Genomic DNA, 64,736 nt, shown 5'->3' with positions numbered 1-64,736 from the left:
GTTAGTACAGTGTATTACATTAATTGATCTTCAGATGTTAAACTTGCGTTCCTGGGGTAAATCCCACTTGGTCATGGTGGCTACTTGTTTGTAATGTGTTGCTGGATTTGGTTTGCTAGTGTTTTGTTGAGGATTTCCATGTCCCTGTTCATAAGAGCTATTTGCCTGTAGTTTTCTTTTCTTGTGATATCTTTGTCTGGTTTCAGTATCAGGGTAATACTGGCCTCATGAAATGAGTTGGGAAATGTTCCCTCCTGTTTTATATTTTGGGAAGATTTTGTGAAGAATTGATATATATTTTTTTACTAATTCAGTCTATTTACTTGACATTGGTCTATTCAGATTGTCTGTTCTTGAGTCATTTTCGGTAGTTTGTGTCTTGTGAGAATTTGTGCATTTCATCTAAGTTATCTGATTTATTGGTATATAATTCCTCTTTTATAATTCTTCTTACTTCTGTAGGTCAGTAGTAATGTCCTCTCTTACATTTCTGATTTTAATAATTTGAGTCTTTTCTCTCTTTTTTCTTAGTCAATCTACCTAAACGTTTGTTAATGTTTTCAAAGAACTGGATTTCAGTTTCACTGATACTATTTCATTAATTTCTACTCTAATCTTTATTATTTCCTTCCTTCCGCTTGCTCTAGGTTTAGTTTGCTTTTTTTCCCAGTGTCCCAAGGTGAAGGTTCTAATTTTTTAATATGGGTGTTTATAGCTACAAATTTCCCTTCAATCACTGCTTATTGGACACCATAAGTTCTGGCATGTTGTATCTTCATTTTCATTCATCTAAAAGTATTTTCTATTTTACTTTTTGATTTCTTCTTTGACCCAATGGTTTAGAGTGTGTTGTTTACTTTTCACATATTTGTGAGTTTTCCAAATTTCATTCTCACTGATTTCTACTTTCATTTCATTGTGATTGGAGAACACACTTTGTATTATTTCAACCCATTTGTTTATAACCACATATAGGGCCTATTTTGGAGGATGTTCCATGTGTACTTGAGAAGAATGTGTATTATGCTGTTGTTGGGTGAAGTGTTTTATAAGTCAATTAGGTATAGTTGGTTTATAGTGTGGTTCTGTTTCCTTGTTGATCTTTTTTCCAGTTTTTCTATCCGTTATTGAAAGTGGAGTGCTGAAGTCTCCAACTATTATTGTTGAGTTGTCTATTTCTCCTTTCATTTCTGTCAGTTTGTTTCCTTTATGATTTGGGTATATGTTATTAGGTGCACATATGTTTATAATCATTATAGTTTCCTGAAGGATTGACCCTTTACCATTATAAAATGTTCCTCTTTATTTCTAGTAACATTTTTTTGTTGTTGTTGTTTTAAAGTCTATTACGTCTGTTATCAGTAAAACCACTCCAGTTTGTTTGTGGTTGCTGTTTGCATGATCTAATTTTTCCATCCTATTACTTTCAATATATTTGTATCTTTGAATATATAGTGTGTCTCCTGTAGGCAGTATATAGTTAAGTTTTGTTTTTCCATGCAGTGGGACTATTTTTGCCTTTTGATTGTTTAATACATATTTTGTTATTGTTTGTTATTATATAGTTGGAGTTACAGCTACCATTTAACATTTTGCTTTCTGTGTCTCATGTCTTTTTTTATTCCTCTTTTCCTCCTCTACCACTCTTTTGATTTAATTGAAATTTTATAAACAGCATTTTAATTTATTTAGTAATTTTTCCCACTATTTTATTTTTACTTTCTTTCAGAAACGTTACTCTTATATAGCTCTATTTCCATTCCCCCCTTGGTGGCATTGTTGTTTTACAAAGCACACCTATAAATGTTACAAACCCAACAATACACTATTACAATTATTTACATAATTTTATGTCTTCTGAAGAAGATGAGAGAAGAAAGTACAGCAAGTTTATTTACATTTACTTAAGGTTTGTTATATTCACCTTCCTATTTATCATTTCTGGTTGTCTTCACTTGTTCCTGTGGATTTAAGTTACCATATGTAGTCATTTTCTTTAGGCCAATACAGCTGTGCTCCCAACAACCTCCTTTGTGCAGTTACTGGTAAATATATTACACATAGATGACATTTTTATTTATCAAAAGCCCAACATACAGTATATACATATTATTTTATACTATTGTTTTTTAAATCACTTAACAGAAGGGACAGGAGCTGTGTATTTATACTGTCTCTTATAATAATTATATAATCACCTTTACAGGTGCTCTTTGCTTTTCCATGTTTAGCTGCTGGCCGTGTTACTTCAGTGAAGTCAATTTCACCCTCACAGTGTGAGCTGCTGGTGCTGCCCCTTGGGGGGCACAACCCTGGGGATGCCCACAGTGGCCCTGAGACGACAGCTTGGGTAGAGCGCTCTTTGACTATCTCTTTCCTTAACCACATGCACAGTTAGCTCCACTAATTGCCGTCCGATTGCTCTATTTTTTCAACAACGCCCTGGGCATAAATTGCTCCACATACCAATCCAATTAAATTTGGGTTTCTTTGAAGTGATAGTTTTTGAGGTCAGAGGTTTTTTTTTTGTTTTGTGGTACGCGGGCCTCTCACTGTTGTGGCCTCTCCCGTTGCGGAGCACAGGCTCCGGACCCGCAGGCTCAGCAGCTGTGGCTCACGGGCCCAGCTGCTCCGCGGCATGTGGGATCCTCCTGGACCGGGGCACGAACCCGTGTCCCCTGCGTCGGCAGGCGGACTCTCAACCACTGCACCACCAGGGAAGCCCGAGGTCAGTGTTTGAGATTTTTTTCTGATCCCAGAAAGGCTTCTTTGAGCTCTTTCCCTGTTCTTTCCAGCCAACTGTCTCGCTTACAGTTTGTACTGCAGTTATATATATATATATGTATATATATGTATATCTGATGAATGTATTAGTCTCAGTCTCCTCTTATAGCTTTTCACCATCACCGCCATTGTTTTTGAGAGCACCTTAGCCTTGAACTTCTCCATACTCTGTTCCACGTGAAGCCCATTTACTGGGAAGAGATTTGGAGCTCTCTGTTCTAGGACCCGCTTCTCCCTGATCTCTGAGCCCTGGCTCTGGAGCTGGGGGGTGGGGACAATGGTGCACTTCTCTCTGACTGGCAGCCCTGCTTTAGGAGCTGGGCGCTCAGTGGATGGGGGCAGTAGCCTCGGGTCTTCTTGGCTTGTCTCTCTCCATGTGGACCCCCTGCCTTGTGAACTGAGACACAGGCGATCATGGCTCCAGTATCTCAGTGGGGCTGTGTGCAGGGTAGAGCCCCATCTCCTGAGTGGGGGCTGGGTGGAAGGAAGGTGCCCCCCTCTTCTCAGCCACACTCACCTGGAACTTAGCCTCACAACAGGTAGATGGGGCAGAATGAGAACCCTCCTGGGAAGAAAGCCCCCAACTGAGATCTGGGGACCAGCCCTGCGTTCGTGGCTGCACCTGTGTGGAGGGGAGACTCCACTTCATTGTAGTGGGAGGAGGGAGCAAAGGTGCTGGCCTGGTTCACATACCATAGACTCTCCCTGGTCTTGCTGAGTTTTAGTAGATTTTTGGAATAAATGTGGCTTCATTTTCTGTGTACCCTTAGGACTATTCCCAGAGACTTTAAGTGGTTGCTTTTTTTTTTTTTTTTTTTGCGGTACGCGGGCCTCTCACTGTTGTGGGCTCTCCCGTTGCGGAGCACAGGCTCCAGATGCAGAGGCTCAGCGTCCATGGCTCACGGGACCAGCCGCTCTGCGGCATGTGGGATCCTCCCAGACAGGGGCACGAACCCACATCCCCTGCAGGCGGACTCTCAACCACTGCGCCACCAGGGAAGCCCTAAGTGGTTGCTTTTCTCCTAATTTTCACGAACTTCCTGGGGAATGGGTCGGCAGAGGTCCGTGTGCCGTCATGCTAGAAGTGGATCTCCTGACCCTCACTGTAGATGCAACACGTTTCTGGTTATCAGGCTTTAAAGTAAGACGCCAACATGTAGAGACTTGAACACGTTTAGTGATATTGATTGCTCATGGAAACCATCTGTTCTAAAATCAATGGAAGCAACTGAAAGAGCAAAGCCGACAGGAGAGATTTAGGACTTCTCACGTTTGCTAATTCAACAAACACTTATGGTATCGCTGTGTGGAGCTAGGGGCTAAGCACTGGCCGTATAGTCACTCCCCAGATGATGAGTAGGGCTGAGGCAACAGAACACAAGCTTCCTGAAGACAAGGGTCATGTGTCTGGGCTGTCCTTTGCTCACGCCCACTTCCTAGCACAGGCTGGGGGGACAGAGTAGATGCTCAGTAGCCATTTGTTGTTAAGACTGAACTGACAGGGTCCTCGCCCTTACAAAGGGAGCAATGGTGGGAGATGCACAAGAAAAATCCCGCAAAAACAGTGATAAGTGTCACAACAAAAGCACTTAGTAGAGCCCTGAGAAATTTCTATTTGGCAAATTTTGATAACTGAAATAGCAACTTCATATGTTCAACCCAGTGTGTACAGAGCTTAGGAATTGAGGGAGCGTCTGAAAAGGTATTGGGTGGGAGCCCTGCTTTGTGGGGTTGGTCCTTGGAGTTTCCTGCACACGTTAAGTCTCGTTCTTGACTGGCAGCCTCCACGGATAGAAGGTGAGGGGTGGGCATGTCTGTATGCGGATTTCTCCTCCCCACCTCCCCCGCTGCACCTTTAACTGCTCCATGAGGATTCTACCCAATCCAAGTTTAAAAGGGAGCGGAAGCAGTAGGAGAACCCCATGGGACACCTGGGGTGGGCATGGAGTGGCTTTATTGAGTCTCCCTCAAAGGTACCAAGAGGCATATCTAATATTCCAGGACACTTTTGATAAAAGGGAGGCTGGATATTAATTCTGTAAAGAAGAACCTCATTTTTTTAAAATGTAAAACCAGCTTTAGGTTAACAGACATTAACATTCTACACCATTAAAGCAGATCGTAATGTTCAATGAACCAGAAGAGTGTTGAGAATTAGTCCTGCGAGTATATTTTCTTGGGTTTTACGCCAACACAGTCTGGTTTCATTTACTGTAAATATCAAGGCTCCCACGGTTCCACTGAAATTTTTTCAGATCACTCAATTTCACCAAATCGTTCATGTACAGATATATAGGGCTGGCTTCAGCAGAATACTCTGATGAATGATTTTGAGCTTCTGTATAAAAAAGCTTGGCTTCCACCTTCTAGGAAATAATCAAGCAAATAAAAAGCATTCATTTTATTAGAATCAGATAATGTGAGTGGATCTTCGTAGCTATTTTCTGCTCTGCAGACCTAATCTCAGGCTGCTGTGGTTCTCAGCAGCTATTTGATTTTGAGAATATTAGCTTTCGTATTCTCAATTGCATTGCAAAGCAATGTGTTGTAAAAATAAAAATGTAATGCTCTCGCGTGAGTCGGTGTAGGATTTAGCGATGCTGATTTCTGACACCAAACATTCATCTGTGGTGAATTTCCCAATTGCTTTTTGGCCTTCCTGGAGTTATTAGTTCAACAACAACAAAACAATGCAAGCACCTACTACGCGCCATACAAAAAGCAAGCAAGGGCTTCCCTGGTGGCGCAGTGGTTAAGAATCTGCCTGCCAGTGCGGGGGACAAGGGTTCGATCCCTGATCTGGGAAGATCCCACATGCTGTGCAGTAACTAAGCCCGTGCACCACAGCTACCGAGCCTGCGCTCTAGAGCCCACGAGCCACAACCACTGAGCCCACACGCTTAGAGCCCATGCTCCGCAACGAGAGAAGCCACCACAATGACAAGACGGCACGCAGCAACGAAGGCCCAATGCAGCCAAAAGAAAAGAATAGGGCACGACTCTCCCAAGAACATACAGGCCCTTGAATTGTACTTCCCCCAAATGAAGGTGCGTCCCGAAGGCTACACCTTTGCAATACCACGTGCCAGGTGCGCCTCGTATTCCAGTTTCTCCCATGCTCTGCACGGTTCCTGACAATTCCTCCCTGACGCAGTTTTAATTGTCAAGACGGTGCTGCTACCCGCCATCTCCCCACGTCTTGCGCGTCGGAGGGCGGAGGAGTAGTGGGAGGGGTCGCGGTGGGTGCCCAGTGCCTCGCCCCCTGCCCTCCCGCCGCCTTCGCGGGAGCCGCGCCCCGTCCCTTTCTCCAGCTCTGCCGTCCTCACCTGTCCGGACTCTGATGCCCCGTCACCCGTCCCGGCTCTGCTTCCCCCTCACGTGTCCTCTCCCGGGCGGCAGCGCGCTGCGGTCGCAATCGCCGGTGGCGTCAGCGCGGGCGGTGGCGGCCGTGGCCCAGGCAGCCCGGCTGTCCGGCGGCGGAGCGAATGGGCGGTGCGGGCCGTGAGCTCGCGCGCGACGCACGTGCTGGTGGACCCCGCGCCCGCCAGAACCATCGTGGTGTACCGCAACGGGGACCGGTTCTACGTGGGCCGCAAGTTCGCGCTGTCGCGGCGCCCCGTGGCCACCTTCGAGGCGCTGCTGGAGCAGCTGACGGAGCAGGTGGAGGTGCCCTGCGGTGCGCGGCGCCTCTTCACGCCGACGCGCGGGCGCCCGGTGAGCGAGCTGGACGCGCTGCAGGCCGGCGGCAAGTACGTGGCGGCCGCGCGCGAGCGCTTCAGGAAGCTGGAGTAAGTGCCGCCGCGCCCCCCGGCCTCTGCGCCCGCCCCCCGGCTCCATCGCCTCGCCCCGCGGGGCTCTGGACCGCGACCGGGTCTGCCGCGGCCTGGTGGCCCGTCCTGTCCCCGCGGGGCTGGGAACCGCGACCGGGTCTGCCGCGGCCTGGCGGCCCGTCCTGTCCCCGCGGGGCCAGGGACCGCGACCCGGGCCTGCCGCGGCCTGGTGGCCCGTCCTGTCCCCGCGGGGCCGGGGACCGCGACCCGGGTCTGCCCCGGCCTGGTGGCCCGTCCTGTCCCCGCGGTGCCAGGGAACACGACCCGGGTCTGCTCAGGTCTGGTGGCCCGTCCTGTCCTCGCGAGGCTGGGGAACGCGTCCCACTTCTGCCCCCGCCCAGCGCCGCCGTCCTGTATGGACTTTGTCTGCGAGGCTTTCTCGGGCCGCAGTGCACCCTGCATGCCCCCGGAAATCGCCCCTGCTCGCCCTGTGGGGAGGGCAGACCAGCTACTATCTCCCGACCCATCAGTATTGGAGAGAATTAGAAAGAGGGTGGGAAGAGGGGGCGGCGGGTGTGGCAGTGAAAATAGGGTGCCCAGGGTCGCCTCTTTGAAAAGGTGACCTCTTCGCGAAGGTCTGCAGGAAGAAAGGGAGTGGCCACCGGAGGGAGCACGCTGGCAGGCAGAACGCCGAGCTGGGTTACAGCTTGTCCAGGCTGGTGTCCCCGGGACCTGGGCACGCCTCCTTCCCTGAGAGCACTTACCGAGCTGTGCTGTCGGCCCAGCTCGCTGCTCTCTATCCTGCTGGTTAAGACCCTACAGAGGACAGGCACCCGTGATTTCTGAAATCCTGGCACCTGACGCAATGCCGGCCTACAGTACAGCCTCTGAATGCTGGCCTGGGAGCAAGGACACCCGCCCCAGCGTCTGCTGCCATTAAGACAGCAGCCGCGGACAGATGGCGGCTGTCCTGGTGGAACAGGCCTGTGTATCAACGTCAGGGCCACTCAGAAAGCCATAATGGAGACTGGCCACATTCAGGCTGTCCGTTGTACTTGTGGGTACCCACTCAAAGCGTCGATTTAATTCTTTTTTGTTTAGCCTGGAACTGGTATTGCATTCTCTTTGAGATCTTACTGCAAATGGGGTTATAGTACACTCTCTTACTTTTCTTCCCAAGAGTACCTCAGTCTTTTGTGCACTTATAATCCTTGTAACTTCTCTAAGCTTTCTTGGTAACTGTCATTATACAAATGTCATTGCAAACCAAAGGTGTCTTGCAGGTCCTTAACAAAAGCTATTGTGCGCATCTCCCTGTAGGGCAGCCTCGGGGCTGCTGCAGAGGGCCTTACAGTGTATGTTTTGGGAAGATAAGAGACAAACAGAAGTCACCACAAAAGAGAAAGTGGTAACGGCTAGGACAGAAGCACAGGGTTAATTCTGTCTAGGTGAAGGACCTCAGAAAAGGCTTCCTTTGCCAAATGGAAGGGACAACATTGTTTTGTTTCTTAATCCTCTGTGCATTCCTGGGCTGCCTTGGCCTCACTCATTTCTTGTGTCTGCCCCTAAAGATGTTATGACCGTTCCTTACATTGTTGTTAACTCTTGTTTCTTTTATTGTGAGATGTATCGTATATACGGAAGAGTGTATACAGTTTTATGTACAGTTTAAAGAATAGTAATAAAGCCAGTCTCTGTGTAAACTACAGCCCAGATTACGCAAAAGAGCATTACCAGCGTTTTAAAAACCTCCTACCTCCACTCCCATCCTTTGCCCACAGGTAACCACTACTTTGGCTTTTGGAATAATCATCTTTTCATATTAATCTATCCCTGAAGGGTAGATTTTTTTCAATGTTTTATGTACTTTATGTAAATGCAATTATATTGCATATATTTTGTTACTTGCTTTTTCACACAATAATATGCTTTGGAGACTCATCCGTGTTAAAAGCATGTAGCTGTAGTCATTCTTTTTTACTGTTATGTATTATTTCATTGACTGATATACCAGTTTATTTATCCAATCAGTTGATGGATAATTTGGGTCACTTTAAATTTTATGCTAAAGTAGCAACGTTGCTGTAAACATCCTTTTACCTGTCTCCTGGTGCACACGTGGGTAAGACTTTCTCTGGGAGAGCATGTGAGTTATCAGTTGGTGCATATCCTATCAGTGCAAGCTTATTGGCGTAAAAGAGCATTTATTATCTCATAGTTCCTGTGACCAGGAAGTCCAGAGCGGTTCTGGCTCAGAGACTCTTGTGAGTTTGCAGTCAAGATGCTGGCTGCAGTCATATCTGAAGGCCTGACCCGGGTAGGTGCTTGCAGGCTCACTCACGTGGCCATGGCAGGAAGCTTCATTCCTGCCGTGAGCCTGTGCATGGGAGATCTAGCAGCTGGCTCTCCCTAGCATGAGTGATCCAGGCTGAAGCCACAGTGTCTGTTGTCACAGCTGGTTCTCTGTTGCGCTGTCTTCGCTTCTCCTCTGCCTAGTTACCTCTGTGTGCTGGACATTTTTACTCTTAAAACTTATTTGCAGGGCTTCCCGGGTGGCACAGTGGTTGAGAGTCTGCCTGCCGATGCAGGGGACACGGGTTCGTGCCCCGGTCCGGGAAGATCCCACATGCCGCGGAGCGGCTGGGCCCGTGAGCCATGGCTGCTGAGCCTGCGCGTCCGGAGCCTGTGCTCTGCAACGGGAGAGGCCGCAACAGTGAGAGGCCCGCGTACCCCCCCACCCCCCCCAAAAAATTTAAAAACAAAAAACTTATTTGTGGAAATCATTTGAGGCCTGAGGTGATATTAGCTTTTGCCAAAGTGGCGGCTTTGCTTGGCCAGCTGCCTGTTCATCCCAGTTCACGATCACCTGATACAGCTGCAGCGCCCAGTTCATGATCACCTGATACAGCTTCAGCGCCCAGTTCACGATCACCTGATACAGCTTCGGCGTGTGGGATGGTTCAGACTGACCAGGTGTTGGAAGCCAGGATGCTGCTCACTCCTCAGGTGCGGCCAGTGAGGTCCCAGTTCACTAGGAGGGTGGCTCACAAGGGCCCCCGTTGGTGGGTCCTGAACCAGTGCTTTTCCTGTGGCCACAAAGGCTGTCAGAACCATGGTTCACCCTCTCAGCTCTCTGTTCCCTGGACCAAAGTGGCCCCAGATGGCGGCCTCGTGGCTTCGGATTGCCTTTCTTTCCTGGAGTGTGGGAATTCCTCACCATCTTGATAGGTGTCTTATGTTTCAAAGACATGTTTTTCAGTGTGTCCGGTTTTGTGTTTTAGTGGAAAGGTTGACTGGGGTTACTTCGTCCATGGTTCCCAGAGCAGAGGTCTCTTGCCCTTTCCCTTCACGTATGTTTTTGTTATGACTCTGTGGATGGCAGTGTCCTTTAGACCATGAGTGGTATTTTTCACTGTCTTCTAACTTGGTGGTTGCTGGTGAGATATCAGCTATCATGGTTCACTTCTCTGAAAGTAATATTTTATCTCTTTTAGCTTCTTAAAATGTATGCTGTTTGGTTCTGGGTGCTGTGCTTTAAACGATACGTCTCAGTGCAGATTTATTGAATTATCTTGAGTCTCTGGTGTGGTGACTCAGCCATTGTCTCTTCAGGTGATGCCTCTGTCTTATGTTCTCTCTCTTTGCTTTCTGTGTCTGGGTTGATGTGGGTTAGCATATTTCATTAGCTCTAACCTCCAAGAGTCTCCCTCTTTTTCATGTATTTCTCTCTCTCTCCTTTATCTTTGTGCTATAGTCTGGGTACTTCTGCCTAGATTGGATTAATTTTTTTCTGCAGTGTATACTGTGCTTCAAACCAATTTATTGAATTTTAAATTTAAATCATTCAGTTTTTCATTTCCAAACATTCTATCTGGTTCTTTTCAAATCCTCCATGTTATTCTCTTGAGTCTCTTTGTCCTGCATGTATTTTCAAGCTTGTCTTTTATTGAAATATTGTCTTTCTGTGGTCTGTGCCTGTAATCCCAGTATTTGAAACTCATCTCTGTTTTCTCTTATTTCACCTGGTTTTCTCTCATGATCCTTTCTGTCCTTGTTAGTTTACTTATTTTTTTGACTGCAAATGACTCCCTTTCTATGGGATTTTTTTTTTTTTTTTGAGGAAGTTCTTTAAGGGCTGAGATAAAGGTGAGATTCTCCAGAGAGGATTTCCATTTTCTTTTCCCAAATGCCAGGAATGCTTCCTCTCCAAAGATACTCCAAATTAAATCAGTAGCTTGAGTTTTTTTGGGCCACCCAGATAGTGTTATTTTGTGAGTTAGCTGGCTTGTGATTCAGATTCTTAATGGCATCGGCAAGGATGCAAACTTGACATCTTATTGTTTTTGAAGAAAAATCATAAGTCACAGACATCACAGTTGCTAAGAGGTAGAAAGTTTGGATTAATGCCGTAACATTTTAGATTTACATTTATTACTGTGCTAATCCTGGTATGTATGAGAATTCACTGACAAGAATGTAGTCCTCTGTAGATGTTTGATTTTGTTATTATTTTTTCAGGGTTAGTTGCTGCATGCTACACACTGACTGTGTCCCCCTGAAATTCGTATGTTGAAACTGAATCCCTCATGTGATGGTGTCGACTTGAAAGAAATGCACAGTGTAAGAGCTGTGAGCTAAGTTTATTCAGTGTCGCACTGAAGACTGTAGCTGGGAGACAGCCTCTCAGACAGCCCCAGGGAACTGCTCTGGAGAGGGTGGGAGAAGACAGTGTTCCCGTGATTTTGGTGAAGGAGTATGTGCACTCAGGCACCCGTCACAGGAGAAGGTTGCTGCTAGTAGCGAGGAACAGATATCTCAGTTAATGATTTTAGTGCTTTTCTAAGTATGGAAAGTTGCAAGAATCCAGGTTCATAAAAAATTTCTTTTTTTAAAAAAAAATAAATTTAAAATTTATTTTTGACTGCGTTGGGTCTTCGTTGCTGCGTGTGGGCTCTCTCTAGTTGTGGCGAGTGGGGGCTACTCTTTGTTGCAGTGCGCGGGCTTCTCATTGCAGGGATTTGTCTTGTTGTGGAGCACGGGCTCTAGGCACATGGGCTTCAGTAGTTGTGGTGCCGGGCTCAGTAGGTGTGGCTTACAGGCTCAGTAGGTGTGACTCACAGGCTTCTCATTGCAGTGGCTTTTCTTGTTGCGGAGCATGGGCTCTAGAGCGCAGGCTCAGTAGTTGTGGCACTGGGCTCAGTAGTTGTGGCTCATGGGCTTTAGAGTGCAGCCTCAGTAGTTGTGGTGTGTGGGCTCAGTTGTTGTGGCTTATGGGCTCTAGAGCGCAGGCTCAGTAGCTGTGGCATACGGGCTTACCCCTTCCTCCAGGTGAGGACACAGCGAGAACACACTGTCTATGAACCGGGAAGGGGTCCTCAGCAGACACTGACTATATCAGTGCCTTGATCTCAGACTTCCAGCCTCCAGAACCGTGAGAAACGAATGTGTGCTGTTTAAGCTCCCCCTACCCCAGTCTGTGGTACTTTTGTTAGGGCAGCCTGAATAGACTCAGACATTGTGTATGCTGGATTCCGATTTCCTACCAGAATCCGGTCTTCACTGTTGTTTTATGACCACAAAAGGTTTCAACAGAAATTGACTTTAAAATCCTTTTCAACTTAAGTGTGATGAAAAGTTTAATTTTACCCCCAAAACATTTCCTCGTAAAATTGACATGTGTTATGTCTGTGAGCAGGTGAGGAAGGAAGCTTGTGAAGCACCGACTGTCAGGCCTGAGCCAAGATCAGGAAATTCTTTCCTCTTTCTGTGGGTTGAGGCACTTTCTAATAGATCCTGTGAGACTTCTAATTTGGTAGGGAGATTTTCAGTGTTTATTTAAAAAGTTTTGGACATGTGGCAGAGATATTGAGAAAGACTTTGAGGTGTTTCTCTTCCCAGATTTCTTAATGTTGATTATTTTCTGTAGGGAGAGGAATGTGATCCAGTTCACTGAGCAGGAGGGGAGGTGGGATTCCCACGTGGTCGAGACCCTCTGTTATTTTGCATTTTCCATGTACCTTCATTGCTATCAAACGGATGGGAGAGATTTGCTTATGAAGTTCAACGTGGAGAGGCATTTGGATTTCGTTTTCTCCACTACCTTTTAGATCAATGAAGTATGAAATCGGAACCCAGACGTTGATGAATAAAGCTCTGATTTTAATTTTGGCTTGATTTATACTGGTATCAGTGAGCTAGCACTTGTTGGAATGTATGTTCTGTACTTACTGAGCCATTGAACGGTTAAAACTAATTTTCACCAGCAAATAATCTTCTAATTGTGCCACCAGCAGATGAACTTTGAAGTGCAACCTGATGATATATTAACCGTCCTGGAGGGTTTCTCATGGTTGTAAAATGGTACATTGAGAAGACAAACACCATAACATCTTCCCCAATCCAATCATCATTTAAACATTTCCTACATTTTCTGGAATAAATTAATTTGAGAAGAGAAACATCATTTTTTCTCTATAAAACAAAATATTATAGGCTAATAATCACTTTAAAAATGTGTCCCGTAAAGCCTGGAATTAAGGATTTCTTTTGTAGAGAAAGTCATATTCACAACAAAATTTATATCAGGGCATTGTGTGTGTGTGTGTGTGTGTGTGTGTGTGTGTGTGTGTGTATGTGTATGTGTGTTTGTATGTATGTGTGTGTATGTGTTTAGGTGTGTGTGTATGTATGTGTGCGTGCATGTGTATGCATGTGTATTTGTATATATTGTGTGTATGTGTGTGTGTGTTTCAAGAGACCCCAAAGAATTTGAATTATAGTAGGAATTTTTCCTATTTACCTTAGGAGTTTGCTGTTGAGATTCAAAGTGAAAATGCTATTTAAATCAAACTATGGCAGCTCCTTGACACCCCAACCTGTACTTTGACTCTCCTTACCACCCACTTGTACCCGAGGACTAGTGCGTAACCGGGAAAGGGGCAAAGTGTGTGGACAGACAGCCACGCCCGAGGAAGAGGAATGTGGTCTCAGAGCCAGAAGACCTGGGGTGAACAGAATCCTGGCTTTTCCCATCTGGGTAGCACTTAGCAAATCAAATCACCTCGCTGAGACTCAGCTTCCTCATCAATAAACCAGGGCCTGGTTAGTATCTGCTCCAATAGGGTGTTGTCAGAGTGAAATGAGCACAGTGCTTTGAAATGCCTGCCTTGATCTGGTGGTTGGCTTCTTCCTTTCCTTTAATCTTGGGAAGCAGCAGGAGGAACACTGCACATTAACATCTAGTCTCTGCTTCCAGTTCCTGCCCCCCACACCCCCAGGGAGACCCAGGTGCAGCCAGGAGCCTCCTGCAGACACCCGGCTTAAAGACTTGGGGCCACTGGCTCTCTGAGGAATTACTCGTCCCCTCTTTCCATTCTATTTCTGTGTTTTTTGGAAGGCAACATTGAAACAGTAAATAACATTTTGTGGGTTTTTTGTGATCTTTTTATGCCTTAATTTCTGTATTTATTTATGCCTTTCGTTTCCATTTAATGAGAGCAAGTTGTCTCATTAGGGGGATTAATGTGCGTCATCAAATATGGAATTTGGGAGCTTAAGACTAAAATACCTATTTGAAGATGAGCACAGGGGGGTGGAGGGGAGCTGTAAGCCGAGGGGGTGATTTGGGGATTTGCAGGCGCTTTGGTTCACATAGTTTTCGAAGGTTTGAATTGGCTGCCACATTTTATAATGGGGGTGTTCATGTAATATGAAATTTTGGTTTCCATTTAAAAAAAATAGAGGATTTTTGGGACTTCCCTGGTTGCACAGTGGTTAAGAATCCGCCTGTCAATGCAGGGCACACGGGTTCGATCCCTGGTCCGGGAAGATCCCACATGCTGCGGAGCAACTAAGCCCGTGCAACACAACTTCTGAAGCCCGTGCGCCTAGAGCCCATGCTCTGCAACAAGAGAAGCCACCGCGATGAGAAGCCTGCCCACTACAACAAAGAGTAGGCCCCACTCGCAGCAACTAAAGAAAGCCTGTGCTTAGCAACAAAGATCCAACACAGCCAAAAATAAATAAATTAAAAAAAACAAAACAGAACCAGTGTAGTTTAAAAAAAACAAAATAATAAAAAATAGAGGATTTTTATTGTTTAAAAGGACTTAGTTTTATTTATTTATTTATTATTATTATTTTTTGGCTGTGTCAGGTCTTAGTTGCAACATGCGGGATCTTCCGTTGGGGTGCACGAGCTCAGTAGTTGTGGTGCAAGGGCTTAGTTGTCCTGCAGCATGTAGGATCTTAGTTCCCCGACCAGGGATCGAACCTGCGTGCCCTGCATTGGAAGGCAGATTCTTTACCACTGGACCACCAGGGAAGTCCCAAGGACTTAGTTTTTAGTAGCCTGCATTTCCACGGGAAAACAGTGCTCTGCAATTATGAGCACTCCCACTAGCCACAGTCCCCACCATTCCCTAATACCACCCTTTGCGAGCATCATCATTTACTTGCCCAGCCTCTGTAGGCATCTGAGCTTGTGACTCTTGACTGTATATTAAGTACTTAAAAATGTCTTTATCCTTTCATCTACCGACTCTTAGTCAATCCTTCTCTGACTGTTGCTAAAACCATTGTCAAGAACAATCTCAAATACATTAAAAAATTGTTTTAAATCAGGAAGAAACCCTAACACATATAAATCTTAGCATACTATTTATTATCATTAAAAATATCTGTTCTGTTTCTGAGGCACATGGAGGGCTCTCCGAAAGTCCCCAGGGGTCACGAGTTCTGTTGGCGGCTCTCATACACATTTATTCCAGTGGCTCTTTCCCAGCATTCAGTGTTGGCAGAATGGGCACAGCGATGGCATTCTGTGAGGCAGGAAGGGACAGCGCAGGTGAGAGGGAGCTGGGCGAGGTGTCTGGGACTCTGCCTTTGGCCAGTGGTGGGCCCTGGAGCCGTTAGTGATCCAGTAAAGTTCTCTTTGATTGGTCTCCAAGGTTCCTCTTTGATGAATAGTGTTGTATGAGGAAAAGCAATGCCACTGAAGGACAGTTTTCCTGGGTGATGCCCACGGTAGCCAGTATGAACATTTTCCTGCAATGACATTGCTATTGTATATTGATGTGAGCATTTATGGTGCTCTAGGTTTTAGTTTTAAGTTGCTGTGGAGTGGAGTCATCTCTAAAGAGGCTCACATTTTCTATCTAAATAGTTACCTTCTAGTTAGGTTTTTCTTTCCTTTGCAGTTATTTTAATATAGTTCCCAGCAGACCTGCAAGGATGAGAAAGTTGAAGGAAGGAAGTGTTCACTACTAACTACTAAAGATGGGATATATTGGATGATTTGGTAAAAATTAAAATGTCAATATTGAATAACTGAAGTTTGATAAAAGCAGCATTTGGTAGGGAATGCCTGTAAAGGCGTGCTGCTCTTGAAGCCAGAAGTGGCCGTGCAAACTCGTTCTGTTTGTCAGAGCACTTAAGTCACTAAGACGATGGAAGTCGGTAAGAACGTTTGAAGACCACGGTTAGGGAGAGATCCATCTTTGAGATGCAGAGTGCTAGCATTTATTAAGACTTTCTCCTCCTCTTTTGTTTTGGGGATTTGGAAAGACAGGTGACAGGAAAAGTTGTTTTAAGTTACACGATGTTGAAGCTAATTATAATGTTCAATTTAAAGATTTGCTCTGTGTTCTCAACATTTGTGTCCTTGATAGACATTTGAAAGACTACAAGATGGAACCTTCCATCACTCTGTTCACATCACTTGAGTCTTAGCAAAACAACAACAACAACAACACAACCCAAATTTCCTATGTAAGTTAAAAGAGATCCACCTTTTAAATAAGCGACAAAAATCAGGTTTGAGCGAGATAGCCTGATGGTGGTATTTAGAATGCAAGATGATTTCTACCTTTTAATTTTGTAAATGGACTGTTTGTGGAGTGCTTCGAAGGTGAGCTGTTTTTAGGGTATCTATGTCTCTAAGTGGTAGTTTTGCTATTAAGTTCTCTCCTCTATGGAAAGGAGATGAGAATGGGTCTTAGAGGATGGTTGTGAGGATTACATGATAAACTAGACATAACGTACCAGCACTAGATAAGTGTCGGTTCTCGTCCCCCATGTCTTAAAGAAGCAGGGCCTCTTTGTGTCCTTGGACTCCCCGGTGCTCCAGTAAAGGGCAGTCTAGCAGCTCTTGCAGCGCCCACAGGCACTAGCCTGCAGAAGCATTTAGCTGCTTCCTCGCCTCTGCACTTTAAGGCTGTGTGATGAACCAAATCAGATTTATTACCTACCCACCTTAGACTGTAACTTGCCGGGGCAGGAGGGCGAGTTCCCAACAAGAAAGCAATTCTGGCAGTCGTTGAATTTCAGGGCTACTACCTTAATAAATAGAGAGGAAATGGTATATGATTATCCTTAACATCTAAGTCCCTGCATCCCCCTGTCCTGGTGGGCGGGAGTGAGATTGAACAACAATTCTGAAGCGTACCCCTCGAGAGACTCTGTTCAAGTTTGAGTCTATGTTTATCCTTTGTACATGTCAATGATTTAAAAACATTAGACATGATTATAAGGTAACATTTAGCATTTTAGGACAGGAAGGGAACTTCTAGATTATCTTATCAAAACTCCCTGTTTTCTAGTTGAGGATGCGGTGATGGGAGAGGTTACGAGGGTACCAGCTTTGAAATGCCCACAGGAGCCTCAGCCTCCCAGGGTCGGTACTAGATTGCCGTGCACTCATACTAATGAGACTATAGTTGCCCAAAGAGTTTTGTAATTGTTCTTTTGAAATTTACACTCTTTTCATTAAAAAAAATCTGATTTTACAGTCGTTCTTGCTGAGAAAAATGTCAAAAATGCTGTGCAGAAAAGCTCAGTGAGGAAAGTGAAGATCACTTACAATCCTACCTCCCAAAGATCAGCGCACTCTGCATTTTGTCATGTCCATTTCCAGTTGTTTTCTCTGCACAAGTCGCAAATATCTGTCTATCTATCTATCTATCATCTTCACAGATACACACATATATACAATGCATGCATTGATATGTATATATTTACAGAAATGGAATCCATCAACACGTACTATTTTCTTTTTCATTTTTTTAAACTTTTTATTTTATATTGGAGCGCAGCTGCTTAACAATGTTGTGAGTTTCAGGTATACAGCAAAGTGATTTACATAGTATTTTCTTTTCTGCTTTTTATTAACTATGTATCATGACAGTTTAACATAGTAAAGGATCTTCTGCCACGTGATTTTTAGTGGCTGCAGAATGTTCCATCACGTGACTCTAGCATAATTATTTAACCCCTTCCCTGTCAACAGACCTTACATCCTTCTTCTTTTTCATTATGGTAACTAGGCATTGGGATGGACCCTGATAGAGCCATCATGATTGTTTATAATGAAGAGGAGTTACACGCACAATTTTTACCTCTTTAATATTTACTTCCAGAAAGTTTCTCAGAACATGTATTGCCTCCAGTGGTGCCTGGGAATGCCATCACTGCCCTCGGATGCCGTGGGGTACTGCACAGCGTGGAGGCCTACGAGGTGCTTGACGGTCACTACCCCGGCCCCCTCTTCTTTGGTGGCAGAAGTGACTCCCTAAAAATGGCTTGATTATTGCTGCTTGCTGTGTAGTATCTTCGTGGACATTCATCTGTGATGTAGCCCAGACCTCTGCTGGTCCCGTGAAGAGCCCGTTAGAGCAGCCGGCAGTTTGCATCTGTGTCCTGCTGCCCCATATGAGGACGCAGAGTTGCCGGTCACGGGGCTGAAGTTCCTCAGTCACTTAGTGGGTACCTCTCTTTTGTCCTCCGTACTGCTCACGTAACTACTAACTTAAACTCTCTTTGTCACCTCTCACTACTCACTACCACTTACTAAACCACATTTTAGCTGCTTTGTGGTTTGTGGGGACGTACCCATGATTCGGGAGATAATATAATACTTAATGAGCTAAAAGACTTACCTTTTTAAAAATAAATTTATTTATTTATTTATTTTTGGCTGCATTGGGTCTTCGTTGCTGCGCGTGGGCTTTTCTCTAGTTGCAGCGAGCGGGGGCTACTCTTCGTTGCGGTGCGCGGGCTTCTCATTGTGGTGGCTTTTCCTGTTGCGGAGCACGGGCTCTAGGTGCGCAGGCTTCAGTAGTTGTGGTTCACGGGCTCAGTAGTTGTGGCTCATGGGCTCTAGAGTGCAAGCTCAGTAGTTGTGGCTCACGGGCTTAGCTGCTCCGCGGCATGTGGGATCTTCCCGGACCAGGGCTTGAACCCGTGTCCCCTGCATTGGCAGGTGGATTCTTAACCACTGCACCCTCAGGGAAGTCCGGGGGAGGAGGTCTTAATATCTGCCACTTAAAAGATGAATCAAGAGTTCAAGACAGGTTAAGCGACGTGTACAGAGTTAGGCAACTAGTTAGTAACAGAACTTGGTGTGAAACTAGAGATGAATCCGGGGTTCCCCCACCCCCTTCCTTGCGGAAAGCCTCATTACTGCACTGTACAACCTGTGCATATTAAATGGATTTCTTCTGTTTAATTCACAGAATTAAATTCCATGAATTATTTCTGGTGGATACATGAGCGCTCACCTTACAGACAGAGCCGCACTTTGTGCACTGGGGTGGGACAGACCGGATGGTGCTACGCTGCGTCGGCGCAGCGCAGGCTCTGCTGGGGGACCGGAAGCAGAGGGTCAGCGCCACGGGGCACTGGTTCTCCAGGATCTGTGCAGAGGGCTGTGGGAACCGATGCCCCGTAGGATGCGCTGCAGAAGGGGGACCTGGCCCTCCGCAGCGCCACCTCATTCTAGGACAGTGGAGAACAGCTTTGCAAGGACTAAAATCTCCCCAGGCCTGTGTGGTGTTGCGGCCACGGGCAGCCCCTGCTGCATCTGCTCCAGCCGGCTGGTTCAGTTCACACACTGGGCCTTAAGGATGTTTATAGCAGCATGTTCTTTTTTTTAGTAATTACAAAAACCTGGGAACCACGCGAATGTCCAGCAGTAGAGGAATGGCTGAATGATTCATGACTTGTCATACTGTGATTAGATCTATAGGTATTGATCTGAAATAATACCTCTCGGAATGTTGCTGGGATTAAATGAGATGGTGCTGGGCATATTGCAAGAGCTCAGTAAATAGTTGAAATTAATACTCATAATGCCTTTAAGTCTGGGTAGCTCACCCTATCAGAATTTGAGATCCATGAATGCTACCGATTTGAATACCAGTGCAAACTCTTAGAAACACTAAATATCCTATACTGTAAGCTTTGGCCAAGTCCAAATATTCAATGTTTAAGTGTTTTACTAAGTTGTTCCGCCTTGTTTTGTGATAGCAACACAGAGTAGAAGTACCTAGCTTTTTGTACAGTATTCTTTCACAGAATTCCCGTTTTGGTCAAAATATATTAGTGGGAAAATTGAAGACACTTCTCAAGAGACCTTGATTCAGTAAAGAAATTTACTTAAAATTAATTAGAATACCATAATAATATACTTCATATAACCATAGAAATGACTTATAAAATGCTTCAGTATAATGAATTTGGAATTACGTGTCATTAAACGGAGGAGCAAAGGGAGAATCAGACTCGAAAACAGTGCTCTTGGGATTTTGAGTTTCCATGACTGTGTCTCGTTGATTTAATGAGAAAAATGTCCTTGGTCTCAGTTTAATTCAAGGAGTTCTGTTGCTGCATCTTAGAGTTTGGGTGTGTAATGTCAAATTGTATAAATTTAGGCAGAATTTAGAAGACTTCCCCTGTCCTTTTCTTACAGTTCTAAGAACAAATGAACCCCAATGCAATATTCTTTTTTGCCCATGAGGATGGTTTTCTGATTCTGTCCTTCCAGTGCATTCATCCTGGTAAATAGCCTACTAATGGTAAAACAATTAAAACACTAATTTAGACCTTAGTTATCTCAAGTTGTCATGGAAGAGAAGGGAGTGAGTCCCTGAGGTGAATTTTCGAATAACGGCCGTTACTGATGATTCTAACAAAAAAGAATTTTAAAATTAACTTTTAATATAAATGTCTGTAACGTGTTTGATGTGATTCCCTATCTGACTGAAAAGCAAGGGGAAGGAAATTTAACTGTGTTTTGACTCAAGATTTGGCTGAGGTACTTTGCACTGACGGAGCCGATACCCAAGGGCATCGTATTCTCTCAGTGGCCTTGACATTGGCTCTCCTTTTGAACGGTCCTGAACACATTTTTGGAAGCTTCTGTTTCTGTTAAAAAAACTACTATATAATTCATGCTCGTTGTAGAGAAATGAGAAAATATATGTAATTTAAAAGGAAACACACACATAATCCTATCAGCCAGAGATTAGCCACCATGTTTTTCTAGATGCTTCTAACCTATGTGGACATATATGCGTATATATACAGTTGACCCTTGAACAATGCAGAGGTTAGGAGCACTGACCCCCTGCACAGTTGAAAATCCATGTATAACTTTTCACTCTTTTAAAACTCAACTGCTAGTAGCCTCCTGTTGACTGGAAGCCTTACAGATAACAGAAACAGTTGATAACATACTTTGTGTGTTACTTGTATTACATACTGTATTCTTGCAGTAAAGTAAGACAGAGAAAAGGAAATGCTGTTAAGAAAATCATAAGGAAGAGAAAATACATTTAGAGTACTGTACTGTATTTATTGATACTGTATGCTTCTGTCACCTGCTTACATGAATCGTCTGTCAGTACAGTCAGTATTATATGATGCAAAACACCGTAGGTGTTATACATGTTACTAACACCAGCCATCAAAATGAAAAGATAACATGAGGAGGAAATTCATATTTATTTACATGTGTAACGATTTGTGCATTGATAATGAAGAAGCAGCAATACGATTGCTTTATGGTAGCCTGGCTTATACACCAATGAATAAATTGTTATAAAAATTTTATGGCACACATTATTACAGTCATATTCATAATACAGTATTGGAAATATTGTTGCACTAAAAAACCCACTTCCCTGTGATGATAGGCTGATGTGCAATTTCTCCAATTATGAGAGAGAAAGGCCTATGTATGGTAATGTAACTTTTTGAAAGCAAAGTTGTATCAATAAAAGCAGAAAGAAAGCTAACACATTATTAATTTTATATTAAATATCACACACCTTATGCCTATATAAGGATAGACTAGTATCTACATATATTTTATGCATTTGTGACATACCTTTTTATTGTTTCGATATTTCTAGGCTACGAAGTTTATGAGCTTTTTCAAAATGTCACAAATGTCCAAAAAATTCTCCAATATATTTATTAAAAAATTTGTATATAAATGGACCCATGCAGTTCAGGCCTGTGTTGTTCAATGGTCACATGTATATACTTCTTACTTTACAAATATATTAATTTAAGCACAAATGAGAGCATATTCTATGTATTATTTTTTACAAATCCCCTTTTACTTAACAATGAATCATGAAATCTTAATGTGTCAACAAATATGCTCCTATAATAATTTGTAGTGGATTCAGAGTATTCTATTAAGTGATATATACCATATTTTTTAGCTTTATTGAGGTGTAATTGACAAAAGTGTAAGATATTTAAAGTGCACAGTGTGATGATTTGATGTACGTATACATTGTGGAAGGATTCCCTCCACCCATCAAGTTAATTGACACATCACCTCACATATTTCTCTCTCTCTCTTTTTCTGTCTTTTGTGAGAACACTTAAGTTCTACTCTCTTAGCAAATTTCAATTATGCAATGTGATGTTATCAATTACAGTCACCATGTTATCCATTCGATCCTCAGACCTTATTCATCTTGTAACTGAAAGTTTGTACCTTTGTACCAATCTCTTCCTATTTCCCCCACCCCCGGCCCTGGCAGTCATTTTTCTACTCTGTTTCCACTTTCTGCCACCTGCCCCCCAGATTCCACATATAAGTGACACCGTGCAGTATTTGTCTTTCTTTGGTTTATTTTACTTAGTATAATGTCCTCCGGTTTGACCCATGTGTTGCAAATGGCAGACTTTTCTTCTTTTCTATGGCTGAATAATATTCCACTGTATGGATATAACATATTTTCTTTATCCATCCATCCATTGGTAGACACTTAGGTTGTTTCCATACCTTAACCATTGTGAATAATGCATCAGTGAATACTAACTGGAGTACATATGTCTCTTCAAGAAAACGGTTTCATTTCCTTCTGATAAGTGGGAATGCTGGGTCATGTGGTGGTTCCAGTTTTAAGTTTTTGAGGAGTCTCCATACTGTTCTCCACAGTGGCTGCACCAGTCTACACTCCCACCAGCAGTGCAGGAGGGCTCCCTTTTCTCCACACCCTCACCAGCACTCGTTATTTGTTGTCTTTTTGGTGATAGCCATTCTGACAGGTGTGAGGTGATGTCTCACCGTGGTTTTGATTTGCGTTTCCCTGATGACGAGTGATGTCGAGCACCTTTTCTTGTACCTTTTGGCAAGTTGTATGTCTTCTTTGGACAAATGTCTATTCAGGTCCTTTGCCCATTTTTAAACGAGGTTGTTTTTGGTTTTTGCCATTGAGTTGTATGAATTCCGTGTATATTTCGGATATTAACCCCTTATCAGATACAAGGTTTGCAAATACTTTCTTTCAGCAGGTTTTGCCTTTTCATTTTGTTGCTGGTTTCCTTGGCTGGGTGGAAGCTTTTCATGTATTAAGTTTGATGTGGTCCCACTTGCTTATTTTTGCTTTTGTTACATCTGCTTTTGGTGTCAAATCCAGAAAATCGTTGCAAAGATCAATGTCAAGAAGCTGACTCACTCCCTCTATTTTCTAGGAGTTTTATGGTTTCAGGTGTTATGTGCAAGTCTTTGATCCATTTTGAGTTGATTTTTGTGTTTAGTATAAGACAGGGGTCCAGTTTCTTTCTTTTGCATGTGGCTGTCCAGTTTTTCCAGCATCGTTTATTGAAGAGACTATTCTCTCCTCATTGTATATTCTTGGATCCTTTGTGGAATATTAATGGACTGTATACACACAGGTTTATTTCTGGGCTTTCTATTCTGTCCCACTGGTCTATTGGTTTGTTTTTATGCCAACACCATACTATTTTGATTATATAAAACTATGTTGACAGATTATATTTATAGATGATAAATGCCTCCATCTTTGTTCTTTGTGTCAAACATAGCTTTGGCTATTCAGGATCTTTTGTGGGTAAGTTGATAATGGGGGAGAGAATAGGGAGAATTGCTCAGAACGATCTTAAGTGGATGAGAAAAGACAATAAGAGTAAAAAGAGCTGCCTCTGGACCTGCCTGTTCTGGACATTTCATATGAATAGAATCATACAATATAGTGACTTCGTAGACTAAGCGTGTTTTTACGGTTTATCTGTGTTGTGGTGTGTGTTGATTTTTCATCCCTCCCTATGGCTGAAGAGTATTCCATTGTATGACTAGACCACGTTTTATCTATCTATTCCACATCTGACGGACACTTGGGCCTTTTTGTTTACAGCTGCGCTGGGGGGTGGGAACTGGTCCTTTTTCTCATTCTTGGAGTGATTTCTCTCCTTGTCATCTGAAACCCTGCCCTCTTCTTATTCCCTCCGGTTGTTTCTCCTAACTTTTTCTTGCGGTGTTAGTGTCATTGTCTGTCCTTGGAGTCCCCACTTCCCTCCAGGTGTTACCCTGGTTCCTTCCCTCTTCTCATTCGGGCAGTGTACCTGCCTCATCCTCCACCATCATCCCTGCGCCCAGGGCACCCAGGCCTCTCTCTAGCGCAGGATCCACATCTCTGTCTACAAGGCACTGTCACTTGGATGTCCCAAGGATACCTCAGATTCAGCATGTCCACGTTTGAACTCACTGGCCTCTCCCCGCAAACCCAGTTGTTATTTTGTGTTCTTTTTTTCAGAGAATGGAGCTGTATACTCAACTCCTAAAACCAGAAACCTAGATAATCGTCTTAGCTTTTACTTCTCCCAGCCCCGCTCCCGCCCTGTCCCTCCTGTGCCTTCTCTCAAGCCCATTCAGTTATGGGCCCCCATTCTTGCTGAGGACACCCAGAGCTGCTCCTAGAAAGAGTCGTGTGCCTTCCACCTGGACTTCCTGCATATCCAGCCCATCCCTTTCCAGTTGGATCTCATCAGTTCCCTGGTTCAAATACTTCAAGGCCTGCCTCTTTTCTCCAAGGGGATGGAGTCTACACCGCTAACAGCGGATGTGAAGGCCCTCCTTGATCTGGCCCTGGCTTTCTTCTTCAGCCCCGCCTCTCACCACTCCTCCCTCTGTGACCAGTGTCTAGTCTAGACTTTTCCATTTCCCAAAGACCTTGTATCCACGAGGATGTATCCAAAGTCCTCTAACAGGATTTCGTGTATGCTGTTTCTCCTGCCTCATTTAGCATTTCTTCCCATTCTCAACGGACCGACTCCTGCTTATAAATCAGGTCTCAACCTAGAGGCCGCTTCCACCAGGAAGCCTGCTTTGTGTCGCTGTGAGGATGGAGTGCGCCCCGTGCTGGCCACCAGAGAGCCCTCATCACAGAGCTGCATGTGCTTGTCTCCTTGTTTACGGATCACTCGCCCAGTGGTCTGTGTCCCATGCCTCGCAGCCCTCCGAGGCCAGGTGTGATGACGGTCTCGCTCACCTTTGCGTCTCTAACACTTAGCACAGTTCCTCCCATGGAGGGGTGTCCTCCGCAAACAGGGCTTAAATAAATGAATGGAACGATGACCGAGCGCCTTCCGGGAGTCTGCAGCCGGGCAGAATTTGGGGCAGGTACTCTCCTCTCCTTGGGTTGGTTTTATTTGTGACCCTGCTTCCGAGTAGGGACTTCCTGGGATGGCCAGTAGGCTCCGTAAGTCGCGTGGCTGTCTGTTGCTGTGGGATGGTTCCTCTGGGGGGTCAGCAAATTTGGAGTCATTCAGAGCATCAGTTCCAACCTATAAATCCATCGTCAGCGGGGAGCTGACATCCATTCTACACGGGGCACATAAATCAGCTATGGGCCTTTTTTATTTGATGTTTCGCGTGGAAAAGGCCGTGAGGATGTTCACGGAGGGCTGTCGGAGAAGGATGATGGGGCAGAAGGAGCAACGGCACGAATAACAACCACTGCTGTCAGCTGAGCTCTTAACTCACTGCAGGCACCTTGCTGAGCACTGGAGAGCGAGTTCTCTTACTTTGTGTTACTCATATCGCGAGCAAACCTATAGCATAGGCGCTACTTTTTTGTTTGTTTTTTTACCTTTTCCCTTTAGCCAAATTTTATGTTATATCTGTATTTTTTATTGAAGTAGAGTTGATTTACAATATTGTGTTAGTTTCAGGTGTACAGAAAAGTGATTCAGTTATACATATTTTCTTCAGATTGTTTTCCATTATAAGTTATTACAAGATATTGAATATTGTTCCCTGTATTATACAGTAAATCCTTGTTGCTTATCTGTTCTACGTATGGTAGTTTGTACCTGTTAATCCCAAACTCCTAATTTATCCTCCCCCTGCTTTCCCCTTTGGTAACCGTAGTTTGTTTTCTATGTCTGAGTCTGTCTCTGTGCTGTGTATAGATTCATTTGTATATTTCTTTTTGAGATTCCACAGATAAGTAACCTCATGTAATATTTGTCTTTCTCTGTCTGACTTACTACATATACACCACTTGGATCTGCGTTGCATGCACAGAGAAACGGGTTTAGGGAAGCGAGACAACTTGACCAAGGTCACACAGGGAGAAAGTGACGGAGCCAGTCCTGGAATCGTGGATGACTCAAAGTAGGCTCCTAGATGGTGTACTGCTGTAGGTTCAAACCTCCGTTTTGCTAAAAACTATCATACACTATTTTTTAATGGCTTAGCATGGCCAGGACGCTTGATAGCTGTGTGTTCTTGGGAAGATGACATAACGTCTCTGATTCTTTGTTACCTGGATATTGTGCCTGGTGATTTTGAGGATTGGGTGTGAGTGCTTATAAAGGTCTGAGTGCAGTGCCTGACACACAGCAGGCATCCAGTCAACTGTAGGTGCTACTTGGGGAAACACACCTTTGGCAGCCTTGAGTGTCTTCCGTCACTGAGGCAGATTTGGTTCAATTACCCTGGACCCTTGTTAAAGAGCTCTAAAGCCCGTTACGTCCTGCCTCTCAGGGCAGGTGAATGACACGAGTCTTGAAACTGTCATCACCATCAGACAGTAACAGCAAAGCACGTTTGCTTGGTACTTCTTCGGAGATTATTATGTGGAGTGCAGGGGGAAAAGCCCAGAAGCGTATATGCATTTAATTGCTGGGGTCATTTAATTAGGCAGGTGATATCAGGGTTAATGAATCATTAACATGTAAGAAAGCAGTTAGTTCATTGTTTCCATAAATTTATGCAGTCAAGAAAGCTGCCTCTTAGGGTAGCTGTGCCTTAATAGAATTTTGCAGAGGATAATTTCTGTTGTTTTGTTTTCAAACTACGTCTGCAAATTCACGGTCGTCGTTGATATTCATGGCATTGATTTTGTCACTATTAGTACGCAAGTATACATAATTTTATATATAGTATGACAGTAGGGTAACAATGGATGTAGGTGTGCATTGCCACAATCCTCAGCGGACTCACTTTTTCTGGGATTCTTTCCAGAGTATCAGAGCTGTTTCTCACTTGTCATTCATTTGTTCATTCTTCATTCATATTCATGAAATACTTATCAAACTCCTACCATGGGCCGCCCATTGTTCAGGCAATGGGAGTACTTTGTTGAACATGACAAACAAGGTCCCTGCTTTCAGGAGGCTTACACTCTACAAGGAGGAATCAATAATAAGCAAGTAAATAAACACACAAATATTAGGCAATATCAAGTGCTGTGGTGAACATGCATCAAGGTGTGTGATCATCAGGGAAGTCCTCTCTGAGGAGCTGGCATCCGCGTTGACTTCTTAGTGCAAGAGGGAGCAAACCGTGCAAAGATCTGGGAGAACATTCCAGGGTCCAGGTCTTGTGCTTGTGGGAGCAAGCTCGGTGCTTAAAGAGCTGGAAGAAAGCAGGCATGGGAGGTGCTGTGGGAGGGACGAGGGCACAGAGGCAGCGGTGCGAGCCGCGTGGCCACGTGGGCTAGCTGAGGAGCGGGGACCTACTGGAAGTGTGGGTCTTTCCACCACTGGGGCTTTAAGTCAGACAGTGATGGCGTCCTGGTTTGTGTTTACAGAGGCTCCTCCGCTTGCTGTGAAGAAAGGGCTATGGGGGTGGGGAGATGAGTCAGGGGAGGGATGGGGAGGCTTGGCCAGCGGGGTGGCAGGAACAGGGTGGCCCAGGGTGCAGTTTTGAGGTAGAACTGAGAGATGGGCTGATGGCTTAGTTGTGGGTGTCAGGGAAGAGAGGACCCACCGGTGTCTCCCAGGCCTGGTAGTTGAGCAAGTGGGTCTAGGGTAGTGCCGTGTTCTGAGATGGGGCGTCTGGGGATGAGCAGTTGGCTGTGGGTAAAATCAGCAATTGTCTTTGGGCTGTAATCCAACTGAGATGCTGAAACGGTCTCTCTCTCCCTCCCCTCCCCCCCGGCCCGGATTCTGCGTGTCTGTGTGTGTTGGGAGACTCTCATATTTACTAGACTGTGTATTTATCGTATGCGATAATAGGTATGGCATTGTGCCTTTTATAAAATGTTATCTCATAAAAACGCTGCAAGGTATATCATCCCCATTCCCAAATTAATAAATTGTAGCTCAAAGGTGAAATGCTTCTCCGAAGTCACACAGGTAGTAAGGGGTTGGGCTGGAGTTTGAACCCTGGTCTGTCCGATCCCAGAGACTGTGGTTTCTCCTCTCCCAGGCTGCCCCCCAGATTTGTTCTGCTCCCTCCGTGACTGAGGCGCTCCATGCTTACAGCGAGATGCCGGGGCAGGCTTCTCCACAGCACCTCTGTCTTCCCCTCTCTCCGGCGTCCTCCTCTTCAGAAGACAAGATAACACCACTCCCAGCTCCTCATTTAAAACACAGCGCTGGGGGCTTCCCTGGTGGCGCAGTGGTTGAGAGTCCGCCTGCCGATGCAGGGGACGCGGGTTCGTGCCCCGGTCTGGGAAGATCCCACATGCCGCGGAACGGCTGGGCCCGTGAGCCATGGCCGCTGGGCCTGCGGGTCCGGAGCCTGTGCTCCACAACGGGAGAGACCACAACAGTGAGAGGCCCGCGTACCGCAAAAAACAAAACACAGCGCTGGGAAAGCGTGAGCTGCCCACGTCTGCCTGTGCTGATGGTGGGCCGCGCAGCTTGCCCCTGCTCCCGTGGGGAACCCCGAGGATGCTGCTTGGGTGTTATTCTCGGGAAAGGAACTGCTGTAGGTGACTTTTACTCAACTTGGGATAATTCAGTGGCACTGCGCCGACATTAGAGGTTGGCTGGCCTGTCTGTATGTGACCGGGCGGCCTGGCGGGTCAGGGAGGTGCAGGGAGACGGGCGGGTGGGAGGCCTGGGTGGAAACCCTCTGCTGCGGTGCCCTCCCTTCCGGGCCAGGTGCCAGGAGGCAGGCCAGCTCTGACGAGAGGAGGGGGCCCGGGGCTGGCGGGGGGCAGGTCTTGGGGACTCTTGCCTGCCTGGGTGTCTTGGCCCTGGTGGGCGTGAGGCCGAAGTTGAATGGGGCCCCAGAGCCGGCTCAGCCCCTCAGGTTGGATTCACAGAAAAGAGAAGAGAAGGGTCAGGACACGCTGGGAAGGCGTTCTCACCTGCCAGGACATCCTGGCTTGAACCCCATGGCCTGAATTAGAAGCCCCTGTCCCGTCTCGGGGCCCCAGCGGAGCTCACCCAGGCGGTGGAGTGAGCTGCTGTGGGAGCATCCTCAGCGGGAACCGCACAGCCCCTTGCTGGGCACCTTCAGCGGGGACCTTGCCGCCCCCTGGACCGCACGGCCCCTCAGCACAGCCGCCCGCATCGCCCCGGCTGGACTCCTGGCCACCGCCCGGCACGGAGCCCAGTGCTGCCCGGGCCCCTCCCGGGCCCTGCCCTGCGGTCTCTTAGCGAGGCTGCCCCACCTTTACCTTAGGTTTGGGGTCGAATGCTGTGCCTACTGTTGGTATTTAACAAGCGTTTTTTAGCTTGAACTGCATTCTGAGGCTTCTTTTTTCTTTTTTTCAGATCAAGCCGGTGGTTCATTGTGACATAGACGTGCCTCCCAGGTGGCAAACATCCCATCGTTTATCCCGACAAATCAGGTGAGTACAGTGGGGTGCGGGGGGTGGAGCTCCTTAAAGACGTTGCGCCGCCTTCGCCCGCTTCTGCTCGTCCCCGCCCTTCTCTGACGCTCACCCCCCCCCCCCCCCCCCCCCGCCCCGGGAGCCTCTGTGTGGCTCAGCTGCGCGTTCTTGTCTCGTGAACCTTGATTTTGGAGAAGCAATGCCGTTGCCCCGCCGCGGCTGCCAGTTCACGTGGGGTGGAAGTGCACGGCTTAGTCTTGGCTTTTTGTTTATTTTTGGTAACCTAGCCCTTGCAGCTGCTGGCTGGTGAAAGGAAATGTAGAAGTTACGTTCCCACCAAAGCCCCTTGGCGGGGGAGACGGGCTGTCTGATGCTCAACGCGCCCTGGTCAAGGTTGCCTGAGGGCTGGCCGCCCCGGGAAGCGGCTGGTGGGGCAGGTGTAGAGGTGCCGGGGGACTCAGTCCCGGTTAATCGGGACCCCTCTGTGGGCCGGCCCGCGTTATGCTTGGGGCTGTAGAAAGAGAACACACTTGACTCAGGTCAAACGTTGGTTCAAATCCCGCTTTTCACCTGTCGGCTTTGTGACCTGCACACGCTTCCTCTCTCTGAATTGCCTCCTCATTTGTAAACAGGGTGGTGACGTGCACCTGCAAAGTCCCAGGAAAGCCCGCCCAGTGCTCGTTAAGGGGCAGGAATTCTCCACGTGGCAGCCATTTCCTCCCAGTCCTGCATACATTGTGCCGCTTTGATATTATAGGGATGAAAATCCCTGACTTGAAGTTCCAGAGGGCACCTTCCCTCTTACCCGGTTCTGTTCCCGGCGGAAGGAATTTCAGTGAGTTTCCAGGGTCCTGGCTCTATGTCTGAGGGGCGGCAGCAGCAGGCCAGTCCCAGCCTTGGGTAGCAGAGAGCCCACACTCTGACGAGTCATCCTTCACGCCCCTGCTGACCAGCAAAGGGCTGGGGGCCCAGGAGGCTGGGAACCCCCTGCCAGACACAGCGGAGCCCCCGGCTGGGAAGCCCAAGGATGGAGCAAGCGTGACCTGCTTATTAGCTAGGCTGTCCCTTTCACTTACCTTCCAGAACCCAACCATCGTTTCTTTAAAATACTTCTCCTTAGGCCTCTGCAAGGGAGCCACTCAACACACCTGAGATCCTTCCACTGTGCCTTTTGTACATCTGAGAGCTGTTCTGAAATGATGAGAGACGCAGTATTTCTAAATTTTACGAAGGACACCGCTTTCTGAAGAATGGATAGAAATCCCAGGGAACATTATTGGCTTATGGGTCCTTTCTGGCAAAGACACGTATCACTAGACATACGTTTTTGGGGAGCCTGACCCACACTGTCCATGGTTCTCACTTATTTTGACAGACTTTTTTTTTTCTGTTATAAACCAGCTATTCTTAAGGCATGTGCTCTATTCTTTATATGGTGTGCTAGAAACTCCACTAGATGGACCCAAATACCCGTCCAAATGCAAGGCCTTTTCTCCCAAGGGAAGGCCTGATCATGTTTGCTTGGAGACCTTGTAACTTAAAAACAAACGGAAAATAGTTACGATGGCTTTCAGAGTTTTTGATGTTCGAGGTGACAGGTGTTTTGACCCTTCCCGGTAAGCCGGGAGCTGGGGTAGAGGGAGTGGGGGGCTGCTGAGTGTGAGTTCTGTAGCAGCTGGATGGTGGAGAGAGAAGCTATTCCCCCGACTGTCTGCGTGTCCTCAGAATTCAGCTGGTCGAGTCCACATTCAGGAGAAGCCGCCAGCCTGGAGGCGGAGGCTCAGGTCTGTGTCCTGGTCTGTCATTAACTAAGCTGTGTGCTACAGTAAGTGGCGTCCACTGCCACTACCACCACCGTCACCGCGTCACCTGGCAAAATCCATTCCTAGATCCAAGTGCTGTTTCCTACTTTGAAAAATTCAAAACATTTCCTATGTAAAAAATTTAAAGTATGTCTCACTTAAAATATTTAAAATATTACCTATTAAAAATTAATGAGCACATCGGGAGGTGTATTGGCAAAGCTGTTTTATGCCTTTAACCTCTCTTATTTCAAAGTAATTTTTAAAAATTAACTATTTTTTATGGCCAGAGTAACTTACACCCATGGTAAATATATCGTTTTAAAAGGTATACATTAAAAGTAAATCTTCTGCCCACTTTATATCCCCAGAGGCGACTGTTAAAGGTTTCTGGAGTGTCCTTGTTAGACAGGCTTCGCATGTTCAAGGATTTAGAGGCGTGTGTATGCTGCAAGCGTTGCTGTGTATCTTCCTTCTTCTTTCACAGAATTTAATATGGCTTCTTATTAGCACATATAGATACGTTGTGCTTTTAAAAATGGCTGCCTAGTATTACAAAAGCGGTCTGTACGTAATTAACAATGATGGGCTTTCACTGTGTGTCCAGGGGCTGTGCCTGTCCATTACCTCTCTGTCACAGACTTTCTAGGGAAACAGTCTTTGGGTGTATTTCTTGGGGTTGGTCATCCGTCTACCTGGATCGTCAGGTGGAAGACGGGCTGTCTGATGCTCAAACAGCACAGACCTAAAACCTGGCAGAGCGAGAAGGGTCTAGTTCATTCTCCAGCTCAACCGGAAAGCTGGGGATGTGCTAAGTCCATTACTCCCTCTAAACTTGAAATTTCCTAATGTCTTTGTTGTTAACATTTCTTTCTTGATCGTTAACAATTTAAAAAATCCTTTTCTCCGTATTTACATGCTTCGTATAAAAAAGTGGACATCTGGAAATGTGTTAAGAATAAAATCAAAATCGCTCGTTAGCCTTCTCCTCAGAGACGGCCCCTGGTAACTTGGAGGGCCACTTACTTCTGGTTCTCTCTGTACTTGCTGGTGTTGTTTTCTTACAGCATTAATTGTATTTGATCATTTTCCCCCTAAATACAAATTCTGCATAAACAGTTTTAAATGGCTGCATTAGTTATCATTGTAGCCTGTGCTTTGTTTCACCATTCCTCTGCACTTGGACATTTAGGTTGTTTTTATATTTTAGTTTTCGTAAATACAGGCAAACTTTCTACTTTGTTTTATCGCGCTCTGCTTTCTTGTGTTTCGCAGATAATGCTTTTCTTCTTTTACAAATTGAAGGTTTGTGGCCACCCTCTGTTGTCAGATGATAGTAAACATCTTTTTTAGCAATAAAGTATTCTAAATTAACGTACGCACATTGTTTTTATAGACTACAGTGTCGTATAAACGTAACTTTTCTATGCACTGAGAAACCAAAAACTTCGTGTGACTCGCTTTGTTGCTGTGGTCAGGGGCCAAACCCGCGATGTCTCTGAGGTTTGCCTGTGACCCTGCGAGAGACGTTTCTACAGGTTCACGTATACGTGCCCACATTTCCGTGGGTTGGATTTCAGGGAGTGGACAGACTGTGTCAGTGATTCCTGGTCCCACGCGTCTCCATGTCCGTGTCCCCAAGTCGCCCTTCAGGAAGGTTGTGCTCACTTTTACCCACGTCAACAGTGTATGTGTGTGTGTATCAGCCTGCGAGGGCTGCCAGAACCTGTGGGGGACACAGTTCAGTCCATAACAGTGTGCTTATTTCCCCGCACTCAGCGTGAGAATCTGTGTTAAAGATCTTAAAAATGTAGACAAAAACACAACATGGCCTTGTCTCAACATTTATTTCTTGTATTATTAGCCGACTGTGTTTGGAGAGACTTTTGGCGTGCACCACTTAGGAACACGGATGGGTGGAAACCTTGCAGCAAATCTTCAGGGTAGCGGTAACATCACAGATGAGCTTTGCTACGACTTGCGCAGAATGCCCCTTTCGAGGTTTGTTTTGGGGCAGAGGCTTTAAGTACGGAAAAAGGTGGCCTCTGGGGTGATGGCAAGCCTCTTTCCACAGAGCCTTAGCTGATCCTTTTTGTTGTGCACAAACGTGTTAACTTAAAATTTATATTTACTCTGAAACAAGAGATGTATTTCTCCAGTTTTAAATTATTTACATTTAAGGAAAAACAACAACAGTAATCATAAATAACAAAGTAACAGATTGAAAGTCAGCCCCGTGAAGTTGAGCTCCTGTATTGTTAAATGCTCTCCGTAACTTTCAGACTTAAAGAAATAGCCTCATGTTTTACAATATTTTAATAAGAGTTTGAAACTGTTGCTAAGTGGCTTTGACTGTAACACCAGGGAACTAGTAGCTTTGTACTGGGTTTTGTGCGGACCCCAGCCGTGTTCCCAGCCCCAGCCCATAGAAATAAGAAAACAAACCCACCAGGACCACAGGGAAGCTGCCTTAAACTGTGAGAGTGAAACCAGTGGTTTCTATTATCTTTCCAGAGGATTGCACGTTATTTCCTCCGGGACACTCTCTTGGCGCCAAGGAGGGGACAGCAGCTGCATTTTTAACGCCAAATTTCCCCGTTTGTTTTCCAAATGGACACAGTTTTCTTCCATGTTCCCCGTTGTCACGGAGGCCTATTTTTTAAAGAGTAGAGTTTAGTCCTGTTCATCGGGGTGTCTTCTATCCCATGAGGCCGTGTCACCAGCGTTTCTGGCCCCTCCCTGGTTCTGAGCACTATGGGGCTTGGGGACTGTCCTCCATGCGGTGGCGTGTGGGCCACCAGGGGCTGCTCAGGGCTCCGTGTGGTCTCCATGCTTCTGTAATTGGGTATCTTTCGTGAATTCCCAGCGTTTTCCCCCAAGGTGTGAGGCCCTAATGGAGGCTTTTCCTCTGGTTCCTGCAGTGTTTTCACAAATGGAAGATTATTTATTCCACCTGTAAAGATTATTATACCCAAATTCAGCCTGACGGAGTGAAACTGCGTGCTGGCCATGATCGGAGAGAAGGTCTTTCCTCTGGGAGGCGTTCGAAAGTAAGGCTCTGGCCCAGCTCTGGGGACCCGGAAGGAGGGACTCGTTCTGTGCCTTTCAGTGAGAATTTCCTGCCCGTCCAGCAAGGTCTGAAATGATTTCTCGTGAACTCTGATTTTAATTCTTCAGGCAGACAATAGTTCTGCAGTCTTTGGGCCATACTTATTTTTAACAGTTTCATTCATTCATTCAAAAAAGTTTAGCGAGCATCTGCCTCACCCTCGGCGTGGTGAATACAGCTAACAAGGCTGAGATGTGGTCGCCCCAATCCCCCGGGTCCCCCGTGCCCCTGCCGGGTGGCCAGTGATTAACATTCAGTTAGATGCTCAGGTGATGTAATGAGGCCTCTTGGGCGGGAGAATTCGGGGAGCCACGCAGGGGAGCTGGTGTCCGAGTGGTGACGGGGCCCGTCACGGGGGGATGGAACCGTTGGATGGAGGAGATGGTGTGCTGCACTGGCCGAGCAGTGTTGGGGGCCCCACTGGCCTGGACCCCGAATTTGCAGTGGGACACGCTGCAGGGCTGTGGTTTCCTCCGACGCTCGGCAGCCTGGGACTAGGGAGGGGAAGATAGACTCGTCCATGGCCGAGGGTGGGAAGGACCAGCAGAGGAGGGGTTCGGTGTGTGCAGGTGACTCTAGGGATGGCCCGGTGGTCTCAGACCCCGGCCTGGCGGTTGGAGGAGGGCGGGAGGGAGGGAGTGGAGAGCCGCGAGGCTACAGGCTGTAGTGGGAGGTGAAGAAGACCTGGACTTGGGAACACACGGGGTGATGAGAAGTCCCGGGTCTCGCCACGGGAGTGGGTGGGAAAGCGCAGGAGGACACAGACCTTTAAAGCTGGGAAGTCGGGTGATGTGGAGTGAGGCGGAAGGACCATTAGAAGCGTCGTCCTCATGGACAGTATGGTTCCGGGTGGCTGGCATTGGAGAGGAAGAGCAAAAACATTCAGTCCCTTTTCACTTTTGTGTCCATTAACTCTTTCTCGGGGGTGAATTAAAACATAGAAGATCTATTGACAGTCAAGAGTTGTGATACCAACAATGACAACTGTTGTGTCTACTAGTGAGCAGGACATAACTGTTGGGACATTTAGAGCAATGGGATACTCGCTAGCCTAGTGAGGGTGGTGAATAACAGTGAATACCAATGTTCCAGGAAGACCGCTGTTCACATAATAAAAAGTCCTGTAAGTGCCCAGGTGACTTCAGGATGCAGTTATAAGTATTCGTGTTTCATCCTTAAAGAAATAGGGACAGTTGTCTGGAGCAGATAGGCCTGTGCATATTTTTGGAAGAAGCCAGAAACAGTAGTGGGATTAATCATAAGTATCACGTCTAAAATCACAAGTATCACATAGTGGTGAAAGGAAGAGGTAAAATCTTTGTGAGGGGGAAGAAAACAAGGAAGTAGCATATCTAGAGGGAAAATAGGACACGAGATCAATACGCTCCTTTCTTTTTTTCCCTGGGCTTAAATTAGTTCTCTGTGGCTGAGTTTAGAAAAAGTACAGAGCTTGGAAATAAAGGAAATGCTTAGAAAGTACAAATATTCAATAGTAAGCTTGAAAGGGTGATGTAATAGGCACATTACAGGTTTTTTTTTTATTATCAACGTACATGTTATCTTTGAACGGAACCGACAGCTAATAGTCAACATACGTTTGAGAAGTCGTTTGTATCTATCTGTATTTATCATCCCTTAGATAATGTTAATATGGTTCAGTGGAGGTTTCTACTGTACCTTTTTCTTGTGTCCGTTAGAGACTTAGCCAAGTTCTCAGTGGTATTAAAATTGGTTGATTTATTGGATAGTTTTGAACTTTCTGGGATATATATATATTCCAGAGAAACCGTTAAGATTGTGTGTGGGTCTCTGTGTGAGAGATTATTGCTGATCTCGGTGTTAGAAAACTGTGCTTTTCGCAGACGTGTGTTGCGTGCTGATTGCACGGTGGGCACCACGCTGTACGCGGGAGGCCCAGCCTGGTCCGCTCACCCCTGTTGAGCTTGTGGCCCCGCAGAGAAGGCAGAATCAAAAAGAATCACAGTGGAGGGCAGAGTGTGTAGGAGAGGAGCACACCCAGGTGTGCAGCCCAGTCTAGGAATAGACCAGAAGAAGAGGTTCGCCTTGAGAACGGCGGACGAGTAGAGGTCGGGGTGTGCTGGGCTTGGGAGGAGATGCTGGTGCACCCCTGAAAGCGGGCACCCCCCAGATCTGCACCCGGGTGCTTCTCTCGCCTCACCCTGGTCCAGCCCTGGTTGGGAAATGCAGTGTTATGGGTGATGCCTGGCCGTGAGGCTGGCCAGACGCGGTTCCGGAAAGAAGGGTCGTTAGCACGGGGAGGAACTGAAGAGGAAAGAGGCTGAATCTCCCACGTCTCGCAGCCCTGGGCTCTGTGCACCTGGCAGAGCTCTCTACCTGCTGGAAGAGAAGGGTGGTGAGCGGTCCCTGCCAAGTTCTGAGACTCTGAGATACGACCGTTTCCACCCTCAATGCTTGATTCAATCCGCGTTTGTCGGGCACAGGTTGGGCAGTGTTGGTGAACTCTTCTGTCTGCTTTTTCACCATCTGTGGACTCTTCCAGTTGGAGGTCTTCCCTCTTTCGGTCTGTGACACGGATCTTCATTATTTCTGCCCGTATTTCTTCCTTTCTGCTCCTAATTGAACTTATTTTGGGGATTCTTATTGTCTGGTTGATGGTACTTCTGCTCATTTTATTTCTTAACTTCTATATGTTCTATTATCATTCCCTGCTGCTTCCTGGGAGAGTTCCTCTGTTTTATCTTCCAAACAAGAATTTGTGCTTCTTTCTTTATTTCATATTTCCCTTATTTCTTCTGTAACGTTTTCCACGTTTGTGTTAAGTGCCTGGTCCATGTGTCCCAGCACTTCTGCTTCCGGTGGAGTCTCCCAAGGTAGGCCCTACCCCCAGCGCCTTGCGGTCCAGCCTCCAGCACCTGAGCTCTGGGGGGAGGCTGTCCTTGCAGCCGCAGCCGGTCAGTCCTGCCGCCTCCCTGGGCCCCTCACTGCCGAGGGCGTCTGCAGCTCCCTGGCTTGCTCCTGGGGACACTCGTGCCAGCTGTGAGCCCTCCAGGGATGGGCACCGATTGTCCCAAGGTGACAACAGGAGAGGAAGGAAGTTCCAAGCCCTGCTTCTCACCTGGAAGCCCTGTGTTCCACTCCCTGGGGCGTCTCACAGTTGCCCCCTGTCTGGAAGTTCTTCATCTTGGTCCTACAGGGTGACCCGAGGCAGCAGGTCCAGGAGCTGCCCTTGTTAGAAACAGATGCTCAGGCCTCATGTTAGACTCACTGAATCACAAACTCCAGGGCGGGGGCCCAGCGCTGTGCATGAGCCGGCCATCTGGTGGTTCCCTGCTCGCTGAGGTTGGGGGGTGCTCAGGGGAGGGAGGTTTGAGTCCTGTGGGTCCCACCTGTTCCAGGTGCCCTGCATCCTTCTCTCCTCTCCCTTCCTGTGCTCACTGCTGTCATTCGTGAACATGTTGTACGCCCTGCGAGAGCTCTGCATCTCCTCCCCCAGGTGAGGTGCTTTTCCTCCATCACATCCCACCCACGATGGCCAGCCGCCTGTTGCTAAAACACTGTGCTTACCCCACACTTCCATGCAAATCCCCACTCACTCCGACTAAATTGATGATAAGCTCCTCCCCCTAGAATTCCAGGCTCTGGGATTCAACGTTCAAGTTCCATTTCACCCAAGGGTGCATTTCACCCTTCGGTGACAGTCAATCCCCTGTGTTCTGGCTTTTTGCAGAGGCCCCTTCTGCCGCCCCAAAGGCTTCATCCCATCTTCACATGAGGAGCTCCTACCTACCCTTGTACCTTTCACTTCAGTGAAGCCTATAGTTGCCTTTACTCTTTCTCCTCTTAGAACATCGACGTTTTGCCCTTCTCTGGTCATACTTGCCTCTATAGGCTTTTATACACTGCTTGACTTTGGGAAAGCAGTGGCTTTCTTATTTCATATGTTTTACACAAGGCCTACCTCATTGGATGGTGCCTAACAGATGCTCAGCATTGAATGCATTGAACTTTTTCTTAAATAAATGAATTATGAATTAATACATGCCAAAAAAGAGTGCAGAATAAAACATAGACAAATATTAGTCTTTTAGTGCTTACAAAAAGGCATATTATTTGCTAATAAATGCCGGGTTGTTTTCCAAGTATTGTTATAACAATATAAGCCAATTTGTATTCATTTTAACTGTTATTAGTTAAAATTAATTGAATACCAACCAACAGCTTAAATGTTCTCAGGGCCCTCTGAATACTTGTAGATAATTAAAGATACACTTTAATTAAAAAATCTAAAAATGGAAAGCGAGCCTAACCCTGGCAGAGCCGCTCCCGCAGGGCTCCGTTAGCCCGTTTTGGTTACGTTTGCTCTCAGAGCATCAGCTCTCCTGTGGTGCACATACCCGTCGCATTACGTACCGGGTGCCCCCAGCCTGATGTCATGGCTCTTAAGTCTCCAGCTCATTTTTTCTTTCTCTACTCACAGATTATTTACAATGAATGGGCATCTTCCGGACACCACAAAGGATTTGCAAGACAGCCATTTTTACGTTGCGGCAGGACTGGAGGCCTTCCAGTATTTCCCTTATTGGAAGTCCCCAAAGGTCCCCAGAGAAGTCTAACAGTGAACACATTTCATTTCTTCCCTTCCTGCTTAGTAAAATTTGCCTTTCCCCCCAGCTCCTCTCCCAAGTACGGTCAGTTTAGGTACCTGCTATTTTTCTGTAGTGAAACTTGATATTATCGTTTTATATATGATGCATTTTTTTTTTTTTTTAATACTTTCTTGGCTACGCCACGCGGCACGTGGGATCTTCGTTCCCCGACCAGGGATCGAACCCGTGCCCCCTGCATTGGAAGCGCGGAGTCTTAACCACTGGACCGCCAGGGTAGTCCCTATGAGGCAGTTTTGAATTTTCAAAATCTTTGGCATGGAGGAACCACTGCTGTTGGATAGAGCCACAAGGACAGTGAGATCCCGTATTGAGTCTTTCTCCGGGGTTCCTGGGGTCTCAGAGGTCAAGAGTCTAAACGTACAGGACAGAGCTGGCCCCAGGCCACGGTCATGGTAGCCCACGCTCCATCTGGCACAGTTTCGTTTTCTTAATTCGACTTGCTTTTCCTTATCTAAAACAGTGTGTGCAGGCTGGCAGTCTCTCCCGGTGAACAAAGCAGTGATTTTTGTAGTAGATCCTGGACCTGCGTAACAGGGCACGCCCCGGTGTGTGCATCTGTGGATGCGAAGGAATGGCTGGGAGGAAGATGAGACGGTGGGGACTCTTGTCCCGTCCCCTGAGATAATGTGACGATTGTCCCCGCAGTCTCCGGCTTGCATCTAGGATGGGGCAGCCGAGCGCCAGTAGTGAAGGCCACAGTGCTGTCCTGTAGGCTCAGGCCTGGGGGACGCCCGGGGTTTTCCCCTGAGGTAGACGAGCCCAGCGTTTGCGCTCAGAGTTGCATCCTGTGTCCTGCCCTGATGCTCACAGGGCAGAGCAGGCTCTGTATGTGCAGAGCACCCTTCTCATGGTTCCCGGTCCTTGAGGTCACGAGATGAGGCGGTCTGGTTCCATTCCCAGGGCAGACTTACACTTGACACCTCCTTGGTTTTCCGTGTCTCACCCACCCTGCTTTTCAGGGCGTATTTGTATGAAAAACCTCAGTATTCCCAACTCCAAATATCTGTAGGTCTGTAGAGTCCAGATCCCTTCCTCACTTTCCTGATGTGCTGGCCAGACACGGACGCCTATCTGTGAGTCTGGGGCTCTCGGGGCTGCAGCTCCAGATGCGCTCCCGAGTGCCTGACGCCAGGGGTCAGGGCTGGACCAGGGTTGGCGGAGGGTCGGGAGGAAGGCTGACCTGCCGGACTGAAGGCCTGCGGTTCACACTGATCCAGCTCCTCAGTTTTGGTCCCAAACGAAGGCCCTGGGATGAGGACTGTGGTTGGGCTTATTGCCTCTGGGTCAGCCGGGAAGGCGGGCGTGGGGCACGGGAGGATAGGCTGGTGGTCAGCAGATGCGCTCTGCCAGGGCCCAGGCCTTGAGCTGCACGGGACCTGGCCATCCCCACTTCTCCAGCGCCGGGGTGTCGGGCACTCGGGGGCGTGTACACACGAGCCCGAGTGTTCCTTCACATGACGGTCGGTACGGTTTTTTTGTTTTGTTTTGTTTTATTTTTTTTAATTTTTAAATTTTATTTATTTATTTTTATTTATTTATTTTTTAACATCTCTATTGGAGTAGAATTGCTTTACAATGGCGTGTTAGTTTCTGCTTTATAACAAAGTGAATCAGTTATACACGTACATATGTTCCCATATCTCTTCCCCCTTGCGTCTCCCTTCGGTACGGTTTGTAAGGCGGGCACCGAGCACTGCTCCCCGTCTCCAGGTCTTGCTGAGACAGCCAGTCTGGGGGATTTCGGCCCTGTGGCAGCGTAGCCCCCGGGGGTGCGTTTGACCCGCACTAATGTCGGGACTATTTGAGGGCTTGCAGGAGCCCTCCCCGTCGGGCTTCTCTGTCGTGCTCTTATGGTCACTGTGCTGAGGACGAGGTGTCAGTTTTCATCCCGCTGTGGGGCAGGCAGGTGGCCTCAGCCTCGCAGGTGGTAGGCCTTCCCCGCACCCCGAGGTGCCCTGCAGGAGCTCTGGGTGCGTGTGGGAGACTTGAGACGCCACCGGGGGAGCCGTGTCTGGGGGCCCTTATGCCTGTTTTGGCTCCTGTGCTCTTAGGTTTTCTACTTTAAGGCTCCCTTCGCCCTGTTGACAGACGGTGACCCCCCAGCAGTGTGACATGCAGGCAGATGCTTAGGTTAGGGTCCTGCCCGCGCGCCTGGTCAGCGTGGATATTTCATGACTTTGTCGACACCTTAGTCCGTTGCTGACGGTCCTGACAGCATGGCGGGTGGAGATATGGTGGGGCTGTCGGACTGAGTTGAACGGTTCTCTCTACTCTGTGTCTGCTGCTCCCTGCACGAGTTCCTCTGCCTTTCAGTGTGTTTTGTTTCTTCCCATCTTCTGTTCATGTGTTGAACCCTGACCTGAATCTGCTGGTTGCTTAAATAGCTTTCTCCCTCGCCAAAGAGGTTGGGCTGGGGGTGAGCAGAGTCTATAAGAGACTGAGGTCCAGTCACCACATGGGAAGTAGACCAGGCGGGTGCTGGTCTGCTGGAGACCCACGTTGGGGAGACCTTTCCAAGCATGCACGGCAGAGGTTGGAGTCGGTGAAGAATCGGAAACAGCACATGGGTCTGCATGGCTGTCAGGCACAGAAGGAGAACGAGAGCTCTGCGGTGGGGTAGAAAGAGGATGGACTGGGTTTTGGATCGGATTTTGGTCTCAGTCCTTCTGCTGATCAGCTGTGGGGCATTAAGTAAACCCTCATGTTTGGAGCCCGGGTTCTTCACCAGCCCAGGGGGAGCAGTAACGCTTGTTCTGCATGTCATCGTGAGGGCTGTGTGATGAAACTGTGTTTGCAAACGTGATTAATCCACCGTCAAAAACTTAAAAATGTTAGGGTTCCCCTCCTCGCCGCCCCAAGATCATATAGAAGCTCTGGGGCAGAGGTGCCTGTAAACGCATGGCCTTAGGTCAGACGCCCGCCTGCCTCCCGCCCCCCGTAAGTGAGGAGCCATTGGATTTTCAAGGGTTTCAGGGAAGAGCCAGGACCCAGGAGGCTCCAGTTGGGAGCCCTTGGGTATCAGTCCAGTCTGGCCGAAGGGGCAGACGCTCATGGCACAAGCATGGCTTCCCAGGCATCGGGGGTGTGTTCAAGGGCCATCTGGGGTCCACTTCACCTCCCCCCCCCACCTACTGGCCCCAGACCTGCCTTCCAGCACCTACACTTGAACCTCTTCCCATTGTCACAGTCTTTGCCATTTGCACACCACAGTCACACACACCGGATTACCTCTCCTTTTCTTAAGAAACGCACTTTTTAAACCTTATTGTAGGTTTGATCTGTGAGCAATGTTTTCATAATGCAAAAGCACGTGTCAGCTACACTGCGGCCTGAGGCAAAAGGAAAAATCGATAACACTCATCCTGCTTCCATTTAAAGTTTTTATATTTTGTTCATCGTGCATTACTTTTTGCATTTTGATTTTTCAAGGGCTGCATTCAAGTCGTGTTTATCTTGATGACCGGCTTGTTTGGTGTCCCCTTAAATTTTGCACCCAAGGCCAGTGTCTCACCTACCTCTCTTAGCCCCTTCCTTGCATCATTTAAATAAAGTTTTAAAATACTAAAAAAAAAAAGAAAAAAGATTTCAGGGAAGTAAAGCGAACAGACTTCCTTGGGGCCCTTTCTCCTGAGCCTGGGAGCCGCTGTTGATGTGGGCTTGTGTCCTCTGGGGACAGAAAGCGCCTTCCTCGTGGTCGGTGCCTCCTGAGGCTGATGCAGCAGTCGACGTTTTTGTTCAGATGTTTTTGGCTGGGCTTTTTTTTTTTTTTCCAGAAAGTACTCAGACATTGAGAAGTATTCGCGAAGAAAGAAAATAGTGAGTCCTTGTTAAAAAGGGCCGATGACAGCCGTGGTCGACCCTGGTGTCTTTTGTATGGCTGATTCATTTTGCTGTGCAGTGGAGGCTAACACAACATTGTAAAGCAACCATACTCCAATAAAAATTAATTAAAAAAAAAAGGACACACGACAGGCCGGGCCCGCCATTGTAGAACGAGCTTCTCAGCACAGGCTGACTCCTGTGAATGGGCCGAACAAGGCATCAGGTGTATCCCTGGAGCTCATCACCTGTTTACATGATGAAAACATCCCAGACCAGCTTATAGAGTCAGTACTTTAGCGGCTCTACTGCGAGAACGTTCATTCAACAAAGCTGTTGAATGCGTGCCATGTCCTTCCCGGCCTTCTAGGCCCGTCCTTCAGAACTCGCCGGCCTCCAGGCTCTCCAGGCACTCTCTGTTATTTTCCAATATCTGGCAAACAGCCTTTGGGTTTGCTTTCCTCCAGTTGCAGCCCAGATGTCTTACCCACCATTTATCACCTTCCTGCAAGGAGCTTTGGCTTCCTTACCCCTAGGGGCTACCTTGCATTTGCCTGGTGAAAGCCTGGTCTTGGAGCCCAGCCCCTCGCTCTGTCTGCACTTGCCCTGAAGGAGCTCAGAGTCCCTGCAGGGAATAACACAGCTGACCTGACCCTCTTCACACCGAGTTCATGGCCACAATCCTCACCCAGCCGGCCTGCACCTAAAAAGCCTCACTACTAAAAAAAATACTTTTCTGAATAAGTTTTGCTAAATGTTGTTAGGGATTTTTGCACGTCTCTTTATAAGTGAGACTAGCTTAGAATACCTCTTTCTCTTGTTGTCTGGCTTGTGGTGTCAAGGTTTTCCTGAATTGATTCTGTTGTTATTTTGGTAGCTTCTTGAGCTCAATGATCATTTTATTTATTTTCGATTTTCTCTAAGGATTGCGTTTAGTGTTAAGTGTTTGTTGGATGAATGAATGAGAATCACTGAGAACACAAAAATGATAGACATGATCCTGCCCTTGGGGTGCGCTCCATCTGGTGGGGACAGACACGTGGACTTACGTCATGACACAAATTGTGTATGAATGAGTCACGTGCATAGGATGATGGTTTGTAGGCTGGGGAGTGATCCACACGTGGAGCTCAGCGAAAAGGTGCAGGTCGTGAAGTGTGATTCAGAGAAGGGGGCAGACAATCCCGGAAGGGAAAACGCCCGCATGAACGCACAGGGTTCTAGTCCCACCGAGTTATTCTTTTCTGCCCTCTCCAGTGTTTTCACGTATGACGTGGGCACCGAAGTTTGAATGATGACTTATTTAGGAAAACACCTGCATGAACGCACAGGGTTCTAGTCCCGCAGAGTTATTCTTTTCTGCCTTCCCCAGTGTTTTCATGTATAGTGTGGGCACCGAATTTTGAATGATGACTTATTTAGCGTGAAGAGTACAAGCTTGAAATCCCATACTTTCCTGGTTTTGGAAGCCTCTGAGCACACAGGTAATTGAATCCGTCTGCTGAACCTGTAGTGCGGGTTTATCGCTACCTGCTTGTGTTCTGTCCTCATTTCGTGGTGGTGGGGTTTTGACTTTGGCTCCTTAGAGGTAGGGATGTAATTTTCTTTTCATTATAAGTTTAAAATTGGTCTAAAATGTGAGCGTGTTTGTTCCGATATTGTCTGCATTCCCTTTTCTCTTCTGGAAATGGATCACTGGAAAATTAATGGGTTTTGATGATGATATTTAATACTTCGGAGCCTTTAACAGAATGATCACAAACATGGCATAAACTGTAGTGTAAAGATGTGTTATTTTAGGAAGGTTAGATCTATCGCTGAGATTCTCCTATGAAGTCAGTGTGACAAGAGCATATAGCAGGTACAGCAAGCACATTTGTTCTAGAAAACGGAAAGCCCTAGAAGAAAACAGAGGGCATTGACTTAACAAAGGTTGGTGTTCAGATACCTGTCAAGGGCTTTACGGTGTCCGTCGTCCCTTATGTACGGCTCGTGGATCTCAGAACTGAGCACTGGACGAGTCCTTGCCCCATTTGAGGACTGGGCTGCATTGCTGAGAACGGAAACTGCTCCACGGGCCGGGCTCCTTTGTTTGGCTGCAGAAGCCTGGATTTTAGAATTAGTCACGGCAACTATATTACGACAAATATATTTGTTCCTTTATTTACTTGTTCCCAATTTTCCACGTCTAACTTACTAGACTTTCATCTGTTTTCTGCATGAAGTACCTCAATATCCTTTTGGAAAGTGGGGGGAGGAAATTTAAAAATCAACCTGGAAACCCAGGACTGCCCCTTGAGGGGGACATTGCCCTGCAGCACGTGAGGGGCTGTCGTGGACCCTTGGTCATCTTCCCATTCTAAGGCTGTTAGGTGGGCAGAGTAGCAGCTCTCTGTAAGATCGAGTGCTGAGTTTTCTTTTAAAAAATAAGTAGTTTTTTAAAACATTGTTAAAATTGAAGTATAGTTGATTTACAGTGTTGTGTTGCTTTCGTGTATATAGCAAAGTGATTCAGTTATACACATATGTGGACATGTATATTCTTTTTCAGATTATTTTCCGTTATAGGTTATTACAGGATATTGAGTATAATTCCCTGTGCTGCACACCAGGTCCTTGTTGTGTACCTATCGTGTATATAGCAGTGTGTATATGTTAATCCCAAACCCCTAATTTATCTCCGCTGCCCACTCACTATCCTCTTTGGTAACCATAAGTTTGTTTTCTGTGTCTGTGGGCCTATTTCTGTTTTGTAAGTACATTGTATCATTTTTTAGATTCCACATATAAATAATATCATACGATACTTGTCTTTCTCTTTCTGACTTACTTTGCCTAGTATGATAATCTCTAGGTCCATCCGTGTTGCTGCAAATGGCAGTATTTCATTCTTTTTTATGGCTGAGTAGTATTCCATTGTATATATGTACCACATCTTCTATCCATTCGCCTGTCTATCAATGGACACTTAGTTTGCTTCCTTGTCTTGGCTGTTGTGAATAGTGCTGAATGTATCTTTTTGGATTAGAGTTTTGTCTGGATATATGCCCAGGAGTGGGACTGCAGGATCACACCGTCTAAATCTGCAAGTGTTTTCTTAAATGTACTGACAGTATGAAGCAGAGACTCTGTCCTGACTCTTCTATGAACTGAACACAAATACACACAGAGCTTTTGACCTGCAGACTATCAGACTTGAATGGAGGCATCTGTTGATGTGTCTGGTGGTCCAGGAAACCTTCATGTGCTGGAGATACAGAGATGAGCTGAGCGTGAGTTTCTGCGAGTGGCGAAGGCAGACGTGCCAGTGAACAGGATACAGTGACTGTAACAGTCCTCACCGGGAAAATGGAATCTGTTCCCTGGCTCAGCCCAAGCCCCCATGTCATCTTGGATTCCACCGGCATCAACCCCTCCTGCTTGCATAATTCCAGTAGGGCAGCGATCCCTCTGCTATTAAACTGCCCAACTTTCAGGCGCACCTGTATCTCTCCATCAGCACTGTGCGAAGAGTCAGGAAAACCACAATACCTGAGATGGGAAAGTGGGATGCAGGTGGCAGCCTGGGAAGGCATGAGGGCTGGAAGGGCAGGTGAGACACTTGTATTCATAGGGATCCTGACCTCAGCAAGGGAGTGAAATGAACAGATGTGCACTTGAGACTCACTGCTAGCGATGGAATAAAATGTACGGACTGAAAACGGAGCCGGAATAGCCATAGCGGAGGAGAGGCCTGTCCTGAGGCCACTGCAACGCTCCCAGCGAGGGGCAGGTGGGGCGCAATTGGGTTCAAGAGCTGCTGCGTGTCACTGATTCTGTGACAGGCATTTTCCCCATCTTTGAGGCTCTGAAGTACGGGCACATCTTAGGCTGATGGCATCTTGGCTGTTGTGCTGCAGGTTCATCTGTTGTCACGGTGAACTTGGCCACAGCTGCTCACTTTACTGTCTCTCCAGTTGAGGAGGTGCCTGGCTGACACTACACATGGTGAGCTTACTTGCTGTGTAAATGTCCTCGAAAGGATTTTGCTGTGATTAGGAATTGAAATGAAAGTTATTATATACGTATGGAAATTCATAAAGATAGAAACAGAAAGATGTGCTGTTATTTGTTATTAGTGGGGTATATTCTCCTTCAATTCCATATGTTTTTGCAGAAGAACAGCCAATTCTTTTATGGACCCAGGAAAGGGAGATACCCACACATAGCGGAGCTATCAGCTTCAGTAACCTCTTACTGTGTAAAGAGCCATCCTGGGGACTTCCCTGGTGGCGCAGTGGTTGAGAGTCCGCCTGCCGATGCAGGGGACACGGGTTCGTGCCCCGGGCCGGGAAGATCCCACGTGCCGCGGAGCGGCTGGGCCCGTGAGCCATGGCCGCTGAGCCTGCGCGTCCGGAGCCTGTGCTCCACAACAGGAGAGGCCATGACAGTGAGAGGCCCGCGTACCTCAAAAAAAAAAAAAATAGTAATCTACCTGCCGATGCAGGGGACATGGGTTCGAGCCCTGGTCCGGGAAGATCCCACGTGCCATGGAGCAACTAAGCCCGTGTGCCACAACTACTGAGCCTGTGCTGTAGAGCCTGGGAGCCACAGCTACTGAGCCCGCGTGCCACAACTACTGAGCCTGCGTGCCTATAGCCTGTGCTCCGCAACAAGAGAAGCCCCTGATCACCGCAGCTAGAGAAAGCCTGCGTGCAACAATGAAGACCCAACGCAACCAAAAATAAATAAAATTAAAAAAAAAAAAAAAGAGCCATCCTCAAACCTAGGGCTGTAAAACAACAATGATTTGTTATTTCTCTAGGTTCTGTGGGTTCTGTGGGTTGGCTGGGTGGCTTGGGCCAGTTCCCCGGGTTACTTATGCAGCTGCATCTAGCTGGAGGATCCGCTGGGCTGGGTTGTGTAAGGCCATATCACCACGTCTGGAAGCTGGTGCTGGTGGTCGGCACCTCTGCTTTCCTCCAAGTGGGGGTGGAGAAATAGGCTGTCCCTCGGTGGAGAAGTGCGGCCGGGTATTCACTTTTCACACTGCCTGTGCATCGGGGGAGGGGCTTTGCGGCCAGGGGCAGCCCACCACGCTTGTTTGCGTTTTGTTGCTGAGATTGGTGCAGAGGGTTGCCTCCCGTGCTCCAGGCAAGAAAGCACCAGCCTCAAGATGTGCAGAGCAGCTCGGAAGAGAATTCCAGGGGTGATGGAGGAGCCCTCTTTCTGTCCCGTGGAAAAGCACAGGTGGCTTTGAGGCGGGAATGGCTCAGAAGAGCCAGACTCAAGATGTAAAACCTTGGGAGGATGCAAGTCATTTATTCATTGACTGTCTCCCCTTCCTTTTTGCACAGGTGTGATACTGATAAATATCTACGTCTAAGTAGTTCCAAAAGGCCTTTTTCAGGAAGTATAGATAGAAGAGAGAACTTCTAGGTAGTAAGGAAGCACCATGACACGGTTTAAAGGGCAGGCTGATTTCTTTATTAGCGACACAGGTCATGACCACGTGTCTTACGATTCTTGGCGTCTTGATTCGGTGAAATGGGAAGGAAAACAATGGGAAGGAACACGGGTGCGTCTAGATGGCCGTGGAGTGTGAGAAAGTGGAAAAGTCAGGGAGGACTCCAGGTTCCCCGGGGCAACACTGGTGGATCGTGGCGTCAGCAGCAGAGACCTGGGCCCCCGGGGAAGGTGGAGGAGGGTTTAGGTGTTGGTCCGTGTGTGCCAGCTTAGCACACTCAGCAAATGAGAGGCGAGGGGAGATGTGCGAGATGACATTCACGCAGGAAGGTTTTTGTTTTTGTTTTTTTGGAGCAGAGAAAGGTTCACCGCAGGGCCAAGCAAGGAGAATGGGTGGCCTGTGCTCAGAACCCCCCGAACTCCCAGAAAAGTGTTGTTGATGTCAAATAGAATCCCGTATAATGTGTAGTAGAGGACAGACCTGCTCCTGTATTTGTGTGGGATTATCATGGTGGATTCTTTAATGAGTAAAAAGACGAACTTTCTCTGCATCTAACTGGATGCCAGTGGGTGAATCTTATCTACATATTATGATAACAGATTTTTTTTTTTCTTAGGAAACCAGTGGCTCCCACCCAGGGAAAGCCCAGGCCTTAAGAGTAAGCGTTCTGGACTCTGACTTCCTTGGTTGGAATCCTGCCTCTGCTGAAGCTCTCAAGGTCTCTGTCAGTGAAACCTGGTTCCCCCCTTTTGCTTCCTGTTTACCCCCAACCAGGATTTCTGTCATCAGACTTGCCTCAGTGGGCATGAATTTCTAATTTAAGCTAGTATAGACACCCTAACAGAGTTCTAAAAAAATTGAAGAGTGAAGCTGTTGGCTCCTTACATCTAGATTTCCACTGAGCACAGAATGAAAGATTTAATCTCAATTTAGCAGAACTTTAAATCACACTTATGAAAATGCCCGTTTCCAAGAAAATGGCAAAGAAATCATATGGGTGCATTTTAACTGATTAGCACGCTTGAACCATGTTTGGGATGCAGTCTGCCTTATTTGATTGGCTCAGTTCACTTTATTGGTTGATTCAAGTATTTGAATGTTGGAAAACACGTCATTAGGAGGCTGCCAATGCCTTAAATGGTCCAATTAACAGAAGCCATGACTCTCTGAGTCCAATGAAAGTAACTGAATGCAGCTACTCTTACTTGTTACATCAAATTCAGTTTTATAGCAACTGCATTTATGGTGCAGTTACCTTCCAAAGAGGGTATCTGTTACCTTCCAGAGAAGTTAAGGTTAATTTAATAAGTGCTTAAAATTGCATTCGTATATTAAAATGAACATTTTAGGGTGCAAGCCTCTGTAAAATGTCAGTAAGTAGTTACTAAGCATTGTCTTTATATCATACCCGCAGTCAGAATGTTAATATCACCTACCTCTCTTTGGCTATAAAGCCCAAGTGTTGGTGGCAGACAGCAATGAACTGAGATCAAGCATCGGCACCCTAAGTGTGAGGGCGTGTGGGGTCTGACACCCACGCTTTAGTAACCGGGTTGAGACTGTGAAGTTCAGTGTGAGGTGTAAATACTTTGGAACTGACGTTTGCAGGCTGTTGATGTCAAGTCCACACCACATCGCACAGCAGTCAGGCGGTGTTTGTCGTCATCTTCCAGCAGCCTGGAGATGCAACAGTCAGGCTTAAGTGTTAGCAAGTCTTCTGTGTTAATAATTCTCAAAGCAGGGACTGGTTCATTGGTGGAAGACTTTGACCCGCGTTGGAGCCAGGCCGCTCCCTTGGGAGCCGGGGAAGTGCCTTCTGCCAGCAGGCCTGTTGTTTTCTACCTGAGGATGGATTGACTCTGAACTGCCTTGTTACGGTCATCAATTAGACGCTGTCTGATTCATCCCAGGTTACCTTGGGAGGCTGCCTTTCATGTGCCGGAGCCAGATGACCTGTTACAGTGACATTAAAACAGCTAGATTGATTGACGGGGGCTCTGGAGAAAAATAACATTTCTTAAAGCACCACAGAGAAATAAACCCAGTGTGCCTCAGGTATATTTTCCAAAAATACTTTTAATAGGAAGAAAGATGAAGGAAGTTGAAAGGAAGTACTGTGGCCTTGTAACTAGAGGCCACGATGATGTCAGCGGGGCTGGGATGTGAGGACGGAGAGGAGGGGTCGGAGGCGTGACGCTCATTTCCTCGTGTTGGAAAGCAGTGGGTTCTGATTCCCGCTTATCTGCTGTTTTCCAAGAATGGCTGTAAATCCATGTGGCTCTGACAATGAAAAGACACCAGAGTGTCCACACGTGCCAAGTGCCGGGCGTGTGAAGATGCAGGCCGCCCTGCCTCGGTCCTTGGGGAGCTTTCGGGCAGAGAGAGAGAGAGTTACGTAGTGGAAACTGCAGGCCTGTGGCCGTGGAGCTGTGGACAGAGCAGGCTGGGAGCGGGGCCGGGTTTCTCTCTAGGGACAAGATGACACTGGAGTTAGGATCCGCAGGTGAGTTTGCCGGACCCCAGAGGAGGGAGCCCTTCTGGAGAAACACAGGGATTTGGAAGCGCTGGCCTGTCGGGGAATAGCAAGGCGTGTGGGCCCGCAGGTAGGGGCCCCTGTGCCTGGGTGCGGTGCTGGGAGTTTGGGCTTCGTCCCGAGGAAAACAGACCTGGAGGGCCTGCAGAGGAGGTGTGCATGCCGTCCCCTCCTGGACCTGTGCCCCTTCCCTGGAGACCCCCCCCCCTTGCCTCCCACTGGTCCACCACCATTTCCCCACGGCTCTCAGGACGCAGACCTGCCCACCCATCACATTCACCTCCAGCATTTCATGGAGTGCTTCTGTCTGCCCCGCCAGGTTCTAAAACCTTTACTGGGGTGAAGCTCTGCAGACCTCATGACCACCCCAAAGAGGCAGTATTATCAGTCCCAAGTCATCGAGACGCCTTGGGACAGCGTGGTGGGGTGATGTGCTAGGTGCAGAGCTGCTGAGTGAGGGAGGGGACGGCGCTCAGTGTTGAGCACCTACTGTGTGCCAGGTCCAGGGTGGCTGGAGGGATTGTCTAAGAAAGTCTGAGACACGGGGCCTTTGGGCAAGACTGCTTCTTCCCCACCGCCAAGTCCAGGATCCGAGCTCCACCCAGGCTCTTACGTCCCTTTCCAGTTCCTGTCACACCTGTGCTGGGGACGCGCTGGGCGTGGGCCTGCATACACTTCAGGTCCTGTGTGTCTCGTCCCACTCTGCTAGGTGTGGGTGGTCACACTTGCTAGGTATGTGGGTCTAGTCTTACACTTTGTAGGGTCTTGATGTATTTCTCAGGAGTTTATTTACACGTTTTAAAGTGGAATTTGTGTAAATATTTTGTTTTCTTTCTATACTTTTTCCAACTTATGTTACAGTTTGCTCGTTTAAATAATTAAGATCATCTACTTAAATGTGAGTTACAGCTGGTTTCAAAGGTGAGCAGGTCAAGATTCATGCAGGAATGAAAGGGCAGTGCAGGGAGTTTGGTCACAGCTGTCAGTTTGCTTGTCCTGCCGGTGACGTTGGCTGGACGGACGAGGAGAGGCTGGTGGTCCCCGTCACCAACCAGGCAGACAGTTGTCCTGGGATCCGGCTGTGACACCCGAGATGGGACACGAGTGTGTAGGATCCAGTCAGGGACACGTAACCTTCACCTAATTATGCAGAAACACCAAGCCAACCTCAGATTCTTCCTATAAAACAAAAGAAAACAGGCCTGTGTTCTTCAAAAATTCAGTGTCACGTAAGACGAAGAAAGTCTGAGGACTGGGTCCAGGTAAAAGGGGACGAAGGGGACGCGACGCCTAAACACGGTGTGTGACTCTGGACTAGACTGTGCTCGAGGGAAGGTCCACAAAGGGTGTCGCTGCATGGAGACCAGATGGAGTGTGGATGGCGGATTAGCTAGAAAGCCTGCATCAAGGCCGATTTCTTGAATGGGGTGACCGTCCTGTGGTTCTGCAGGGGCGTCTGTCTCTGTTGTCAGGAAACCACCCGACGGTGTAAATAGATCACGTGTCTTCAGTACTCAGTCTAAGGGACTTAGCCGTAAATGTGCGTGACTCAGGCAACTTCCTCCTAAGTAGTTTAGAGAAAATACGTGTTTAATACAAACATGAATGGAAGCCACTCCTAGCAGCCCCTCACCTTTCCTTGTCTGGAGAATGCCAGGTTTTCAGCTGTTCTTCTCCGCCTCTGTCTGCATCTTCCTGCTCAGAGCATTGAATCGGCAGACATTTACTGAGCCACTGTTATGATCACTTAATTGAACACACATACATATCGAGAGCCTGCCGTTCGTTTAGGGCCAGGAATGTGCGGATGGTGGGCCTGGGTCCTGGAACTGCGTGTGGAGGTGTTACAGGACCCGGCAGGGGGGCCCTGGAGGTCAGGCGTGGACGGGGATTTGAAGGATGAGTCTTAGGTCAGGAGGCAGGGCACGGGGGGAGTTCCAGGTACAGCTGAGCTCTGTAGGAAGGCATGGGGTGTGCAAAGCCTGCGGTGAAAGGGTGTGAGGAGCGGGCTATGCAGGCAGGTAGGCTTAGAGCTTGAAGAGCTTTGGAACATCCTCATAAAGTTGGGACCACTCCCTGAAGTGTTTGAAAGGTGGGCGTGATCAGATTCACAGCAGCCCTGTTCACTTATGCATTCAGCAGTTACTTACTGAGTGCCTACTCTGTGCCAGGCACTGTCCCAGGCTCTGGGATCCATTATGAGAAAAGCAGACACACACACATAACCCCTGCCCTCATGGAGAGTCTAATGCCTCATGGAGACAGGTGAACAGTGAACGTATAAATAAATTATCTGTAGATTGAGTTAAGTGCTGGGGAAAATATGGAGAAGGGTAAGGAAGGGAACTTTTTTTTTTTTTAAGAAGGGGAGTCCAAGGTATTTTATGCTTCCATATTTTTTTTGTTGTCCTGTCGGCATACGATTCCTCTTGTCTGATGGATTGCTGAGGTCAGTGGTAGGGAAGTGCCCCGTTGTGAAAGGGGGACAGAGCACTGGCGGGAGAGAGAACTGCTGCAAAGTGTCCCAGGGAACCAGTGAGTTAGTGCATCCTGCCAGGTCTAACTCTTGAAGGATGGTACCTTCTTTGTTAATTCAGAGACATTTAAAATGGGGGGAAATAGGGAGGGAGCCGTCAGGGTGGCTCTTGCCGAGAAGGAGAGGTTTGAGCCAACGCTTGACAAGAGGCCAAACCCATGCCACTCTGATTTCCCTGGATTTCACAGGAATGAGGTGTTTTAGAATCTTGCATTCCCTTCACGTGCTTGTTAGGCAAAGTATGAGATTAAACAATAAAACTGGCTTAATGACGTGACGCCCGCCTTCACCTGCCGTCCTGCTCCCCCGGGAGTTCTTGTTTCCACAGCTCCTGGGGTGGTCAAACCGCGATGGGTGTGGTTTGCTCTGTGCTCTCTGCACAGCATCCTCGCTGCTTTTGTGTCCTCGTAACGAGGCTGGGTAATATTTCCTTGTCACTGTCCTCTGAGTGCTGTTTCAGAGATAATAAAATAAATATATGGCCTCTTTATCTTAGAGGCCAAAGATACGGAAAATGCTTGTGACAAGGAGATGTGAGTAACACCGAGAAGAATCTAGTAGGTTTCCCGAATCCCAACCCCCAGCTGCCTCTAAGGCACGAGCACCATATATCATCTTCTGTTTCTGAAACCAGTCCTGCAAAGATCTTGTTTCCTGTGTTCATGAGCATGATTTCAACTTGCAGGAAAGCCTCCTAAAATAGGTAGAAAGATTTTGCTCGGCTCCTATATATGTGGTTGAAGGACTATTTTCACACTTTAATTTCCACAAGGAAAAAAAACCCCTAGTAGTTTGCATAATACACTATAATGCCATATATAAATGGCACAAGGTAGGTGTTTTTAGTTTGACATTTTCTTAAGTGACACAGAGAGCTCACAAGAAATATCTATTTTTATAGTTTTGCCTGTATTCATTTCCAAATACTTCAGTAAAGATGGAAAAAGGGAGAACTAAAAAAGATGGCTTGTATATAAAGATGGGATATATCTGGGATAGAATTGGAATAGAATTGGGATGGTGCTAAGAATTAGTTCATCTTACACTGTGATCTATTTATGCTTTGTTATTATAGGTTATAGATTTCTTTAGAAATCTAAGTTCCCCTCAATTGTAACCCGCACACACCTGCCACGCATCAGTTTTTTAATCAGAGATGCTCCATCCTGCTCTGTGGTTCCAGCAGTGATAGTTTGGTGGTTGTTATGGAAGCGATTTTTATTAGGCTGTAAGGAGTATCTCTAAAGCCCCAGCGACCTCTGCAGACCTGCCTGTCCCCCTTCTAATGCAGACCCTCCTTTCCCAGGCACCACGCGGCCACCTTCATTTGGGAAGAGAATAGCTTCCCTTCCTGGTGAGCTGCTGCCCCCTGGGAGGAGGGAGGGGAGTATTTTTGCCACTTTACAGAAGAGAAATGGAGGCGACAGCCTGGTCCAGATGGTGCGAGAAGGGGGGCCTCTTGGAGGCACCTGGGTCCCATCCCACTGTTCACTCGAGGAGCGTGTGCTTTCCCTGGGCCTTCTCAAAATAACCGATTGGACTCACTGTACGCCTCCGTCCCAACACGCTCTTTATTCTTTGTTTGTACCTTAAGAGGATCCCAAGGTGAAAGAAACCCATAAATACGACAGCGTTCCACCCAAAGCACTGGATTCTATTTTTTACACCAAAGAAGGAAAGAAGAAACCAAAGGCAGAACCTTTAATCCACAGCGGGGCAGGTAATGTGAAGTTCTGTGTCGCTGTCGGCAATTCGAAATGCTGCCGGGTCACGAATCTGCTTTTCCAGACCAATTTCTTCCTGCAAAGATATGACTTGTAACGATCTGATTTAAAAACCCGACTCGTAACTGTCTGACTTGTTAATAAATTGTTCGGCATGTAGGGCCTTGGTAGGGGGAGTAGAAAAGTAAAATTTCAGGGCTGAGGGCGATGGGATTCTCCTGCTAGGAAGCCCTCCAAGATAAATGCAGGATTTAAAAGTAATTCTGGGTGCTTCCCTGGTGGCACAGTGGTTGAGAGTCCGCCTGCCGATGCAGGGGACACGGGTTCGTGCCCCGGTCAGGGAAGATCCCATATGCCACGAAGCGGCTGGGCCCATGAGCCATGGCCGCTGAGCCTGCGCGTCCGGAGCCTGTGCTCCGCAATGGGAGAGGCCATAGCAGAGAGAGGCCTGCGTACCGCAAAAAAAAAAAAAAAAAGTAATTCTATCATCTCTGTGGACCTCTGGGAAGGCATATTGTCCTTTAAGGACCAATGACACTGAAAACAACCAACAAACATCAACCTTTTGAGGGAAACATGAACATAAAAGCCATCAGAACCCACTGTTTGGGTTTACTTTTTGAGTATGAGAGACATTTAAAAGATTGAACTTCAGAAGTGATTTTAAAACGAAATAATTTAAAATACACTCCTTTCAGTCCTACTCCTATTCTTACTACTACTGCTACTACCAGTAGTATTACTGTTACTACCATTATCAGTACTACTGTTACTACTACAGTTAGTGCTACTGTTCCTACTATTATGAACTCTGACTGGGGGCCAGGCTCTGAAGGAGGTGCTTTCTGTGACTGTGTCATCTGCAGGTGTGATGGATACCTACAAGACTTAAGTCCCCTGGTTGGTCGTGGAGAAGAGAGGGAGATGGAGGGAAGGAGGGCTTCCATTGCCTTCTCCGCAGCATCTGACAAGTTTGCAAGTCATTTCTCTTAAGCTGTCTTCTCCCTCGGCTCTCAGTACCACACAGAACGACTCAGATTTTCTTCTCTTTGCTCCCCGTTTCTTAGCTTCCTGTGTTTGCTTCAGGCTACAGAGTGGGGCGTTTCCCTAATGCTTTTCTCTGGCTTCTCCCCCTCTCCTGGCTCTCCCCATCCCATGACAGATGCGTCATCCTGCTGTGCACCAGGCGCTGGTCCGGACACGCAGGTGTTCAGGCATGTTCCTTTCATCCTCGGAGCTCATGTCCTGGCAGGCGAGGCAGATGCGTGAGCACAGAGGCCACGCTGTTCTACTCCACCCTCACGGGGCTCATCACGGAGCCTACTGAACCTATACTACCTGAAATTCTGTAATATATTAACAGTAATAGAAAATTTAATCACCGAGTAAAATGTCTTTCTTGGGAAAACATACCCTCCAGGAGTGGCCTGGGCTGCCGGGGAGAGTGTGGCCTGCTGGGACTCAGATTCCAGCTGTGGCCCTCATGAGCCTGTGACCTGGGCACATTCCTTACCTGAAAACGGATGTCGTAGGTGTGTCTGAGGATTGCCATGAGTATTAATATCAAAGGCATAGGTAGAGGAGCCCCTGGGACACAGTGGGTGCCTGCCCTGTCCTCTCCTCTTCCATTCCTTATCCTCCAGCCCAGGGCTCGGGGGATGGTTCTTCCGGAACCGGGGCCAGGAAGGGCCAGAATGGACCCCGTGAGGGGTGGGGAGGTCCAGGACTCTTGACTGAGGAATGGGATGGGCTGTGATCACATCTGTCTCCTTTTGGATGTTGAAGGAACTGGCTAGCCCACTTCTTTTTCCTCTGCTGTCACCTGTTGCTTCTGATCGGGGTGAGGATAAACTTTTCAGGAACCTTGGGATTTTATAAGCATTTACTATTGATACATCCAGTTGTAGTGCTAATTAGATGATTTTGTCTGTCAGCCAAGTTGAGTGCCTTACAGTGTACAGATTCAACCCCTGTGTCGTTAAAGCCCGGTTCTTGAATATATTTTGAAGTAACGCATCTGTGTGTCCTTAAAATCTGATGTTGGTGTCTCGTGGTTGCTTTGCGTTTATTTCTAACTGAATGAACCGAGCACACACTTGTCAAACATTCACTGTATTTTGTCTCTGGCCTGAGTCCCATGGGGTTGGGACACAGGGATGACGGTGACTCCTGGGGTCTGGGACCTTTGTGGAGACAGTGCAGGTGTTGAGGGCCACTGAACCCAGCACCTCGAATGAAGCAAAGTCAAGGGTGGTCGGGAAATGCAGGGGAGGGGATGTATGGGTCCCGGGGTCCCTCGGCCAGGCCGCCTGACAGTGACGCAGGACGCTCCAAGGATGCTGAGTTGTAACTCTGGTTTGGCTCAGAAAAGGTATAACGAACATCGGTTTGAAAACCCTGCCTGCATTATTTTTCTCCAGATGGTGAGGTGTATGAAGCCCAGACTCCTAACAAGGAAACCCAAGGAGCACTAGAAGTTACGGGGGCCCCGGACGTGCATGTGGAGGTGCCTGTGGCCAGGTGGGTGGCGGGCACCGCAGGACTGTGCCCACTCCTTCTTACTGCTACTCCGTCAGCCCAGCCTGCATCTCATCCCCAGCCCCTCCCCAGAGCTCTCCCTGGCCTCTAGAATGTTCTTTGTCCCCTGCAGTTAGCTACTGCTCATCTTTTAGATCCTATGCTGTGCATTTTCTTGTCTGCCCATCTTTCCCCCAAGGCTCTTCTGCTACCAGGACCCTTCTTAGCACACGTCACAGTTCGTGACAGCACTTCGGCCTTATTTGGTTACTGTCCCTTTTCCGCGCTAAGCTGTAAGCTCCACAAGAAGGCCATGGTCTGCGCTGCTCACTTGTGTAGCCCCTGTTCCTAGCAGAGGTCCTGGCACGTAGAAGGCTCTTAGGAATCATCGGTGGAAGGGTGGGATGATGGTATAATCAGACCATGTGGTCGGGAATCATGCATCTGCCCCTTCCTAGCTTCCCGACCTCAGGCCTCAGTCTCCTTGTGCATGTGGCGGAGATGATGTCACCGTGCAGGTCAGCCTGGGCACCAAGTGAAGTGTTAGTGCCCAGTCCAGGGCCTGGCGCACCGTGGACCCTCTCTCTCTGTGTCCCTCCTCCTGGCCTCATGGAGGAGAGAGGTGGAGTCCTGCGTGGGACAGGACGACTGGAGGGGAGAGGTGATGGGGAGAGGGGCTCACTTTGAGGCCTGGTGCCTGGACAGGAGCAGAAGCAAAGGGCCCCAGGCCCGAGTGGGAGGCCTGGGTTCCAGCTGGCTCTGCCCCGCCCCCCACCCAGTGCACCCAGCAGGTCTCCAGGGCCTCCGGGCCCCAATCCTGGGCCTCAAAGGGGAGTCTGTGCCGAAACGCATGACTTTGCCTCTGGTATCTACCTGGAGGCATTAAAGGTCCATTTCCAATTATAGGCTTTTGAGAAAATAATTTATATTCTATATAAGGTCAGTATTAGCATTTGAGTCCCATTTTTGTTCCTCTTAAATAAAGTGGGTCCCAGCCCTGCGCTTGCCCCGAATCACAGGAACCAGCGAGCTTTCCTGCTCCGCTTTCAGTACTAATCACTTTTAACCTTGTCGTTTATTTTTAACTTCTGCAATTTTTTCCCTGTGATATATTTTTAAAATGTCATAACTCTGTCTTAATGTAGCAGTAGCCTTCCACTTCCTCTTGACATGTTGAACACTTTTCCCATATGTCCTGTTGTATTTCCTAAATTACTAGTAATATTATTCTTTTCCTCGACATGACCAAAAAATGACCCAAAGATTTGGTCTTCTCTTAAAACCCAAACTAACAGTTTAAATATTTTTATGGCATACTTAAGAATTTTATAGTAATAATATTAAGACATTTTAGGCAGTTACTTTTTTATACCAAGTTTATCATCCACACTTCCACCTCCAACATGAATTATTGTTATTGATCTATTATTGTGTGTTTTCTGGGCTGTATGCTGAGAGTGTTTGGCACAGTTTTAAATGGAGGTAAAGTCCTAGTGTGTCAAATAGTGTTTCCACACTGTTTGGGAACAGTAAACGTAGATTTCCCTTGCTCGCATATTTGAGTTCCATTGCGTTCGAGGCTGTGGAGTGAGATGGATTTCCCCAGACTGGTGTGTAGTCTGATGGGGGGAAGCGGTGTCCACACCACACGACAGGGGCTGCGCACCTGGAGAGCCGCCCGAGAGGCGCTGGCCTTCATTTGTGTTCTGGTGCTAAGCTCTTGGAGCCACTGGTCTCCTTGTGGAAGGAGGGGAGGGTACTTGTTTTCATGCCCTTAGGACTTTCTGGTTCATAATGAAGAACGGTTGGCCTTTATATTAAACTATTTGATTATGGTGGTGCCTTTTATCATAACCTGGAGCGCTTTTCTCATGCTTTTGAGTGACTCGCTTTAAGCTGTGGGCATCTCATCATTCCCTGAATGGCTGGTGGCTGCAGCATTGCGCTTTCTCCACTTCTGTGTTGCCGGAAGGATAAAATGTTACAAAATATAACATCCCAACTAGTCAATTTATGAATTTGGAGTCAAACTGAGATGGACGAAGGGAGCCTCAAGAATGAGGACCCCTCCGGGTCCAAGGGGGCAGGTGTGGTTTGTTCAGCCTGTTGGTAGCTGATGACGCCTGTGAATAACAGGGTCGCAGGTCAGGGTTGAGGCCTGCGGCAGCATCGGCCTGCGACACCGCACTCCCGCTGCTGAGTGAAGGTTGAAGCCGAGGTTCGGGTGAGTGTGGAAGGCGGGCTGTCCCTTGTTCTTGCCAGGTGCCGTCGTGTAACATCCGCTTTTTTCGTGATGGTGAGCGAGGCTGACTGTGGCCTCTTAACCTTTCCTTCACTCCAGTGCCTAGAAGCTTCCCCCCAGGACTTCTGAGTCGGTCAGGAACTCCTTGGAGCTGTGCAGAGAGGGCAGGGCAGCTGCGTTGGAGCGCGGGGCAGGGGTGTCGGGTGCTCAGTGGTAAGGAGAAGTCATCAGCTGTTTAGAGTGTTGGTCTTCCTGACAGTCCAGGAGGGCTGTTAATGCTGCCTTTAGACCTGCGCTCTGATTCCTAAGATGCTCCCACTCTTCTGGCTCTGCCTCCCGATCGTTTTCTCTTTAATTTACCCACAGAGCGATACATGCTTCCAACCAGACGTGTCACTTTTTCTGTCCTCCTACGTCAGCCACTTGGTTTTCCACCACCTGACACCTTTGCGGTTGATTTCAAAGAGCCGCTCATTTTCCTGCGTATGTTGGAAGGTGTGTGCTTACATTCCAGGGCCTCTGGTCATAAAAGCTTATTCTGGAGAACAAACTTGACATTGAGACCCTTGCAGAATTCTGTTGACATCCATCTTTGGCTCATGAGAGAATCAAGATCGAGGTGCCGGGTGAGAGAAGCTGTGCTCTGAGTTAATGGAGTGATTTCAGTGCCTGTATCATGAATGGTGAAGCTCAAGCCACTGAACCCTGTTTGTCCTGAACCAAGTGGTTCCTGAACAGGACAGAAGGCTAAGCTGTGGAAAATATAATGAAAGTGAAAGGGAGAGAATGCTAGGGATTGGGACTCTGGCTGTGGCAAGACATTAGAAAGCGTTTTACTGATGGTCAACCATGGTGACAAGGGACTATGGTCCATGGGCGTTAGTCACCTTTTTCCTCTTCCATGCTGCACTGTCTCCTTTTGAGTTTTCACTTTTAAGAAATTATGATTTCCTTTCAGTGCCTCGTTTCTCATTGGCTTTAGTAGCGGTTAATGCATCCCCTTGCCGTCCACCGCCCCCTCCAACCTTTGTTTATCCGAGCTTGAGTGGAGGACAAGGGTGGTTGAGTTAACTGTCTGCTTCATCAGCCTCGATTCTCCCAGAGCGCTGACTTCTTACACCAGCTTCTATTTTAAAGTCCTGAGTTATTATACCTCAATGTTAAGGAAATGATTGTTAGCACTTGTAATATGCACAAAAGTGACATCCAGATATTAAGACATTGATGTTGAAGTTCTGTCTGATTTAAGGACTACATTTGTCACCAAGTAATATCTTCTGCCAGATTTAAGATTATATTTATTTATTTAATATTTTTAAATTAATTAATTAATTTATTTTTGGCTGTGTTGGGTCTCCATTGTTGTATGCGGGCTTTCTCTAGTTGCGCCGAGCGGGGGCTGCTCTTCGTTGCGGTGCGCAGGCTTCTCATCGCGGTGGCTTCTCTTGTTGCGGAGCACGGGCTCTAGGTGTGCGGCCTTCAGTAGTTGTGGCGCGCGGGCTTAGTTGTTCCGCGGCACGTGGGATCTTCCCGGACCAGGGCTCGAACCCGTGTCCCCTGCATTGGCAGGCGGATTCTTAACCGCTGCACCACCAGGGAAGCCCCCTATATTTATTTTTATAAGTACTTTAAAAAGAGAAAAATGCCCAGAATTGCAGTCTCTGTTTAGCCGGGACCCTGACCTTTGATTCCTTTTTGGGGGAAATAGTTCAGCATCTCTCCGCACATGCTCAGCTCTATTTTAGCAGAGTAGCTCTACGATATCATTTTGCATCAGGCAATAAGCAGGTATATAAACCCCAGGTCTGCAGTTGATGCATGAGAAGGCTTGACTGAAATCACAGTGGGCTGAGTCCAGGTCTGACCTCTGCTGAAATTCACCTTTTTCAGGGAGTCCCAGAGAGTCCGGCAGGAAGAGAGAGGGCTTTTCCTTAGATTCTCCAGCAGCTACCAGAGTGGTCACCCTCCACTGCACTTGCCGTAGTTCGCTTCACTCCAGAGATAAGCTAAGAATAAGACACTAACTGCAGTAAAACCAAAATAATGGGGACTAATTAGGAGAAGGTCCGTCTGAATTTGTGTAATCTCTGAATTGTTTAATTAGAAAAAACATAACGCAGCTTTAAAGCTTTGTTACTTTCAGCTGCAGAGTGGCTCAGACTAAGCTCCTATCTGTCCTTGGGGTTCCCACATTAATGAATAAATTAAAAAGTGTAATTAGCACTATTAGGATGCCTTTAGCTGTAAAGAACAGAAAACCTAAGGAGAAGTGGCTTAAACAATAGGAGACACTCACCACGCATGTACTAGAGGTCTAGAGGCTGCCGGCAAAAGCCGCAAAGGTTCCAGAGTTGCAGCCCAGCAGCTTGTGGGGTCGCTGAGGGCTCGTCTTCCCAGGGCTCTGCTGCCTTCCACAGCACGTTGACTTTCGGCCTCGGGCTTGTTTCCTTAAGACATTGCTTAGGTTCCGGGCGGTACATGGAGACGCGTGAACATCCACAAGAAGGAGGGAGAGACCGTTTCCTTCCCTGAGACTTTTGCAAATAGTGAGAAAAGTCTTTACTGCCTATTGCTGAATCAGTGAACGAGTCAGCGATCCGCATCACATCAATTATTCTGTGAAAGAATGTGCTTTGGACTTCTCTTGAAGTGCAGTTTGATCCGCCCCAGCGAGCTTCCTTCGTCACGGCTCCTCCTCTGTGTAGACCATAGAGAGAACGCTCATGTCGTTAGGGTCTGAGTTCTCAGACGGTTTGGGTGCCTGAGGTCTGGGCTAATGGGGTCGACTGCATTGAGCACACTTGTCTACACAGCCGCAGAGCTCAGCGCTGCACGTTCAGGGGTCAGCGGGCAGGAGCCGTCGGGTCCTTGGGGCTTGTCGCTAACATCAATTCTGGTCACTCGGTAAGAGCTGGCTTCTCCACCCACTTTAGCTCAGGTGTAGCTACGCGACCTGCCGTCACCGATGACGGGTGACACTCCCAGGCAGAGGCATTAAGAGCCAGAGTGGACTTGGCCACGTGCCTTCTTTGACTCTGAGGTCGAGGAAACAGCAGGACTCGGAGTCTCCTGGGTGACTGATGAACGGGGGGCCTTCACCAGCCCACCTGTTCCCACTGACACAGACACGTAATGGAAGGAGCCCCCGTGGGCACCTTTATTTTGGCCCCAGGACCACACGATGTTCCCCCGGTGTGGAGAAAGGTTCCAGGACACCAAGTATGGTAGCCTGCTGCCTTTTGCCAGCAAGTTATGACAACCGGGAGATTATCCACAGGGGGCGTGCGCACACGGCCGGGGGCAGCGGGACCAGCCAGGCCGTGGTGGTGCCCCTCGGGCCCAGAGGAAGAGGGTGCTGCTCAGGTCCCCAGGGGTGCGCTGAGAAGTACAGAGGCGTCTGCAGTGACCACTCTCTCTGTTTTACACAAAAGGGATTTACAGTGTCTCAAAGTTTTCTCCAACAGTTTTATTAAACAGGTTCATTACCAAAAGTGGCGTCTGGCTGTTTGCTGCTCGAAAGCCAATACTCGAGGGCAAAGTTGGTGGAAAGGAAAGTTTGCTTCATTCTGGAGGCCGGCAACTGGGGATGGGCGGTGGGAGGCTGGGCTCGTGTCTAAAGGCCGATTCCCGCACCGCTCACCATCAGGGGGCAAGAGCTTTCACAGGCGGAGGGAGGGGGCTTCCTGCGGGAACAGCACAGTCGGCTCTGACGGTCATCTTGAAATTGGTCATTGGTGCTCTGACCAGCATCATCTTGATTGTTTTAAGTACAGTTAGTCTTCAGTTCCAGGGTCGGTTTGTTCCCATTTCTTTGAGGCCAAGTCTTGGAATTGTGGCAGCTTGTGTCATGGCTACAGTCTGGTCATCATGGAGATCACTTCTCCCACCTGGTGGGGTTTTCAGTGTCTACAAGACGGCTCCCAGGACATGGCTCACATTATTATCTATAGCCCTTGAGGAGGGACTAAAGGTCCTTGACTCTGCTAATGACTAAACTATTATTTTGTCCTGTTCGTTTTCCTTTGCTTTGCATTTTCTCACTTCTCTGGTTAAAGTTATTCTTTGGCTAGAGTTTTCCTGCAGACAAGGCCGCTGGAGGACGCGGATGGGGAAAGACTATAGGTCCCGCCCCGTTTCAGGCTGGCCCTTGGTTGGAGGAGCCAAAGGTAAAAATGCAGAGCAGACGCAGCCTTGGACTTGAAGTAACCACTGTGGAAACACTGGTGACCTTTCAGCTTTACCTGTAGAAATGGTCAGAAAGTCACGTGGCTTCACGCGCTCTTTGCTTCTTTAAAGGACTTTGACACAGGTTGACTGCAACTAAATCTAACACATGGCGCGTCTTCTCCCCAGAAACCAGCCGAGATAGTGAAAGAAGAGACACACGGTCACATGCCTAATTCTGAAAGCAACGAGGTGAGTGAATTCTACTTTTATTTTGTACTTGACGGCTTGAGGCTAAGGCGCCTTTTCATCCTTTGAACATGTTGGGTGGAGCTCTTGTTTGATGGAGAAGGGGTCAGAGAGCCAAGTCACTCCAGGATACGAATCAGCGCAGGGTTGGACCAGAGTGTTCCTCTTCTGCAGGCTGTACCTCACATCAGGTCTCTTGTGTGCCAGAAATTACGGTAGTTTTTGTGGCTTCTACACTAGTCTTTGCCACCTTTTAGTATACTTCCAGTCACAGACTGAAA

General features: G+C 47.5%; 1 protein-coding gene across 1 annotated transcript; it reads left to right on the top strand.

Annotated features, from left to right (window-relative positions):
* The first annotated feature begins 5,826 nt into the window (after nucleotides 1–5,826).
* Nucleotides 5,827–58,027, top strand: DCDC2C (doublecortin domain containing 2C). Its single transcript, XM_027113930.1, is given in 10 exon segments — nucleotides 5,827–5,832; nucleotides 6,184–6,572; nucleotides 15,752–15,809; nucleotides 29,607–29,683; nucleotides 34,389–34,517; nucleotides 39,036–39,173; nucleotides 42,999–43,041; nucleotides 55,156–55,279; nucleotides 57,704–57,803; nucleotides 58,000–58,027. Coding segments are annotated over 10 exon segments (1,092 nt in total).
* The last annotated feature ends 6,709 nt before the right edge of the window (nucleotides 58,028–64,736 follow it).

Source organism: Aethalodelphis obliquidens, unplaced genomic scaffold (assembly GCF_003676395.1).
Source record: "Aethalodelphis obliquidens isolate GAN/ISIS:26980383/991018 unplaced genomic scaffold, ASM367639v1 scaffold12, whole genome shotgun sequence".
NCBI classification, from domain to species: Eukaryota; Metazoa; Chordata; class Mammalia; order Artiodactyla; family Delphinidae; genus Aethalodelphis; species Aethalodelphis obliquidens.
This window is presented reverse-complemented; position numbering and strand designations above follow the sequence as displayed.